We start from the raw sequence: 66,655 nt of genomic DNA on the forward strand, positions 1-66,655 counted from the left end.
GAGTGTAAATATCAGGCAACCTAAAAGCCAGAACCACTATCCTGTTAATAAGGAACTCCACAAGCAGAAGTAATATTCACTAGCCCAAAGAACTACATTATACACCAAGAACTGAGTATTTGAATTAGATTTATAAAATTAGCAGGAGCCTTTCTGTTCGAAAGAGCATAACAAGTACACAGATAAAATGCTGTAGAGCTTCATAATTACCATTTAGAACTTGGAGGAAGGAGGTGAAGAAAGGGTAAATACACATCCAATTTCACACATAACTAGCCAGTTATAAAGCTGAAATTATAACCCACGGAAGAGAAAATTTACAGCTTTCAAATACCTGAAATATATCTGATATGGTATATAATTGTTGCTTCATGCTGAGCTGCCATTTTGTACTTACTGTGGGATGGTTTTAAAAAATAAACACAAAATGCACTACTGCCTTTCAATTTTAAGAGCATAACCATGGGAAATGTGTACTTGACAGTAAACATGGCACTTTTCTCCCATGTTCCTACTGCTTCTGTTTTGAAAAAGCCACACATTTTACCATAGACAAGCCCTTAAATGAAGGAAAATGCACACATTTTCTTTTAATGCTCTGGTTCAAGTGGCATTAGGTATATAATTACTCAAAAATACAATACTTTTGCACATTCCTCAGTAAATGCTCTCTTAATATGTGTCAAAAAAACCTTTATATACCATTTTATACCTCAGAATGAAAGCTCTTGTTTTAAGAAAGTCAACAAATACAATCTTTTGCCATATTAAAAATGGTCACATCACTTAGAATTAGAACTGAATTATGATACACAGACAGTTTAAGGCCACTTTTTAAAATTTTGCTTTAAACCAGGTGTCGTGGTGCACACCTATAATCCCAGCACTTGGGAGGCTGAGGCAGGAGGATTGCTATGAGTTTGAGACCAGCCTGGGCTACATAGGGAGTTCCAGATCAGTCTCAACTATAGTGAGACCCTGTCTCAAAAAAAAAAACAAACCCAAAATAAATAAATACAATATCGCTTTAATTTTTCACACCTTAGAGACAGATATTAACAGATGTCTGGTTGAGAAATACAAGAAAAAGTACCTTCAAATCACAGTGGAGTTATTGTGTTTAATGATTATATTATTTCAGGCATAAAATAAAATTATATTTACTTTACACTCTATCCACAAACAAAACATTGATAATTATCATTCTTTAATTCAGTATCAATAATACATCCCATTATGGAACTTTCTTCTTATGTTAGTATTTTGGTGAAAGCTACCTGCATTTTACAATCCTATCTACTGCAGCCAGTGGCATTAACTTTTATTTAGGCAAAGAAAAATCCCTTGATCATTTTCAAAGAAAAATCATTGAGATCCACCGGAATGTGGAGGACTGGATCAGCTGTGCAGAGATCCCGCCCTCGCCTGGCCTGCATCCAGCTGACCGGTGAGCCATGTGGGGGCCTCTGCAACACCCCCCACCGTGCTCTCGGGCCTCCTGATTGTGCCACTTCCTGGATCTATTCTGCACAGGCACAAGTGGTCGTAAAGTTCATTGTACTGAGCTCCAGAAGATAGAACAGAAGTGAACAACTGCAATAAAGGCACATCAGACCTCTGTAGTTGTTAAGTTGGAGGAATCACTGCCTTCCATCAGAACTTGGACAATCTTCAGGGGAAGGGGAAAGGGAACCTGTAGTAGAACCTTGTAGTTCAACCCTGTGGGAGGTCAGGGAGCTAAATTTGGGCCTTGCAGCCAGAATTTAGCCTGAATCGCAGTGGTCTGCCCTTGGCTAGCTGAGACTTAAATGACTTAGTTCTGCACATTGCTGCACACATTGTCTACTGTGACAGCAGAGACACACCCTGAAAGAGGCCCTTCAAATTCTTTATCTTCTTTCTTTTTTTTTTTTACCAGGGATTAAACTCAGGTCCCTTGTGCTTGCCAGGCAGGTGGCAGAACCTCTGAGCTAAATCCCCCGCCTTCTTTGTCTTCTTTCTTTTCCTCATTCCATTCTGCAAATTCTTTCTTTTTTCTGTCTTTTTCCAATTCAATCTCTTTCTTGCTCCCCCATATTATTCTTCATCTCACTTTCTGTTCCTATTCCTGCCCTAATTCGTATTTCTTCTCTTTTCTTTCTTTTTTTTTTTTTTTTTTTTTTTTTTTGGTTTTTTTTTGTTTTTTCTTCTTTCTTTTCTTTTTTTCTCTCTTCTTCCTCACTCAAGGGTCACTACTTTTAAAGGAAAGTAAGACCCTATTACTGTTAAATTGTTCTATTCTTGTCCTTATTCTCACACTCTGTCTTTCCCTCTTGTCTTTGACAGTTTCCTAAAGTTTGTGTGGTCATCCTGTGTCCTCTGGCCTCACTTGAAGACTTCTCCTATTTTTCTACCTATATATTGCTCTCACCCTAACTCTTTCTAAGCCCCATCCTAAAGAGTAAAGTTACTATATTAAAGAGTTTATTCACTGTAAACATATTTTGGGCTAGTCCTCAATTTTGATTTAATTCACATGGTTAAAGGTGATAGCTTAATAAATACCACAAATGGACAATTTTTAAGCTGTGCTTAATGCTATTGTGTTGCTGATTGTATCAGTTGGGCTAAAGAGTTGTGATTGATTTAATAAGTTGTCCTTTCTGATATTATGAAAATGAGAGTGTCCAGGAGTCATTACAGACTCAAAAACTAAAGTGCAGCTGTATCAGGAAGATAAAAATAATGGCCCAGGAATTAAACCAAGGCAATCCAACAATGAAAATAAAAATGAGAAATCACTTAAGCAAGACACAAAGATGGAATTCCAGTTCACAAATGGCAAACTCTAGGGGAAATGAGATGGAAAAGTCTAATAGTGAACCACCAGGACACCCTGAAGTCATAGCACAGGAAGTAACAAAACATCAATAAGGCTCTAGAAAAATTCAAAACAGAAATAATTTCTCAGATAACTATGGAGATGGTGAGCACAATGATAGACATGATGAAAGAATCTAGAAAAGAAAATGAGCAAAAAAAAAAAAATAGATAAGCTCAGGACCATGATAGAAACCATGAAGGCCCCGCATAAGAAAGAAATGGAAACCATGAAACAGATTCAAACAGATATTCAGGAGATTAAAAATTCTATGGAAAGTTTTCACAGCAGGATAAATAGAATTTCGATATAGAAGATGGGATTGCAGTCAGTGGCCGTGAAAAGAGAGGTCTCTTAAAAATAGTAAGAGATCATGGGAAATCAATCCAACAACTCCTAGATAATGCAAAGAAGAATAACATAAGACTGATAGGAATCCATGAAGTAGCAGGAGAAAATATAAATGACTTAAAAAAGATGTTCACAGAATTAATGACAGAAAACTTCCCAGAGGGGAAGAATTTGACATACAGACAAGTGAGGCATATAGGACTCCAACTACCCCAAAAAATCTACACACAGACATATAATAATCAATATCCCAGAAATGAAAGAGAAGAACAAAATACTACAGGCAGTTAGAGAAAAGAAACAAATCACATGCAAAGGAAAGCCCATCAGAATCAGAGCAGACTTTTCAACATAAACACTCAGGTCAAGGAGAGCCTGGAGTGAGGTATTTCAAGTCCTGAAAGAAAACAACCTCCAACCTAGACTGATGTATCCTGCAAAACTTTCTTTCAAAATGAATGAGGAAATAAGATACTTCCATGACAAAGAACACCTGAGGAACTTCATGAATACTAAACCAGCACTATAAGCAATTCCAAACAATTTCCTAGAAAAAGACAATGAAGGTCACAACACCATTCAGCCCAACAGAGCAAATCAATTAGGCAAGGCAAGAAACTAAAGGGAGGGGTGAAAAATAAAAACAGCCAACAGCAGGACAATACTAAAACAGTGATAAGTCAATACACATCAGTTATAACCATCAATGTCAATGGCCTCAATTCACAAATCAAGAGAAATAGACTGGCAGAATGGATTAAGAAGCAAAATCCAACAATATATTGTATACAAGAAACACACCTAGGCAAAAGGAAGCCCATAGACTGAAAGTGAAAGGATGGGAAATAATTCTTCATGCAAAAGGAGCCCAGGAAAAAACCAAGGCTAGTTATCTTATTCGCAGACAAAGTAAATTTCAAACCAAAACTGATTAAGAGAGACAAAGAAGGCCACTGCATCCTTGTAAAGGGAACAATTCAAGAGGAAGAACTGACAGTCATAAATATATATGCACCAAATATGAATGCCCCCAACTACATAAAAGGAATATTAAGGAACATAAAAAAAAATAAGAACTAATATAATTGTAGTGGGGGACCTAAATACCCCACTAGCATAAATAGATCTTCTAGACAAAAAATCAACAATGAAATACTAGAACTGAATCAGGCTTTTGAACATATGGACTTAGTAGATGTCTATAGAGTGTTCCACCCCACAAAATCAGAATATACATTCTTTTCAGCTGAACACAGGTCATTCTCCAAAATAGACCACATACGAGCTCATAGAACAGGTTTAAATGAATGCAAAGTAATCAAAGTTATCCCATGTATATTATCAGATCATAATGCAATTAAGCTGGAGATCAATAGCAAAAGAAACCATAAGAACTTCACAAACATATGGAAATTGAACAATACTCTCCTGAACAATCAATGGGTAACAGAGGGAAATAAAGGAGAAATTAGACAGTTTTTACAAATAAATGATAATGCCAATACAACATACAGAAATCTATGGGACACAATGAAAGCAGTTCTACATAGAAAATTCATAGCAGTGAATTCCCACACTAGGAAAACAGTGAGCTCAAATAAACAACCTAGTGATGAATCTTAGACTCCTAGAAAAGCAAGACCAAGAAAAACCCAAAGCTCATATAAGGGAGGGAATTATAAAGATTAGAGCAGAAATCAAAGCAACAGAAACTAAGAAAATGATATTAAAAATCAATGAATAGAGTTGATTTTTTGAAAGAATAAATAAAATCGATAAACCCTTAGCCAACCTTGTCAAAAAATGGGGAGGGGAAGGCGCAGATCCGTGCAAATACAAATGAAAATGGTGAAGCCACAACAGATCCAACAGAAATCCAGAGGATCATTAATACCTACTTTGAGAAACTATACTCTAATAAAATGGAAAATACAGAAGAAATGGAAAGATTTCTTGACACTTATGAATTCCCAAAGTTGAATAAAGAAGATAAAAAAATTCTAAACACCCCAATTACAATCAGTGAAATTGAAAATGTAATTAAAAGTTTACCAACAAAGAAAAGCCCAGGTCCTGATGGATTGACTGCTGAATTTTACAAGACATTTAGAGAAGAACTACTGCCACTACTCTTTAAACTTTTCAATGAAATTGTAAGGGAAGAAATACTTCCAAATTCATTCCTGGAATCAAGTGTTGCTTTGATTCCCAAACCAGGGAAAGGCCCAACTAAAAAAGAGAACTATAGGCCAATCACCTTAATGAACATAAATCTAAAAATCCTTAATAAAATACTGGCAAACAGAATACAGAGGGTCATCAAGAAGATCATTCACCATGACCAAGTCAGATTTATTCCAGGGATGTAAGGATGGTTGAATATACGTAAAGCAATAAATGTAATACACTATATTTACAGAGTTAAGGACAAAAACCATATGATCCTCTCAATAGATGCAGAAAAAGCATTCAACAAAATTCAACACTCATTCGTGACAAAAACCCTTAAAAACATCGGAATAGATGGTCTTTGTCTCAACTTGATAAAAGCTATCAATGAAAAACCAACAGCCAACATCATATTAAATAGCCAAAATCTGAAAACCTTCACTTTAAAATCAGGAATAAGACAAGGATGCCCACTATCACCACTCCTCCTCAATATAGTTCTGGAAACATTAGTCACAGCAATTAGACAAGAGAATGAAATTAAAGCAATAAAGATAGGAAAGAAAGAAGTTAAACGGTCATTATTTGCTAACAATGTGATACTATACACTGAAGACCCAAAAAATTCCGCCAAAAGACTTCTAGACTTAATTGACACTTTCAGAAGAGTAGCTGGATTCAAGGTGAATACTCAAAAATCAATAGCCTTCTTGTACACAAACAACAAACTCACTGAGAGAGAAATTAGGGAAACAATTCCTTTCACAATAGCATCCAAAAAAAATGAAGTGTCTAGGAATCAATCTAATGAAAGAAGGAGAAGACCTCTACACTGAAAACTATAGCACTCTGAAAAGAAGAGATTGAAGAGGATATAAGAAAATGGAAAGATATCCCCTGCTCCTGGGTAGGAAGAATCAACATAGTGAAAATGGCCATATTCCCAAAACTGCTATACAGATTCAATGCAATTCTGATGAAAATTCAAACAGTATATTTCACAGAACTAAAGAATATAATCCAAAAATTTATTTGGAACAGAAGAGACATAGAATAGCAAAAGCCATTCTAGGCAACAGAGACATGGCAGGTAGTATAACAATTCCCAATTTGAAATTATACTACAAAGCCACTGTGATAAATATAGCATGGTACTGGCAAAGAAATAGACCTGAAATCAGTGGAATAGATTGGAAGATACAGAAACAGCTCCAGATGTACTCAGCCAACTCATCTTTGACAAAGAAGCTAACCATCCTCACTGGAGGAAAGATAGCCTCTTTAATAAATGATGTTAGAGAAACTGGATGTCAACCTGCCAAAGATTAAAACTACACCCTTATCTTTCACCATGCACTAAACTAAAATCCAAGTGGATTAAAGATCTAAATATTAAAACAGAAACACTAAACTTGCTGGAAGATAGGCAGAACTCTGCAGGACAATGGCATAAGAAAAGACTTTATGAGCAAATCCTCAGTGGCATGGGAACTAGGTGAAAGAATCAACAACTGGGATCTCATCTTATTAAAAAGCTTCTGCACTGCAAAAGACACCAGAAACAGAGCTAAGAGACAACCTACAATGTGGGAAAAATTTTTACCAGCTGCTCCTCAGACAAAGGACTATTATCTAGAATATATAAAGAACACACACAAAAAAAATCAGGCCCCCAAATATAAAGAACCAATTCACATCTGAAATGAACAGACATTTCTCAAAGAAGGAAAAGCATCAAATAAATATATGAAAAAATGTTCCACATCACTGGTCATTTGAGAGATGCAGATGAAAACAACACTGAAATTCCACTTCATCCCACAAAAAGTGGCTGCTATCAAGAAATCAATCAATAACAAATGTTGGCGGGGATGTGGGGAGAAAGGAACCCTTCTCCATTGTTGGTGGGAGTGCAGACTGGTGCAACCACTATGGAAAGTAATATGGAGATACCTCAAAGAACTAGGATTAGAGGTTCCATTTGACCCAGCTATCCCTCTGCTGGGTATCTTTCCAAAAGAATTAAAAGAATCACACCACAGTGTTATATAGACACCCATGTTTACATGGGCACATTTTGTAATAGCTAAACTTGGAAACACCCCAATTGCCCATCAGTTGGAGACTGGATAAAGAAGATGTGGTTTTTCTATAAAATGGAATGCTATGCAGCCATAAATAATGAGAAAACTGGAGTCATTCATGGGAAAATGGATGCATATTGAGGCCATACTTTTAAGTGAAATAAGTCATACGTGTATAAATACCGAATAGTTTCTCAGGTGTGAAAAACTATAATGATAAATAAGATCCTAATGGTGTAATTGACAATGTGAATAGGAAAAAAAGGGTTAAAGATGTAGGGGAAGTGGGTAGGGTATGGAAAAGGAAATAAGGGAAAAGAAAAAATATGAGAAAATGAAAAAATGGAAACAAAGTTTTTGTAAATAGGGAAGGGTAGAGGGAGTGAAGGGAGGGCAGGGATATGGGAAAAAAATGAGAACCAAGACCTGTCATGTAAAGGTATAAGATCCCAATGATGAATGTAACTGTATTGTATATCTAAAATGTACTGATAAACTCAGTGAGAAAAAAAAATCATTGACCCATATGCATAATACAAATATTCATTCTTTTTGTATTTATAAATATTCATTTATATATTTTTAATTACTAGCAGTTTTGTTTATACATATCTTTATAAAACTTGAAACTTAAAGAGGAAGAGGTTTGTTTTGGTGCGTGTCAGCCTGTGGTGTGGTCAGCTGGCTCAAGCTGTAAGAACAGGCTGGCAGAGGGGTCAGCAGGGAAGAGGGTTCTCAACCCTTGGTAGTCCGGAAGCAGAGGAGAAAGGGAGGAGCCAGAAACAAGGATATCTACTTCTAGGTTGTGCCAGCAGTTGCTCACCAACTACCAGGCTCCGCCTTCTAACAGAAAATCAGATATGTGCAATGCCTTTCAAAAGTCCAAAGCCAGGAGTGGTGGCACACCCCTGTAATCCCAGCCCTCAGGAGGCTGAGGCAGGATTACTGTGGGTTTGGTGGCATACTGTACTACATAGTGAATTCAAGGTCAGTCTGAATCACATACAAAATTTCCAGATAGAATACTTAAGCCAGACTCTTAAAAATAGTCTCATATTATTATCTCTAAAAGAAATGTTTACATCTTAAGAAACAATTGATGAGTAATTCTGCATAAAAATTTTGTATTGTGAACCCTGTTAATAGAAATATGTTCAGTGTATTACACATGATTAGGCAAATATTAGTAATAACTGATCCATATAGTACACACACTGTTGATTTCATTTTATTTTTAAAGCACCACCAACAAAGTACTAAACAGCATTTATTGCATGTATATAATACTTTGGGAACTGCACTATAAAGTTCCCATACATTATTTAATTAACTCTGAGCCCTTTAAGGTAATTAGCCTTTGACTGGCATTTTATTTTTTATTTTTTCAAGTTTCTTTTATTGGTGTTTGCCAGTAGTACATAATAATTACATTACTCTTGACAATTTGATATGTGTACATAATACATCTTAATATCTTCTGCCCTTCCTCTCCCTCCCACCTCCCTCGATCTCTTGGTCCCCTCCCTTTTTGCAACAGATCTGTCTCGCTATTTACTATTATCTGACTTTCATTTTATTGTTTATTTATATTTTTGGTTTCTCATGTAAGAGACACCATGTGATATTTAAGCTTGTATGTCTGATTTATTTCACTTAACATTATGGTTTATCTTCTTTATGAAAGAGTATTAGTACATTATATGTTAACACTTCCTTTACCACTCTTTTGCTGCATACATAAGCTACTTTCATCATTTAACTGTTATAAATTGTGCTGATATAAATATAGGTAGGCAGGTAACACTGTAGTATAATGTCTTTAACGCTTTTGGGATGATATCTGGGAAAGGGATTGTTGGATCAAATGAAATTTCTAATTTTAGCTTTTGAGGAATCATTGTTGGCTTTAATAATATATTCAATTTTTCAAAGTTATAAATTTAAAATCATAGTTCTTTTCTAAACTCTAAGATTTGACTTACAAATCCTATTGTTTTGCTTATAAAACAAGGCTTGAATTTTAATGTATGATCTATTACATTTAAAGTCCTTTAAACATTTAAATGGAATTTACAAGGTTGATATATCAGAGTTCATTATTTCATTCATCTAACCAAAACAAACCTTCCTCTCCTCTTAATTCTGTCTCCCACTAGTTAATTTCATAATACAGCATATTGTATATCATCATAAAGGTTCCAAAACTAAATAAAAACATACAAAGATTTCTATGCAAAATTCAAGGATAAATACTCAACACTAGCTGCCATCAGAAAGCAAATCTGTTACTCTAACACATTCACTCCCATATGTCACGAACTTAAAATGCAAATTGCATGGATTCCTTAACAGAGGCTTAATGGTGTGGGTCTGATGTTTACATGTCTATCCTCTGTTAGAAGGTCTCCATAATTCAAGATGCTTGCTTATCTATCATGGAGACAACTGGTGTCACCCTGTCTACTTTGAGGTACCTGCTCAGATGGCCGGGGTGAAAAGCAACCAGAAAGCTGCTTAGGCCACCAACTAAAGGGACCAGGAACCCCTGTTTATGGCCCTCAAAGCCTTACCTTGTGGCTCCATTACAAGTTGAGGTAGTTTGTCTGCTTGTATTCTAGGTTGACGTTCTGCAGCACACAGCTGCAAGTCCTCACACAAGTCCATTAAATTATGATGCTTATTATGTCATACCTTTTACTGCACGATATATTTCCTTGGCTGGGAAAGTAATTCACACCTCTTCCTATCTTTATGATTCCCATTTTTCTTTTCTTCCTTTCTCAGTGGACCAACATTTTTGATGTTTTAGGACAACATCTTTTGGAATGCAGCATTTCTCACAACTTTTGCCTGTGCTCACTGTTCCTAAGGAGCTGTGGACAGAACTCTTCGGTGCCTTTTCTAGTCTGGCTTCTCCCTGAAAGACTCAGCGCCCATCTTCTTTCTTGAGAACACTGGGCCACCTCAATCCCACACCCACAATGACTAGATGGTCAGAGGACTACATGCTGTGACCCATACTGTAGAGTCCTGTCTCCTCCCGTGACTCTTCCCTATTCATGCACCCCCTCAGTGTCACTAATATCACCCCAGAAAAGAAGGGAAATCTGATATTGTTCATACTAAGACATGGACAACTGGGTCCTCATTTTTATGCTGGGCAAACTAGATATTTCCTAAGGAGAAAGAGTTGGGAAAAAAGGACCTAACATTTATGGAGCGCTTAGTAGGTCCCAAGCACTAAATTGACTATTTCACTTGAGACCTTTTCACACCCGATAGCCATGTGGTGGGATGTGTTAAGAAATCCAAGCTGAGGCAGTAAGTGAGAATTTGACAGCCTCATTGTTAGGGAAATGTAAAGCCAAAATTCAAACCTAGTCTAGGGAATAAGAGCAAGCACTTTCTATGGTGCTGCTGTCTCTGTAGTAGGAGAAACTGATGGGGAACATGGTGTTTCTATCACCCAAGTCTCCCTTCAAAGAAGCAAGCTTTGCCTTCCTCAAGGTGCCAACAATCAACAGCTTGACATTTGGCAAAACCATCTCTGTGACCCTCAACATGTTGACAGCTAAGTTCCCTGGAAAATATAACATAATGCCTGAGTTCAAAACCTACATCCATAACAGAGGTGTCCCCACAGGAGCAGTGACTGTGCCATGGAAGCAGGTGTATAAATCCTGTTTGAAGCCAAGATGAAGGTCATTGAGTCCGCATTTACCCTGGTCTATTACCTTGTATGCAAAACCTCTTCAAGTCTAAAGACATAGCAAAAAAAATTTTTTTACTGCACTCTTCACCACAGTCAAATCTGCAGTCCTGGCTCCCACAGTGGACTTTGGTAAAGCTCTGTACTTCAAGGAGGCAATGACATGGCTTTGTACATTAGGTCTTGACCTGAAAGTCATCAAAGATTTGACCTTGAAGGCCACCCATCCTTTGGAGCCACTGGGCAGGTCTTCATCGGATGATTCAAGCATATTGCAACATATTCTGAGATAACTGCATATCTTATCATGAAAGGTGTAATTGACAAAGAAGGTGGATCTGCTCTTCTCCTACCAGAAGTCACCTGAGAGACTGTCCTCTTGCATGCAACTAAGCAAAGGGTTATTGAATATCATGGTGAAGATGTGTTTCCACTTCTCAAGGTGCTCAAGTTGAAAGGCCATAAAAATACGTACAAATGGCAGACTAATAACTCCTTCATTGACCACCAAACAATCAAAAATTCATTTTCACATCTACCAGACCATGATATAGAGTCTCTCACCCACTGTTCAAGAAGATGATGAAAAAGAAAGATGAAGCAGTGATTGAGGGCACTTGGCCTGAAGCCTGACTCTGCAAAAACTGGCAAAAGGACATACGACCTAACAGTAACACTTGCTGTGGCCCTGCAGCCCAGATGCAGTGGGATTCCAAAGGTAAAATGTGCCTCCAAATGGAAGTAGAGTGTAACCACTCTACCTTGCCCCAAAACACCTACCTCCACAGCCATGGGAAGAATACAGCCCATCAAGTGCAGCACTCAGTAAGAGTGCTTGGAGTCTCCTGTCCTCATCAGTGAAAAGGGTGGCTGGGACATCAATCACCTGCCAGAAGGCTTGACCCCTGTGAGGCTAGTTTTATCAGCCCTTGATCATTGTGCTCAACAAGGTCTCACTTTTTATGGGTTCCCTAAGGCTTCTCCAAGCAACTTCTGAACATTTCTCATTATATCCTCTTTCTGATGAGCTTTCAAAACAATATCTAGTTCTCTTAGGAGTGGGAGCCCCCTCTTACCAGAAGTCCACAAGGATGGCAATGCTGCCATTTAGTAATGACTTTGTGATGTCACCAATACATTGAGATGTAAAGAACATCACCAAGGCCAACCATTGTTTCATGTCCAACCACGTTTTGGAAATTGGGGAATTTCTTCTAGTTAGGATTTAGTACACTTCTCTGTTCATGGACAGGGTGTGGGTAGAGGTACTCAAAGAGATCTGGTAGGAACAAGAAGCATCGCTTATGACCTTCTATCTCAGAAAATCAGTTCTCTTGCATGTTGTGAACTGTTGTTCACAACAGTTACCAGGCGCTGCATGTACTTCCAGCAGTGGGTTAGAGGTCAGTGTTTCTCAGCCACACTTACCCTATTGCTTATTAGTCCAGTTGTAGTTAAAACCCAAAAAATCCCTGACAATTTTCCCACCTGCCGTGTCATTAAGAACTTGTTATTAGTACAACTTCTCTTCCCTTCTCACTGCTGTAGATCCTGAAGTTTCTTGACAAACTCATAAAATTTCATTTTCTCCCTGTTGGAACTTGACTTAAAATTCTGGACATTAGTCATTTTATTCTCATCAGAAGACAAGAACTTGTGGGTGCTAGAAGTGTATACACAGAAAATTCCCCATTGTCAATATTCTTTTGTAGGTATTCAAGGTCCCATTTTAGGGCAAGATACACAAGATTTGTGTCAGTTAGCACCACAGGCTCCTCATTCTCAATGAGCTCCTCAGCCCTGGGGTGGTTCTTTCTCAGGTGTGGGATTGGGTGGGTCTGGAAGCTTTAACTGCACAGTTGGGATTCACCCTAGTGGGGTCCACTGCTTCAGCCTCTTCCCTGGGCTCTCCAGAGACATAGCTGAGGAATCTTAATCCTCATTTCAATAATGGTTGTGCCATTTTATATTCCACTTACATTACAGAGAGTCTTTTCTCCCACAACCTCTCCATCATTTGTTATTTTATTTCTTGATAAAGGCCATCCTTTCTGGAGTAAGATGAAATCTCAGTGTTGTTTTAATTTTTCACTTCCCTAATGGTCAAAGTTGTTGAAGATTTTTTCATGTATTGATTGGCCATTTCCATTTCTTCATCTAAGAATTCATTTCAGTGTCCCACTTTTTGACTGAGTTTTTTATTTGGTGAGGCAGTTTAATATTTTTGAATTCCTTATATGATCTAGATATTAGTTCTGTGTCTGAGGAGTAGTTGTCAAAAATTTTTCCTGGTCTGTTGGCTGTCTCTTCACCCTGTTAGTTGTTTCCTTTGGTGTGAAGACAATTTTTAATTGAATGCAATCCCATTTGTTGATTCTTAATAGTATTTCTTGTGCAGCTGGGATTTTGTTCAGAAGTCCTTACTTATGCCTGTGACCAGAAATGTTTTATGTATTTCATCTTCCAGTAGATAAGTGTTTCTGTTTTAACATTTAGTTCTTTGATCCACTTGGATTTTAATTTAGCATAGTTTTCACAACAAATTTGTTCAAAAAACTCTTTGCTCTAGCATATTTTTTGCTCCTTTGAAAAGATCTGATAGCTGAATATTCCTGTTTTTGTGCCATTATCAAGCTGTTTTTAGCACTATAGCTCTCTAATGTAGCTCGAAGTCTAGTAGTATGATGCTTTCTGCTTTGCTCTTGTTTCCCAGGATTGCTTTTACTATTCTGGCTCTCTTTTGGTTCCATATGAATTTTTACAATGTTCTCTAGTTCTATGAGGAATGCTATTGAAATTTTGATTGGCTTCTGATGTCTTCTTCAATCTCTTTTTTTAGAGTACTGTAGTTTTCATTGTAGAGGTTATTCTTTTCCTTGGTTAGGTTAATTCCTAAGCATGTAGTTTTTCTTGATGCTCTTGTGGTGTAGTCTTTCCTATTTCTTTCTTGGTGAGTTCATTATTGGTCTTCAGAAGGCTATTGGTTTTTGTGTGTTGATTTTGTAATCTGTTTCTATACCAAATGTAGTTATTAATTTCAGAAGTCATTTGATGAAATTTTTGGCATCTTCAATTTGAAAAGGATCATACCATCTATGAATAATGATAATTTGATTTATTTCCTAGACATATATCTTTTATTTCTTTTACTTGCCTGAATGCTCTGGTTTAAGTTTTGAGTACTACATTGAACAGGAAAGTTGATCATGGATATTCTTGTCTTGTTACTGATTGTACAGGAAAAACTTTTCATTTTTTTACATTTAATATGAAGTTGGCTATAGGTTTGTCATAAATGGCTTTTATCAGATTGAGAGAAGGCCCTTCTATAACTATTTTCTTCAGGATTTTCATCATGAACAGATGTTGGATTTTGTCAAGGGCCTTTTATGCATCTGTTGATATGATCATGTGATTTTTGTCCTTGTTTCTATTTATGTCCTATATTACATTTATTCATTTGCATACATTAGACTATCCTTGCATTCCTGGGATGAAGCCTACTCTGTCATAATGTATGATTATTTTTTATTGATTTCTTGCATTTTGCTCATCAGTAACTTGTTGAGGATTTTTTCCATCTATGTTCTTTGAAGAGATTGGCTTCTATTCTCTTTTCTGGTTGGACCTTTATTTGATTTTTGAAATCAAGGTAGTGCTAGCTTCCAGGGATGATTTTGGGAGTACACTTCTCTTTCAGTTTGATTAAAGAATTTGGAGAGTTTTGCCATTGAATCTTCCCTAGTTTCTTTGCTTTTCTTATTTGGTAGGGTTTTTCTTATTTCTGCTTCTATTTCATTGCTTTTATTGGATTATTTAGGGTTTTTATATCTTCTTGGATTCATTTGGGTAATTTATATTTATCTAGAAATCTATCTACTTCTCTTGAGTCCTCCATTTATTTCTCTAAAGGTCTTCAAAGTAATAATCTCCTGTATTTTAGTGGTATCCATTGTAATTTCATGTTTTTCACTTCTAAATGCCTTAATATGGATCTTTTCCTTCCTTTCTTTGTAGAAATGGCTGAAGTTTTGTCTACCTTCTTTATTCTTTCAAAGAATGAGCTTTTTGATTTATCAATTTTTTGTATGTTTTAAAGTTTCAATTCTATTAATATCTTCCTGGATCTTTCTAATTTATTTTCATGTACTAGCTTTGGATCTGGATTTCTCTTGATTTTCTAGGAACTTGAGGTACATCTTTAATTATTTTTATTGAGCTCATTCTGCTTTTCTGATGTAATTTACTCATAGGTAAAATCTTCCCTCTTAGGATTGTTTTCATTGTATATCATAGGTTCTGGTACATTGCACTGGTGTTATCATTTTTTTCTAGGAAATGTCTAATTTCTTCCTTGATTTCTTCTGTGCCCCACCGATTATTCATGTGTGTGTTGTTGAATTTCCACATATTTGGATAATTTCCATGGTTTCTTTTGCCATTGATATCTATTTTCATTGCACTATGATCTGATTATATGCCTGAGATATTTTTTATTATTTTACTTTACTTACACATGCTTTATGGTCTATTTGGCAAAAATTCCATGTGTTAAGAAGATGTGTACTCTGTTGTTGGGTGGAAAAATCTGTGGGTATTTAGTCATTTTATTCAAAGATTTTGTTCAAACATGATATTTGTTGTTTTGTTTTTTTTTTGTCTAGTTAATATATCTGTCACAGCGGGGTCCTAAGGTCACTCACTATTTTTGAAATGATGTTTATTTGGTCTTTTATCTTCAGTAATGTATATTTGATGAAGCTGGGTATGTCAGTGTTTGGTACACATATATTTATAATTGTTAGCTCTCCATATTGAATTGTTCCCTTAATCAACTTGCAGTGAACTTCTTTGCTTCTTCTGATCAGTTTTTGCCTAATGTCCACATTAACTAAAAATAGCTTGGCTGTTCATACTTGCTGTAAGGTCTCTCTTGCCTGGAAAATTGTTTTCCATCCTTTGACTTTTTGTGTATGAATTTCTTTGGGTATTAAATCTGTCTCTTGTACAGAGCATCCTGTAAGCTTTGTTTTCAATTAATTATGGCAATCTCTGTCTTTTGATTGGGGAATTGAGGCCATTCACGTTGAGGATTAGTATTGATTTTTTCCTGTCATTGCATTATTTTTCTATTGCTGCTACCTTTTTCTCCTGCTTATTCACTCTGTCTTGGGTATTCATTTTATTAGATTTTTTTTTGACATATTGGCTTTATTGTCTCTTCATAAGATAGATATCCTTGAGAAATTTTGCAACATAGTTTTTTGATCATAATTATTTGCATTGTTCTTTAACATGTATCTCCATCAATTTTTAAAAATTAATTTACTGGTACATTTTAGTTATACAATATGATGACATTCATCACTAGGAATTTGTACTTTTTCATAATATATCTTGATTCTTATTTTTTCCCCATTCCCCTGCCCTCCCTTGAACCCCTCCACCCCTTCCTATTTACAAAGACTTTGTTTCCATTTTTTCATTTTCTCATGTTAATTCCATTCCCTTCTTTCTTTTTCACTACCCCTCCCACTTCCTCTTTCCCTTTGTACCTTTTCTTCCTATTTCACATTATCTATTTTACAAGATAAATTTGTAGCATATATGGGTCTAGGTTGAAAGTTTTTTCTTTTAGGATTTGTAAGACTTTACTCCAACCTCTCCTATCCATTGAGTTTGTGTGGAGAAATCTGCTGTAATTCTAATAATTGTGCCTTTAAGTCACTTGTTGCTTTCCTCTAACAGCTTTTAAGATTCTGTCCTTATATTGGGCTTCTGGGATTTTTGTCTCTGATATGTCATGGACAGTTTCTTTTCTGATCATGCCTATTTGGAGATCTAAATGCATCACTTATCTGTATAATAAATTGTTTCCCCATATTTAGAAATTGTCCTATTATTCTGTAAACATATTTTTATTATATTTGCACTATCTTTGGAATTTTCATCAATTCAAATTAATCCTAATTAATCCTAGCTTAACCTTCTTTGCATTGTCTAGCATCTGCTGCATCCATTTTTCATGTTTTTTGTTGTTTTTAATGTTTCTGTGACATTTTGTTTGGTACTTTTCATTGGGCTCTAATGTTTTGCTAAAGTGGTCATTTGTGTTTTGTATTATTTTGTTTAGCTCAGCTAGATTTCCATTAGTGTTTTTTATGAACTCACATATCATTTTAAGTCCATTACCTGTTTCTATTTTCTATGAGCTTACTGAGCACCTTATTGAACTATTTTTTATTTTCTTTTATCATTTTTAATAATTCAGGTGTATGGATTTTTTTTTTATTTCTTTCCCATTGATGCCCCATGGATCAGCTTTGCAAGACTTGGGAGTTTAGGTAGGCATTTTGCTGCCCTCTCTCTCTCTCTCCCTCTGTCTCTCCCCCCCTTTGTGTGTGTGTGTGTATGTGTGTGTGTGTGTGTGTGCGTGTGTGTATGTGTGTGTGTGTGTGTGTGCGTGTGTGTGCTAAAGTTTATGGTTGATTACAACGGACAGACTTTATTGTCAGTATTGACACCTCTTAGTGTCTGCTTTTCAGTGATCCACTCTGACAGTGGCTAACTACATTCCTTTGCCTCTATCCCCACATGCAACCATTTCCATTAATTTGGGAAGTGAAAATACAGGGTAATTGGCTAAACACACAGTTCTTTGGGAATGGACAACTTTATTGTTAAGTACAGAGAGGCAATCCAGATATTGGCACACAGCAAAAACCAATTAATTGCAATGCCTATGCCATTCTGACAGTAGCACCAGATTGAGCAACAATAATAGTGTTAAAGACAAATTTGACCTTGATATATCATAGAACCAATAACATTACCACCCTTAACCATAGAAAAATGATCTTCAACTATAGTAAAATCAATATGATAAACCCATTTGACATACAATAAATATCCACTAAATGCAACAAATATATTTCCACTAATAATAAAAATATTGTAAATAAGGGCTAAAAAGTATAATACATAATATGAAATAGGAAGAAAAGGGACAAAGAGAAGGGGAAATGGAGGGGTAGGGGAACGGAGAGAAGGGAGTGGAATCAATATGAGAAAATGAAAAATAATGAAAACAAAGTCTTTGTTGATTGGGAGGGAGGAAGGGGTTGAAAGGAGGGCAGGGGAATGGGGAAAAATAAGAACCAAGACTGATTATGTAAAAGTACAAATTTCCAACAGTGAATGTCAATATCTTGTATACATTAAATATGCCAATAAAATTTTTAAAAGTTTAAAAAATTAACAATGATATCACAGAGTTAACTATCTAAAAACTGAAAACATAAAGACAGGATGGGAAATGGGAGGATAAAAACAGAAAAATTGTGAAACGTTAAATAATAAAAGATGAGAAAGAGGAGAAAATTTGAGATAAAGGATCCTATTAAGGAATAAAATGAAATCAATAAAATTAGATAAAAGTAACAGAAAAGAGTAAAGAAGGAAAAAAGTCAGAGAGAAAAATTTTAAAAAGAAAAAAAAGATTTAAAAAATCAATGAAGAAAAAATATGGGTACAAAAATATTCTACTGTGTTTTTCAATCAGCAGTTTCTTTCTAGGATCTGCCATTTTGGAATCCAATAAGTTGCAATTTTCTTTATGGAGATTTACAGTCCATAGGTTTATAAGATGCCCCCACCTCAGTCGAGTCCCTTACATCCACAATCACAGGCTGTTGCAACTGTCCAAGCCAAGGTTTGTCTTTGCTCACTTTGGTAGCTGAGGAATAAAATCAGACCATGGGTCTCTGCTGGATCTAGGTGTCAGGGCAGGGGTTGAAGCAGACTACTGGACTCAATGTCAGCACTTTCAGTTCCATCTATATTTGAAAGCCACACACACACACCATGCCTGGCCTCTCAGCACAGACTGTGGGGCCCCACATCCTTCCTAGTGTAAGCTTAAACCTCTCAGGTAGTCTATATGTAGCCTGTACCCTCTTCACAACTGTGTGCTGTGACTGCCTCTCACCCAATCACTGTGGTAAGGTAATACTGGGAACCCTGTAATGATATTGTTCTGTAGTTTTTCTGTTACTCAGTCTTAAACTATTAACTCTTTCCCAAAATGGCTCCTTATTCAACCATCTCAAACATGGCAGGCATCACAATGGAGTTCTCCAATTCTAGCCTTATGTGTCAAAGGAGTCACTTTCATAGTAAAACCCCATACTGTTGAAAGTTTACCATAGATGTGGGCTTTTCTTGAGGCTAGCATTGCTCACCTGGTTCATTGCTTCTCCTCGGAACCACCAACGCTCTGGGCTAACCTCTTCCCAGGCTTTGGGCTCATCTAGATCAGGTTTGTTGCTAAGTCAGTCAGTGCCTCTGATGCCCTGTGCCAAGGGGAAACAAAATTCCAAGCAGGCTCAAGAGTTGAAAGGTGGCCATAGCTAGGGTACAAAGACCTCTACTTTTCCTCCATTACACAAAATGCTTTTGGGCTAATTTTCTTCCTAATTTTTTTTCTTATCCATCTCTATTCAGCTGAAAATAGTCCCTTTTGTTATATAAATCATCATTCAGTATATCCAAACACATCAGGAATCTATCAATTCTAACTTCACAGAGAGATGAAGCCAACCTCCTAGCTTTCAGTACTGCTGAGAAGTCCAATATCATTGTGATTTTTGTTATTTTGAAGGATATAGACATTCATTTTATTTGGAAACAATCTGATCTCCTTATGACTCAGGTGTTTTCATGTAGATGAAACTAGCACCTATGTGCTATGTGGCCTATGGTTCACTCAGCTGAGCCCAATAAAATTGCTTTCATATTAAAAATGAGAAGCCAAAGAGTTAACTAATGTCTCAAGTGTCATATTTGTTGAAAAGTAGCAATTTCAGAAGTAAAACTCCCTGGTTAGCATTTTTTAATACCACAGTGGTACCTTAGTTCATAAACTTGCTTATTTCCGTGATTCTCATTGCAAACTGAATTGGACGACAACCCTATCAGGAGGCCAAAGGGTCTGCACTGGAAAGCTGAAGAGTATGTACCAGAAGGCTAAAGGGTTGATGCTGGAAGGTGAAGTCTGGGCGGGAAGCAGGGGACCACTTTCGTGGTGAAAGCAAAGACTGGAGCTCCTCCTAAGAAAACAAAAGCAAGCTTTCCTGTTTATTGCATTCTGGTGATAATCCTCCCTAGAGTAGGTTTCCACACCCAGAACTATGCTGATCCAATTTAGCCAGGAGTTATTTAAATCAAATTGACACAATCAATCAACCATCACAGAGGCCAAGAAATTCAGTAGGTTTCTAGAAGATGGAAAGCATTGGAGTATTTTTCTATAAATCCAGGAGAAAGAGAATACACTATTTAGGAGTCACAAGACTGTTTTCCCAGTCTGCCCATTAACACTGCAAAGATACCAGATTAATTGAAAGCAGGACTAAACTGTGCTTTTGAAAGCAGTAAAATCAACCAAAGACCTGAATGTATAATATCTGGGGCAAATATCTCCTCATACTTTTCTGCCATCACAAATCAGAACACAGGTATTAAGAATTTATTACCCTAGCTTCATCCCAACCCTAAATGATTCCTCCACCAAGAAATGATTAGGGAAGCTTGTATCGCTTTTAACCCCCCAGAATATTTTTCCCATTCTTATATTTAAGGTCTTGACCCAGTTTCTCACGTGTTCATTTTGTCTGCCTCGTGTTAGTATAGACAGAAATCACTGTGAAATTTTCAAGCCACACAAAACTAAATAAAGGTAATTAGTTGATTATAAAACCCCTGCAGCTGATAAATCAAGAGGCTCTACACTGGGCTTTCAAAACTGACTCTCAGAACAGTACAGAACTCATGCACAAGTCCTTACTTCTACAGTAAATGAAACTAAAAAGTAATATGACCGTGTACATACAGTTCAGAACACAGGGCTTAGTAAAGTACTGTGGCCTTCATCCTATCAAATGGAAAGCTAGACTTTGGAGACTGGTACATTCCTGCAGATACACATCCAACATGCTTACTGACTACAGAAAAGACCCAAAGACAACAGGATGATGGTCATTTTTTTTTCTGTTCTATCTTACTAACACAATGCATACAATGTGAAGAAATTACTTCACAATCAGAATTTTGGCTACGTAGTTTTCATGCTTCCAGCCTGTGCAGACAAACAAACAAACAAAAAACAAACAGATCATTCTGGAAGCAGAAGAGAACCCTCTAACATAATCTTCTGACCTGATTAATCTTTGTAGATTAAACTAGGATATATTTTTAAAAGTCTGACCTAGACAATGTGAAGACAGGACATCAGACAGAGTGAATTAGAGACTTCCACTAATATTGATAATATGAAAGTATAATAAAATATTTTAAAGTATAAAGAAGAATATAGTATATTAGTGAAAAATACGAGTGAAATATAGTAAATAAAAGAACATTCCAGGAGATACAGCCTCCAAACAGCAGGAGTTCAGAAGAGGGGAGCATGTTACTGGCAGCACACACAGAGTACATCAGTCACAACTGGAGCAGGAGAGAAGAACCTCAAGGAGAAGAGACTGTGGGACTGGAGGAGTCTAAGCAATAGTAGGATAATAATATGAAAGGTATAAACTTCAGGATTCTAGAAATATTTCTCCTAGGAACGACCCAGACACAGCAACCCTAGGCACAAGAAACCTACTCCTAACACATTTTTTCACAGTGAACCTAACAATATATAAATGCTGTCTGCTGCTTTTCACTTTTAAAGTCAACAAGAAGTATTTTTAAATGTTGGCTCACGCATACAAATTATTACGTTGGTCATATAAGACATGACAACCTGAGCCTAAGCCACAGAGAGCCATGCTGTGACAAATCTCTGGTCTTAAACCAGTGCTTCAAGAGTTTTATTTATTTAGCAGCTTGTATCCATTATCACATTTAATTCTGAGAGTCAGATGGGGGGGCCTGTAAACAACGCAGTTGTAGTTTCAGGAAAAAGTATGTCACCAAATGTAACAATACAAAAATTAAGCTGCAGTAGATGGATGGTGAGAAACTGAAGGTAGGCAAATGGAAAGACAAAGGTGAGGACACCGGAGTCTTTACCTCTTGAGTGGGTGGCCCTGAGAGGGTGGGCACACTGGACAGTACGTGAGATAAAGAAATGTGAATACAGCATTGGAATTACAGAAGATATCAGTAGAAGAAGTTAAAATAATAATTATGCTCTACGTACTCAAGAGGAGTAGACAGGAAAGGGAGCCAAGTCTTCAGCTTTCAGAGAGTGCATACAAATTATCATCCACGTCCGTGTCCAGGGCAGTGTTAGGTGCTGAGTGTGCAATATGCCCACAGGAAGGAAAGGGGGAATGTGTTTGTATCGTACTGTGGGTTGGTCTCTCTCTTTTCTGCCTAGAATATTTTACCATTTTATTTTATTTATTTGTTTGTTTGTTTGTTTTATTTATTTTTTGGTACCGGGGATTGAACTCGGGTCCTTGCGCTTGCAAGGCAGGCCACCGAACCGCTGAGCTAAATCCCCAGCCATATCATTTTAATTTTCTGGCAAACTGTTATTTCTCCCACCTGAAGCCATGTTTACAAACTCGGTATCTGACATTGGCTAAAGAAATTTAGGTATGTATAAATTCTAGAGCTTTTTGATAACCACTAGCAAACACCAGAATGGAAACCACAGAATGAGGTGGACTGTGGGTGTTAGTACCGGTGCTGGCGAGAGGTTGATAAAGTGACTTCCTTTTCTGAGATGCTCTTGATGCTTGTGGACCACTTTGATGGAAACTGTTGCGTGGTTACCAGAGATCTCTGGCTGTCTGCCCCCTTAGTAATTGTATCAGAAAACCACACATTCCTAGGCATCCCATATGTGAGATTCAACCCTATCTAACTTGGGGTGCATAAGTCTTAATAGCCAATCTGTCTCCGGAGCACCCTTGCGGTCAGCTGGTCTTGACACTGAACATACATCATAACTTATTTCTCCCACTTTGCAATTTTGCTTTTCTCTATTCCCTTCCAAAAGGGTTAATCCCAATGTGGCTGAATCATAACACATATACTAAGGTCTGTCTCAGCATCCGTACTCCAAGAAACCAATCCTATAGCAGACACTGCTTACAGATATTAAATTGAAAAGTGCCAGTGATAGTTTATTCAGTGTAGTGCACACCCTATGAATTATTACCAGGAAAACAAAGAATTCATGCAGCAATAGACTTTACTTTCACTTTTCATCAATGTAAGTTTCTTTTTATTTCAGCTTGGCAGTTGTTCTTATTTTTATCAATAATAGAGTGCCTTCTACTTAAAATCTATCTAGCTCTAAAAATGAAATCTTGTGTTGCTTTTGCCCATATAGAAAATATTTTCAGTTGTTTACTGCTGTTTTCTTTCTAATGCATAAACATGTTGATCTCATCAATTCTTTTATGATAGCAATATATTAAAACTGACTAGCAAAAAATATACTTTTATTGATTTGTGTGACATAAATTTTTTTCCAAATGATAGTGAATTCTGCTTACCTATCTTATGAAAAAATTAATGATTCCTGGCATGCAAATATCATGATGCGTAATGTTTTTATTAGTAAAAATGAAATAAAGTACCACATGTTTGTTTGTTTGTTTGTTTGGTACCTGGGATCAAACTTGGGTCCTTGCACTTGCAAGGCAGGTGGCTGAACCACTGAGCTAAATCCTCAGCCCAAGTACCACATTTTAATACTGATAATATGTGAACATACATAATTGCTTGGTTTTATTATCTAAGTATCCATTTACTTGCCTTTATTTTTAGAAGAACTGCCTATAAAAGCAATAACTTCTGCAAGTATCTTCTTCAAAGCTTCACTTTAAAACATTTAAACCATATCCCTTCGAGGCAGGAATCCCAGCTTTCTCATTGATCTATCTCAGACTTCTAAGTATTTTGTATAAGGCAGATGGTCAATCATTTTTCATGAATACACAAATGATGGAATGAATGAGCTTGCTTCACACAATAATTTCACCCAGAAATCCTTCTCCTTTTAATATTATAAACTGACATCTTGCTATTTCCACAATCTTATTTTAAATTCTGTGTGTGAGAACCTCCTTGCAGTTCCTCAGTGCTCTAAGTCTTGTCTTAGACATCAAATTAACACATGCTTGTTAAAAGCCTATTCAAGTGGCATTCCAGATGCTGAGGGCACACAACATCCAAGGAATGTGAGCAGCAGTGTTTGAAGCAGAGACTCAGACAGTCAAACCCCAGCACCGCAATTCCTATTCTGTGTGTCTGGAAAGTACCTCGGGCTGATTCTTCAGCTTTTCTTTATTTCACATAGGATGAGATGTTATCTGCCCTACATGATGCTGAGAAGATTAAGCAATATAATGCATGTAAATGTGTCAGTGTAGTGCCTGGTAGCTACTATTACTGCTAGAAAAACAGTTAAATCCTAAGAACTAATTCTAAAACATAACAACTCTATTGAAATATAGTTACCTTTGATAAGAAATAACCCCTTTTACTCACCTTTTTCACTTATGAAATTTAAAGTTTTATTTAAATAAAATACTGTCTATATTTTACATATTGTAGAATTTCCTTTTTAAGGCTAAATAGTATTCTACTGTGTGTACGTACTACCTTTTTTTAATCCATTCCTCTCAGTGAATATTTAGGTTGTGTCCTTGGAGATAAAGGCAAACACCACATAATTACACTTCAATGAAATATTTGAAATACTATCATAGAATATTTTCATAGAATGAAAGAGCAAAGCAGTGGTTCCCAGAAACTGTAGGAGGGCAAAATGAGTTACTCATTAACAGGCCTAAAACTTTACTCAAGCAAATGAATAAGCCCTAGAGGTCTGCTGTACCACACTGCAACCATATTCAGCAATGAAGTATTATACACTTAAAATTTTAAGAGGATTTATTTCATGCAAAGTGTTCTTGTTGTAATAAAAAATGAAATATGTTCCAGTCTGTACAGTATAATCAAGCATTGGCAATTAAGCTAGTGTATTGTACATAACCCAGCAGTAATTCCCCAGTTGTGGAATAACTGGAAAGAGCAAAGTTTAGAAAAGAACAAAGGAAAATGGCCCACACTGTTCGTATTCCAGAAAGCAAAGGTTACAAAGGACATGTGTATTGCCTTATCGATCTCATGATTAAGGATAGCTTTCACAGCTGTCCTCCTTAAAACGCTGACAACTCAGACTTTGAAACATTTACTTGCCCTCATGTTTCTGATCATTATGAAATAGAACAAATACTAGCAACTGGATTCTACAGCCTTTTGTCCAGTCTCATGTTGACTATGCAAAGTTTTCAAATGTGGATAGGGGATTTGAATCAAAACCTTTGAACGTTCTTTCCTGGCTCAGTCTTAAATGAGTTAGATGGTTACTGTGTTAACTTTTGTATTTGAGTTCATGGACGGTGTAACTTCTCCGTCAAGGCAGCAGAGTTTCAAACAGAGGCAAGATGTGGGAAAATCCAAAACAGTAGATTGCTACCTCCTCTGTCAACCCAAGCAAGCAATCATCAGCCAGCAGCATGTATTATGTATGTATGTCTTTGGGCTGTGGGTAATCTATAATACTAAACCTGATCTTAAGTAACTTGCAATTGAATTGAATGTCAAGGCTCTTTCTATGAAAAAAACAATGAATAGTGGTTCTTATACTTTGTTGTCTTGGACTGAAGTACCATCTGTGGTAATATCAAGCTTCCAGAGTTGTGGCAAGAATTAGTTGAGATACTGTATGAAAATTACTATCTCACTGCTAAGAACCTTATAGATGCTCAATACATGGTAGCTGATGGTATAATAAAAACAAAATTTGTAGTAGTAAAGGACAGCTAAATTTTTAGTAGTTCAGACTTCATGAATACAGCTGGAAATGACATATTCCCGGAAGCATTAATCGGTATCAATTTGGTGTCTCTTTTCAGAAGTATAACCATAATCAGTCACGTCCCCTAAGTTAGTGAAATTTTTATATTAGTTCACTAATTAGTCTAGAACAGTGTTGGCAAATCTTTTAGTGGCCAAGTGCCCAAGCTGCAACCAAAAGCTCACTTATTTATTGCAAAGCACCAGCGCTGCTCTTAATGCTTGGCTTTTAGGCTCAGCTGCTGGGGTGATGCTGAGGTGAGCCGGCTTGTATGCAAACAGAGGGTTCTCTCTGCCCCTGTGGCTCATGTGCCGTAGGTTTGTCACACTTGTTTAGAAGATGTGCAATACAAGTTTGAGTACGGGAAATTAGCGAATGTTTAAATATACGAACGGGAAGGAGGAAGTGGGTGGAGGGGACATGGGGAGAGGAGAGGAGGAAAAGTAAAAAGGATCAAGATGCAATTGGTATCCATTACCATCCTTTCATTATGTGTCACATACACTACTAACAAATTTAAAAATTAAAAAACGAGAACAGGTAAGTGCGTGGTGGTATAAAACATTTAAAAATAGTAAATTAGAAAAAAATGGCAAAAACAAGAGATACACAAATAAATTAGGAATAATTTTTGATAAACTAGTTGAAGTGAATAAGGAACAATCTAAAATAAATGGAGTTAAAACAGAAAGGAGAGAAATTTTGAATGGTTCAAGCCAAAATTCACAGGATGAGAGAACTGTGTACAAACTTCATTACCATTAGCTGTGAACGTGGCTCTTCAGAAATGGCTTGGCTCCTATTGCCTATGACTTTGAATAAAGTGCAGTCCAAGGGGAAAACATTTTATGTGAATCCATAAAGGTTTCCATTTCAAGGGAACTGAGTAGAATATACTACCAAAAAGAAAAACAGAATGAAAGAAAACAAATATTTTTGCTTTTGATGTTTGCTTTTGTTGTAAACACAACAGAACGTAATCATCAGGTAAAGTAAATATTCATTAGACAATAAAAAGTTCCACGGTCTCCAAGAGAATTTCCAAAAGTAAAAGACAGCATCTGTAGATACAAGTGTTTGAGAGTCCCAGTGTAAGTTTCATCTAAGAATGTTGCTCCCGCACACCAGAATCCTCCCAAATACTTCATCCTTTTGAACATAGATGTAATTCAACATATTCAAAGAGCCAAATTTTAAGAGAGTTTCTCTTCTAACAAGTACATTTGTGTAGTGCTTACTGTTGCTCTAGCAGTACAAATTCTATTGCATCATCCAACAATGGAATGAAAATTGAAAGACAAGTCACAAGATTCATGGAAGTAATTGATAAAGGTCTCATAAGTACAGAGAGGTGCTGAATTTTTCAAATTAATAAGTTATGTGTATATCTTTAAACTATGCCTATGGACAATCTGTGGCAGAAATATTTTTATTATTTTATCAAAAGATAAGTATCACATTTATTTGAGTATTTTAGGATTCCTGCGCTAAGTACTCTCATTAATTTTTTCAAACTTTTGCCACTTTTGGCATATCACAGAACAGTGTTATAGGATTTGTTCTATAATTTTCAAACTCATTTATTTCATACTCATGATTCTCTGATACCATTAACCCTGGCTCAAATATTGAATTGTATTTGATCTTAAAAGAACACATTATTCCTATAATACACAGGGACAAAATCCCTTCCAAAAATCTCCAAAGTAGTCACATGGTTGAACTTGAAGTTGTATGCATAGAAGTTCTAACAAGAAACTAGTCTGGAGAATATCACACATCTAGTTAGATTGTACACAACTGAAAACATTACAGTTCCCAAACTAATCCGGAATTTCCACAGTCCCACATTCGTTCCCCTCATAGTGTAGCCAAAGAATATTGTTCTCCCATTGATTCATAATTAGAAATCCAGTTTCATGTATTTTGAATAGTTTAGAATTCACTGTGTTAGGAATATAACTGCAATACGACCAGAATAAAATTTTAGCAAAGAGCCAACTGTAGATAACAATAGAGTAGCCAGTCTTAATTCTCCTTCAAAAGTCAAGCCAAAAGAAAAGTGTCTGATAGTAATATGAAGAGGCAAGGTTAAAGCTCATCATAATCAATGATGAAACTAAATATTGGCTACTAATATCAGCCAGTTAACATTGTAAGATTCAAAATGAACTGTAAAAAAAAAACAAAGGCTTTTTCATATCCTAATTCAGAATATGTATAATCTTCCATTTAGTTCTAACTCATTAAGATGTTTACTTCTCCCCAAATGACTGATAAAGTTATGAGTGACTCAAAATTTTAAAATAAGTTGAGCTTTGTTTTAATTCATTCAATATTTTGAACCATAATTTAATCTACCAGTAATTATATTAACATAGTAATATAATCATATTAATATAATTATATAAAGTATGGGATAAAAATGACTAATATTGCCATATGAGGCTTTGAATGTAAGAAATAGTTACAAGTACATGCACTGCAATGGTCTTAGCCACCACCTTATGAGTACAGATTCTATATTCTATGAAGTTTAGCTCTTAGCCTGTGATAAAATAAGAATTAGTTACTTAAATTTACACATCTTCCCAAACAAGTCAAGTTAACTTGTAGTCCAAAGAGCAGATTCCTCTGGCATTTAGGACGAATGTACTAGGTACAGGAAAAAATTAAATTGTCATTTTAGCTGAAAAAAATGTACTATTCAATATTATTCTAAAACAGTTTTAAATTTTTTCTCAGATAAGTGCAGTCTAAAAGGGAGAGTGACTGATAATTAATGGATTTGCTCTGTTGGGCCCCATGGAACTATGACCTTCATTTTTCTAGGATATTGTTTAGAATTGTTTGGAGGGCTGGTTTGGTATTCATGAAGTTTCTCAGGTGTTCTTTGTCAGGGAAGTATCTCATTTCCCCATCAATTTTGAAAGAGAGTTTTGCAGGATACATCAGTCTAGGTTGGAGGTTGTTTTCTTTTGGGGCTTGAAACACCTCACTCCAGGCTCTCCTTGACCTGAGGTTTTGTGTTGAGCAGACTACTGTGATTCTGATGGACTTTCCTTTACATGTGATTTGTTTCTTTTCTCTAACAGCTTGTAGTATTTTGTTCTTCTGTTGGGTTTCCCAGATCATAATTATTATATGTCTAGGTATAGATTTTTTTTATTATTATTATGGCGGGTTGGAGTCCCATATGCCTCACTTATCGGTAGGTCAAATTCTTTTGCTGTATTTGGGAAGTTTTCTGCCATTAAGTATGTGAAGTTTTTTTTTATTTGTTTGTTTGTTTGGTACCGGGAATCAAACTTGGGCCCTTGTGCTTGTATGGCAGGCGGTGGAACCACTGAGCTAAATCCTGCCCCTGTGAACAGTTTTTTTAAAATGTAATTTGTACTTTCCCCTGCTTTTTCATGGACTCTTATCAGTCTTATATTATTCTTCTTTGTGTCTTGGAACCTTTGGATTGGTTTCTCATGGCTTTTTTACTATTTTTAACAGATCTGTCTTATCATGGTCACTGACCACCATCCTGTCTTCAATATCTGATATCCTGTCTAGATTGGCTCAGTCTTCTGTGTATAGATTCAATAGAGTTTTTAATCTGGGTATCTGTTTGAATCTGTTTCATGGATTCCATTTCTCTCCTATGGTGGGCATTGATGGCTTCCATCATGGTCCTGAGCTCATGTATTTTTTTTATCTGTTTCTGTTCTAGTTTCTAATCATATCTTTCATTCTTCTCACCATCTCTGTAGTTATCTTGGAAATTGCTCCTGTTTTGAATTTTTCTAGAGCCTCATTTATCTGTTCTGTTATTTCCTGTGCTATCAGTTCAGGCTGTCCAGGTGGTTGATTATCAGACTCCTACACATTGTGTTCCCCAGAATTTGCCTTTGGTGAGCTAGAAGTCTGGTTTTCTGCCTTGCTTAAATGTCTTCTCATTTTTATCTTTGTTGTAGGTACTGTCCTTGGTATAATTCCTGGGTTGATACTTCAATATTACTTATTGTAAGGTTCTTTGTTGCTTGTATTTAGAACCTTATGCAATGATTTCTTCTCAGAGGTGTCTTCCAGATATAGCTGGTCATTAGGTTTTGAGTCTCTAATGACTCTGAGGCGATCTCATTTTCATTATAACAGGAAAGACAACTGATTAGATCAATCACAATATTTTAGCCCAAGTGATACAGTCAACAATACAGTAGCATGAAGCACAGCTTAGAAAATGACAATTTATGGTAGTGATTAATCTATCACCTTTAACCATGTGAATTAAATCAAAATCAAGGACCAGTCCAAAATATGTTTATAGTGAATAAACTCTTCAATATTGCAACTTTACCCTTCAGAATGAGGACTTAGAAGGAGTTGGATAGGGAGGACTGGATAAGTGGAAGGATAGGAAAAGGTTAGAAGTGAAGTCAGAAAAAAAGAAAAAAGAACAAAATAATTAATAATAGCAATAGGGATATTAGAAACTATATTTACTTTCTTATAAAACTAATAGCAATTGAGAGTAGGAAAAAGAGAGAAGAAAAGAAAAAGAAAGAAAAAATATGAATTAGAACAGGAATAGAGAAAAAAGGAAGAGATGAAGAACAAGGTGGGGAGAGAGAGTCAGAGAATGAGAAAGGCAGAGAGAAAAGGAAAAAGGAAAAGAAAAAAGAGAAAAAATAAATTTGAAAAAATAAAAATATTTAAAATGAGAAAAAAGTAACTTTGAAAAATAAAAAAAAAGGGCCTCCTTCAGGGTATTTGTCTGCTGTCATAATAGACAATATGGCAGCAGGGTGCAGGTCTAAGTCAACTAGTCTTGGAAAGCCAGCAGCAGTCCACTGAAATTCAGGCTGATTTCGGGCTGCAAGGCCCAAGATGAGCTCCCTAACCGACCTCCTGATGGATTTAACTCTGCAAGGTTCTACAGCAGGTTCCAGCTCCGTTTCTCCTCCTTTCCCTGAGGATAGTCCAGGTTCTGATGGGACATGGTGTTCCCTCCAACTTACCAACTGCGATGGTCTGGTGTGCCTTTATTGTAGATTATCTTCACTTTTCCAGTGGGCTTCAATTTTCATCAAGGAGCCTCAGAGAGGCCTTCTCTGTTGTTCACTTTTGCCCTATTTTCTGGAGTTCAGAACAATGGCCTTTATGACCCCTTGTTTGATGGACCCAGGTACTGGCCCCAGAGGCCAGAGGTCAGGGGTGGCCCAGTGGCCAGAGGTGGGGGGGATGGCTCAGCTCCTCAGAGGCCCCAGGGTGAGGGAGGTGGTGCTCTTTCAGTGTGTTTTTGAATTTGATTTACATGCATTTTATTAAGAATTTTTGTATTTATATCGAATTCATTATTTCTATGGGTGGACCCTAGTTCTATGCGATCTCACAGTCCTCTTGCCTAAAGAATTCCTTTCACATTGTATAGCACCAGTGATTTATTTCTAGTAATACATCCACTTACCTATTTTATTTTAAAAATAAAATAAAATAAAATTTCTACTGCCTTTCTGAGTTGCAGTTTATGAATAACTCTGCCCCTAAAACTTATCCTATGTAAAATTCACCTGATCCTGGTAGCCTTCAGTGTTTTTTTTTTTTTGTCTTTGCTTTCCAGTTTTATAAATCTGGCATTGTGATAAACTATAAAATACTCTTTGCAGGTAAGTTTTTACATAATGTTTGCCCTATACTAGGTCCCATTATTTGAAATAACTCTATTTCTAGGTAATTTATTTGAGTCTCTGAGGATGAAACTGATTACTTTAATCCAGAAATTATATGAAGACTTTTGTAGCTATGTTAACAGTTTTCATCTAAAAATTTTAGGAAGAAAAAAGCATCCCTGTGCAGTTTATTATATTTGTGATTTTCTTTCCTTAAAGATGTTACACTATACAAAACATTGTGGTAAAAGATAATTATTTGAGATACAGTAGACCCTGGAATTACGACCAGCATAACATACAAAAAACTTCAATTATGAACAGAATTTTAGTTTTAACTGACAACCAAAGTCTTATAACCCAAATGCCAATCTCTTGTCCTTCCAGATGGTCTCAGATACAGATTTAATGCTTAAAGGGTTCTGGAAGGAGCATTACAACATCCTTTCCTGTGGTTAACTGAGAAACCTTGTGCCAATGTCTCCCAAAGGACACTGAGATCTGCCTGCATACAGGAGAGAGACTGAAGGCTGTGTAAAGGAGCCTGAGTCTTCAGTTAACCAATTTGAGTTACAACAACCAGCCCTTGGGAGCAGATATAATCCATAGTCAAGGGCCCACTGTACAAATATTCTTCATTTAATGACATACCGGTTTAATGATTTTTTCGGGCTAATGGCTGAGGTGCACTGTTCAGACTTGCCACCCACCACTTGAATTTATGACCAGCATTCTGCCTTCCAATTCAGAAACATGACTGGCAATGAAGCCTTATACTGGCTTCTTCTACAGTAAAATGCTGTAATATTTGCTGATTGTATTACACAGTGCAGTCTTCTAGTATTATGTTCTGCTATACATGACAGTAATGCATGTAAGAGTTATGCAAATAATGTTTCTCTGGTGTGAGAAAATGAAAGTGTAAATGAGGACCAAAATGTATAATAGATAATGTGAAATAAAAAAATCTTCAAAGGAAAAGTGAGGAGGAAGAGTGAGGGAAAGAAAAGAAGGAAATAAAAAATATGAGCAAAGAAGAAAAAAAAGAAACAAAGCTTTTGTAAATATGGAGGGGTGGAGAGATGGAAGGGGGAAAGGAAAATAGAAAATGCAAATTCCCAAGGATGAATGTGATCATAATGTCTAACTAAAATGCACCAATAAACTTAATGAATAAAAATTTAAAAATAAAAACCCTCTGTTCTCAGCCTAGTCATCTTTCCTTCCCTCTAATCTTAATAAGCACTGATCTTTTACTATTTCCACAATGATTTCTTCTCTAGAATGTCATATAACTGAAATTATATAGTATGTAACCTTTCCATGTTGAGTTCCTTCACTAGAAATATGCATTTAAAATTCTTCCTTGTTTTCTTGGCTTTATGGTACATTTCCCTTAGCACTAAATAATAGTGCATCATCTGAGAATACCACATTCATCTACTGAAAGACATCCTCACTGCTTCCAAATTTCAGCAATTCCGAATAGAGCTGGAATAGTCATCTGTGTGCTGAGTTTTATGTGAATTACATTTCCAACTCTTTGGATAAGTACCAGGAAAAACAATTCCTGAATCATGTATTAATAATATGTTTTGTTTTAAAACAAACCACTAAATTTTCTCTACCTGTATCATTTCACTTTCATACCAAAAATAAATGAGAGTTCCTTCTGCTAAAAAAAAATTATGCAAATAAAAGAAAAGTCATCAAATTGGAATTTCCTTTGACCATTACTTTGTTGTTAATATTATAATGTGCATAATATATACATATCATTCTTCATTTAGCAAATAATTTGTCAACCTAGTCACAGGAAATGAATTTGGTCATTAAATGAGGAATGTCTGGATTTTTAAAACTGTACATATTCAAAAAAATCATGAATAATGAGACCAGATGTTGACAACAATAAAGAAAATATATGATGTTATTAGGAAAAAATATTACTATTGTATATGATTGCTTTTTATACAATGATTTATAATATTTTGAAACAAAAGTACTTGCGACCTTATATATTTCTAAACTATTATTCTAGAGTTACAAATTAATTATGACTTAATATCTTGGAATGTCCTGATGTCCAATTTCCTTTTAATTAACTTCGCAAATATGAATGAAACTTCATTCTTTAAGTGGGAACAAGATGTTCCTTTCCAAAAAGTCCTAAAAAAATCTGTTCTTAAACACTGAATATGGAGAGAAGAAACACAAATATCCATTACAATAATATATTCTTCCAAAATGTGCTAACAAATGGAGGTTTATATTGTGATTTTTAAAAATAAGAATATAACTTAGCACAAGCCCCCTGAAACTGAGATAGGGAAATAAAGGCTAGATGAGCCTACCAAAGCATAATGAATATAGAGACAGAAGGCACCCTTAGGATAGCTAAACCACAAAAAATTTTCCTTGGCATCAACTTTTCACCTTCTGTGTCACTAGGAAAGATTGGGAATTAGGACTATAATTTTGAGTCTCAAAAGAGTTTTACAACATTTATCTGGGAAAGAACTATATGACTTCTCAAATACAGCTTTAGATCTACCATAACCAGACACAAGGCAACCTATAGCTTATATAGGAGACATATGTCAATGGTGGGCAGCTGGGTGTCTGAGCTCCAGGTCTTGGCAACACTGACTCCTTCTGAGGGAAGGCTCTGGTTAGATGCTGGCAAGCATTAGCGTTTCCACTCTCTATCTTCATCTTCACATTGCGGTGTCCTTGTATGTTTGTCCAAATTTTGCCTTTTTATAAGAACAGTGATCACGTTGGATGAGAAGCTGCCTTAATTCAGTATGTCCTTAATCAAGAATAAGTAATTACAAATGCAAAAACCTATATCCAAATAAAATCTCATTCTGAGGCACAGGGGTTAGAATTTAAATGTGTCAATTTTGAAAGGACACAATTCAATCCATTTCCAAGTTTATTTTTAGTTTTAAATTGAGGACCATTTTGAAGTTTTAAAAAAATATTATGTGAAGAATGATGGCTAACTGATAAATGTAAATTTAAGCAGCTGATTTACTTATTAGGCACTAATTATATTCTGACATATATTCTGATATCTTTTGGTTGAAAAATATTGTTATAAACTAAAGAATCAGTTTGAGTTCATAAATCTCATAATGTTATGTTGGTTTGCAATCATGACTTCAAAGATGAGGCGTTAGAAAACTAAAATATATGAAAAATACTCAGGCATTAGAATTAAATACTAAATACACTTAATGTAAATTTTAACACTCAGATTATGTTAATAGAAATAGTCAATAAAACAGTACATTAAATTAAAATAAAATTTTAATAAATTACTTTAATACTAATATATATTATAAATTAATATAATAATAAATTATTATGTGATTCTGTGTTGCCTATAAATGTCTGGAGAGACTAAGAATACTAATGTGAATAAAGCCCTAAGGAATACTCATCTATCCATCTGCCATCTTATATCATATATGTCTTCTGTGCTATCACACATGTACTATAATCGTGTTCTCATACAAATCATAAATTCAAAAATAATATTAATAATCTAAAAAGGTAATAAAGTACAGGTGATATAAATAAAAAACAGACAAAATGGGATTCTGCCACCCTAAAAAAGCTTCTGCACACAAAAGAACAATGAAGAGACAACCTACAGAATAGGATGAAATATTTGCTAACTTCATATCTGATGGAGTTTAATAGTTAGAAAGTATACGAAGCTCAAGCAGCAAAAAAAGAGTCAGCTTTACAAATGAGTGAAAGAATGGAATAGATACTTCTCAAAGGAAGGCGTACTATTCAGTTCTTCCAACAGGGAAATGGAAAAGAAATTCAATATCACTAATCTTCAGGGAGACGGAAGTTAAAACCACAAGATATCACCTCACCGTCTGTCAAAAAGTCATAATATATACACTGAGAAGGATATGGAGCAAAGGGACACTTACATACTGTTGGTAGAAATGCAAATTAGTACAGCCACTATGGAAAGCAGATGGATGTTTCCAACCAAATTAAAAATATATCTATTATATTATTCAGCAATCCCACTAAGTATACATTTAAATGACAAAACCAGTATATAGAAAAAATATCTGCCCTGCCATGATTATTACAACACTATTCATAATATCTAAGGTATGGAATCAACCCGTGTCCATCAACAAAAGAATGGACACAGAAAATACACACACACAATGAAATAGTGGTCAGCCATTTACAGCAGTATTGGTGGACCTGAAGGTTTTAAAATCAAGTGAAATACCCAGTCACAGAAAGACAGAAAAACACATGATTTCACGGACAGAAGTACTGAGCTGGAATAATAGTCACCAAATCTGGAAGGGTTAATGAGTACAAAGGCACAACTAGATAGGAAGAATCTGTGCTGTTGTCCTGTTACACAAAATGGCAACTATTGTCAACAATACTGTATCCTGTACTTCAAAATAGAGGAGGGTATTTTGAATGTTGTCATCACAAAAAATAAATGATTGAGATGATGGATAACCTAAATATCCTTGATATTTGATAATTACCCAATGTATAAATGTGCCCCAATATCACAATGTACCTTCATAAAGTTGTACAATTTTGTCTAACAAATAGGATTTTTTAAAAGAGTGCTATCATTTTCAGAGTAGAGGTCTTTGGTTTTTGTTGTTGTTGTTGTTGTTGTTGTTGTTGTTATGTTGATTCCTAGGTATCTTGGGGGTGTTGCTATTGTGAAAGGAGCTGTTTCTCTGGTTCTTCTTTCAGTGAGTCTGTTGTTCATATACAGGAAAGCTATTTATTTGTGTGTATTTATTATGTATCCAGCTACTCTACTAAATTTGGTTATTAAGTCTAGAAGATGTTTTGGTGGAGTTCTGAGGGTCTTCCAAATACAGTATCATGTCATCTTCAAATAATGAAAAATTAACTTCTTCCTTTCCTGTATTTATTTTTCTCTTGTCTAATCACTGTGGCTAATATTTCCAAAACTATATTGAACAGAAGTGGTGACAGTGAACATCCTTGTCTTGTTCCTGATTTTAGTGTGAAGAAGGATTTCAGTTTTTGACCATCTAGTAAGATATTGGCTGTTGGTTTTTCATAAATAACTTTTATTGTGTTGAGGTAGAGACCATCTATTCCAATTTTTGTAGAGTTTTTATCATGAATGGCTGTTGGATTTTGTTGAATTCTTTTTCTTTATCAATTGAGAAGATCATATGGTTGTTGTCTTTAGTTCTACTAATACAGTGTATTAGATTTATTGATTTGCATATGGTGAACCACGCCTGCATCCCTGAGCTGAATCCCACTTGTTCAGGGTATATGATATTCTTGATCTGCATTCTGTTTTCTAGTATCTTATTAAGAATTTTTGTATCTATGTACATTAGTGAGATTGGCTTATAGTTCCCTTTTTCATAGGTCTTTCTCTGCTTTGGGATCATAGTGATGCTTGCTTCTAGGAATGAATTTGGGAGTATTGCTTCCTCTTCAATTTCATTGAAGAGTTTAAACAGTAGCAGCAATAGTTCTCAGAATGTCTTGTATAATTCAGCAGGGAAGCCATTAGGACCCAGGCTTTTCTTAGTTGGTAGGTTTTTAATTACATTTTCAAGTTTGGTGATTGAGATTGGGCTGTTTAGAACATTTAGGTCTTCTTCATTCAACTTCAGTAATTCATACATGTCTAAAACTTTGTCCATTAGCAATCTGAAAAAAAGAGATCAAAAAAGATATCAGAAAATGTAAACACAACCCTTGTACCTGGGTAGTAAGAACCACTACAGTGAAAATGGCCATACTTCCAAAACTGCTATATAGATTCAATGAAATCCCAATTGAAATCCCAGTAGTATACTTTAGGGACCTTGAGAAAACAATCCAAAAATTCATTTGGAACTAGAAAAGACATACTAGCAAAAGCAATTCTATGCAATAATGACAAAGTAGGGATATCATGATCCCAAACTTGAAACTATACTACAAAGCTACTGTGATTTTTTTTTAAAAAAAGAATGGTACTGGCAAAGAAATAGACCCAAGGACCAGTGGAACTGATTAGAAGAAGCATAAACAAGGCCAGACAAACTTAGCCACCTCATCTTTCACAAAGGAGTCAAACACCCTCATTGAAGGAAAGATAACCTCTTTAATAAATGGTGCTGGAAAAATTGAGTTTCAACTTGCCAAAGATTAAAACTAGACCTATATCTCTCACCATGTACAAAACTAAAATTGAAATAAATCAAACATCTAAATATTAAAACAGAAACACTAAACAGGCTGGAAGAGAGGTTAGGTAGAACTCTTGAAGATGGTGTAGGAAAAGATTTCATGAACAAAACCTAAGTTGAACTAGCACAAACAACCAACAAGTGGGATCTCTTCTTATTAAAAAGCTTCTGCACAGAAAGAGAAACCACCAACAGTGTGACGAGAAAACCCACAATGTGGGGGGAAAAATGTATCAGCTGTTTCTTAGACAAAGGTCTACTATCTAGAAGAATACACGAAGAATTTAAAAACATCAGTCCTCCAAAATTTAAAGACCCAATTCAAAAATGGGCATTTGAAATGCACAGACATTTCTCAGACAAAGTAGAAATAACAAATAAACACATGAAAAAATGTTTAACATCATCAGTCATTCAAGAGATGCAAATGAAAATAACACTGAGATTACATCTTACCCCAGAAAGAATCGGTGCTATCAAGAAATCAACCAATGACAGGTGCTGGTGGGACTGTGGGGAAAGAGGAACCCTGCTCCACTGCTGGTGGGAGTGCTGACTGGTGCAACCACTGTGGATCAGTATGGAGATACCTCAAAGAACTAGGTTTGGAGGTCCTGTTTGACCCAGATATTTCCCTGCTGGTTATCTTCCCAGAAGAATTAAAAGAATCATAACACAATGATATATGTGCACCTGTGTTCATAGTGGCACAATTTGTAATAGCTAAAACAGGGGAGCGGCCTAATTGCCCATCAACTGGGGACTGGATAAAGAAAATGTTTTTTTTTTAATGAAGTACTACTCATCCATAAAGAATGATAAATTAGAGACATATATAGCAATATTGAGGCAATACTCTTAAGTGAAATAAATAGAACACATATGTGTAAATATCAAGTAGTTCATTTGGTATGAGAAACTGAAAGTATAAATAAGTATAAAAAGGTATAGTAGATAATGTGAAATGGGAAGAAAAGGGGCAAAGGGGAAGTCAAAATAGGAGGATTGGGGAAAGGAAAGAAGAATGGAATTAATATGAGAAAATGAAAAAATGGAAACAAAGTCGTTGTAAATAGAGACGGGTGAAGGGGTTGAAAGGAGTGCAGGGGAATAGGGAAAAAAATAAGACCCAAGATAGATTATGCAAAGGTATAATCTCTAACCATGAATGTCATTATGTTGTATACCTAAAATGTGTGAATAAAAATTATATGAAAAAAGGCTTTAAAAATTAAAACTTTCAACATTTGAAATGATGGTTAAACTCAGACAAGTAGAGTAGGTTACCAGAGGCTAAAAAGGAGTGATGAACAGTAAGAGGGAAGTTGTTGATCAAATGGCATAAGGTTTCAGATCAACAGAAGAAATTAGTTCTGGTGACGTATTACACAGCAGTGTCTATAATCAACATGTATGTATTTAATAACTACTAAAAGAGTGGATTTGAGATTTTTTCAGTATGATGACATGATAAGTACATGAGGTGGTAGATGAGCTATGTAGCATGATTTTATCATTCCACGTGGTTTATATGTATTGGGACAGTGTTGTATCCCATAAATACATACAATTCAGTATTAGCCAATGAAAATAAATTTTGAAAATGAATTTCAAGGTGGAAACAGTAAAGCATTAAGCCCAGCATTGGATTCTTGTGAGTATGGAGCTCTGTGTAGTAGCCCAAGTCCTGTGCCCATGATGTAATTCATACTTGCAAATTCACTATTCTTCATCCTACCACATACCACAAGGAATGCATAGGTGAAGGAATCCAGCCCTCCTCTTGGTTGAGTGCTGCTGCCACACCAGAAACTGTGAGGAGCTGCGATTTGAGCCTCCTTCCAGTGCTGCTGGCGCCTGACTCTTGCCAGTAGTACTCACTACTTCCCATGGCCACTCAGACCCAGTGCCACGCCTTTCTCACTCTCTGCCCTGTGTCAGCACATGAATCTCAGTGTTTGCCTGGGAGCCCAGTTCTATGACCCTTGATCTGGTAGCTATAGGAGTATAACTTCCCTAAATTCTTGAGTTTTTCCCTTTTTACCCCCCCCATAGAAAAAGTTTATTCCATTTGGCCTTCCAAGCACAGGCTTCCTTACCGAAAAATTCATCTTCACCTAGGGGGAATTTAAAGCAAAGAATGTAAACTGCCCATTTGTCCCATTAAAGTACTCATCATTCTTCCTTGTTAATTTCTTTGGATTGGCAAAAGTTTCCCACAGCCTTCTCTAAAACTACAGTGGCAAGGGCCATTTGTATTTTGATAAATATTTAGCAATTGTGTGAAGAGGAATGAAATACAAATTTGTCAAAATTTTTCAATATCTGTGATACTAAATGATGTGAAGCAGCTTGTAAACTTTCTAAATTGCAACTATGAGCACTTTTTTAAATTTTTATTTTGGAAAATCTGTTATTTTGTTTTCAAACAGTTGTTAGTAATCATTCCCCAAAATCACACTGCTACCAAGGGGAGTAATACTGCAATCTGGATAAGTCTCCCTACAGTGTCTAAGTGGTAAAACTTCACTCCCCGGAGTGGACATAATGCGAGGTGGTGGAACCTTCACGTTAAGGAGTGCAGACTACTGGGAGCTGTTTAGGTTGGTCTCTGGGGCTGTGTCCTGAAGGGAACTATGATACCCCCAGTCCCTTTCTTTCTCTCTTCACATTCTAGCCATAGGGTAAGCAAATTTTTCTATGTATTTTCATGTATTCCTGGCACTATATACTTCATCCCACTTCTCCAGGGACTTAAAAGCAGCAGATCTGCCCAACCACTTGCTGAATCCTCCAAAAATCTGAGCCAAAATAAAGTTTCTTGTTTCTAGGCTGACTGCTTCAGCTATTTGTTATAGTAATGGGAAGCTGATCGAGACAAGCCAGTTTACCATTTCATTCCTTTTCTTTCATTCTGCAGAGCATTCCTAGAGAGAATGACTTGACCCACTTCTAGTTTTTCCTATTTCAACTGGATCCTCCTTGCTATACAGCATAATTTTATTTCTCTCTAGTTAATCCTCCTGGTAAATTCCATTAACTTCCACATCTTTCATATTATGTCAAGCTTTCAATGAGATCATGCTTCATATTTAAAAGGAGAACTGACACATATTTTCTTTGCTGTCACTGATTCCTTTCAAACTGAATCTGACTCTATTTTTCTTCTTCTATTCCTCCCTTAATCATCAGATCATGAAAATGCCTTTTGACCATGCCTTCCTATTTGTGCTATTTGTTCCTATAAGTAATCGTTTGATTCTTTTGTGTTAACCCTCTCATTTCTATCTTCTCTTCTCCTGGAATTTGCTTGCTTACAAAAGCATACAAAGCTCTTGTACTTTAAAAATATTTCTTTATATCCAGTGTCTAGATCTTGGTTTCTAACACCATTCTTTATTTATAGAACTCCTGGGTTTATTTTAGGACAACAAGAAGGAAACATAGAGTAGCCTGTATTAAATGTTTGAAGTATCAGAAAGCAAGAAGTGATCAACAAGTAATCAGATAGGGCCACGTCAAAGAAAGACAGGAGCCTACCTGAAAGAGCTCCTACTGTCCAAAGCTGGAAAACAAGATGAATGATGCAATGTTAGACCATAACATAATGCATAGAATCAATATGCATGAGTCTACCTTGATTAAAAAAAGAAATATGGGGAAGGACAAAGTTTCTTTACAAGAACATTCCAAATGACATATAGATACTTCTACTTCTCGAAATGGACAATGTTTCCTACACCCCCACTCCTACCAAGTGTGATGAAGTTAGTGGCTCATTTCAAAAAAGAGATAATGGAAAGGGAAAAAGTAATAACTTCACAGTGACCAAAACCTTGGCAAACACTGCTTTAAGTAAGTGATCAGGAAGGTGAACACCCCTAGTGATGTCATGTGAATATAATATACCCCAGGTCTAGTTATGTAAAAGGTGTACCATCTCTGTGATATTTTTCCCAAAATATATCATCCTGGTCCTAGTATGAGAAATATCTCAAGCCTAGTTTGAGAAAGTCCACAAAATGCCTGACTATCACTGCTCAAAATTATCAAGGTTAGCAAGTACAAGGATGGGTTTAGAAGCTGGGAGAAACAGATGGGATGTGTATGTCAGGTTGGACCCTGAAAGACAGAAAAAGAACAGTGGGAAGACAAGAAAATCCAAATAAAGTGAAAACTTTAGTTAAAAGAAATATAGCAGTATCGGTTGATAGTTTTGACAGATATAAATGGCAATGCAATATGATAATATTAGGAGAAACAAATGATGATGGTTACATAACAACTGACTGTATTGTCCATGCAATTCTGTAAATCTTAAATCACTCCAAAGTAATAAGCTTATTCATCTTAGTAATAAGCTACTTCATCTAACTTTCCCCACTAGCTATTATGCCCTCTTTCTGTCTGACAAATAAATCATTCTAATGATATTATGTTTAAAATTGAACTTCTTTCAGAAGGATTTTCATGACAATGAAGCGCTAAATAGAAGTATGAATTCCAAATGTGAGAAATATTGTTATTATGCAGAGATCATAAAATCTCAGTAAAAGAAACTGTCCAAAATTTTAGTCTTCATGATCACAAATGGCATATCAAATATTTTATTGTAGAAAAATAGTATATATACAAGAAGCTTTAGTCTTCATATAACAACTTCAGATCCATAATTTTAAAAATCTCAAAATTTAATTACTATTTAGCACTCTCCATATTTGAAGTGGCAAATTTAATGTTAATATTGATATTAATAGGTCTTTGGACTATTTTTAGCTCTTTTTCTGAAAAAGTTTGGACAGAACTGTAATATACAATATACTATTCAAGGTTAAATAGAAAAACTGTGGGATGAGTGTAAAATCTTTGTGTCACCAAGTTATATAGCTAATAGCTGTAAAAATATTGTGCAGATCTTCTTAAACTGGCACCTCAGAAATCTTTTGTGTATGACTAACTACCTTGATAAACTGCAATTACATTTGTAGCCAAAGGTCTTGGAGAGGAAAGTATTGACCCAGTGAAAATGAAAAAATCCCAAGGCACTCTTTGAAAGTCATTTGCAGGTGTACTCAAATAATTATAGTGTGAGCCAAGATACTTTAGCCATATAATTCATTTGTTGAGCAACAAGTTTGTGGTATAGATTAATTTAGTAAAAGTATGACAAACAATTCAGCACAATTAAAACCAAAATATAAAAGTATTGTACTGGTGCAAATTTTAACATCCATATAATTGGTTATATAGTGCTGAAAAGCTTCCTTTCTTTGGTGATAATAGAGTTCACAGGCAGTCATTAAAATGTTTAATTTATTGTTGACTTTTATCAATGTCATACACACTGTTTCAATATAGAAGGTAAAACAACTTCCAGGCTCTACCTGTTTCCCAAACTTATTTTTTAGTACATGTTTGCAGTATAATACATGTTTAATACATGTTTGCAGTATATTTTGTTCACACGCATGGTAGGGAAGTGGTATATGTACACAACACATCTAAATTCTTTTTTCAACCCCTTTTCCCCTTCTCTCCTCCTCCCTCCATCTCTTTATTCCCTTTCCATTTGAGGAAAATCTATCTCCCTACTTCCTATCATCTACTTTTTATTTTGCTCTTTATTTATGCTTTTACTTTCTCAAATAAGAGCAACCATGTGATATTTAAGCCTGTGCATCTGACTTATTTCTATGAACATTATAGACTCAGGATACATCCATTTTTTTCTACAAATGACTCAGGTTTTATCCTTCTTTATAGCAGAGGGTGCAAATATCGTATTTTCCTCATTCATCTATTAAGGGACATATAGATGTACCTCTTATGAATTGTGCTGCTATAAACATGAGTAAGCATAAACCTCTGTAGTATGGTGTCTATTCTTTTGGAAAGATTCCTACAAGGGGAGTTATTGGATCAGACCGAAATTTTAGTTTTGGTTTTTTGAAGAATCTCTACAGCGCTGTGCCAGTTTATCTTCTCAATCTTAAAATATAAAAATTCAATTATTATAGATGTTATTTGGTTGTGTAATTCAAAGTTTTTATATCTACATGCACTTGCTGTATCATAATAGTAAGCATTCAGTCTCTATCAGAGGTAGAACTACTATTTACCTACAGCACAGATAAATATTCTTCCTTTCTCCACACCCTATTTTTACCTAGAAGTCAAAGTGATAATGGAGGCTGTCACTGGCAGGTTGAGGGTGTCTGTATTATAGTGGAGGATTCCTGGAGCTATGAAGCCGTGACAATATTGAGAAGCCGTCTCATCATCCCTTCTTTTCTTCCATCAAGAGAAGTGAAAGAGCAAAAGCACAACAGCTAGAACTACAGAGAAAGCATTCGTGGTACTCTCAAAATGCAAGCATTTGCTTCTAGAGAAGATAAAGTTTTGTCATATGACCCTTTGAATGGGAGCAAATGGCTCCATAATGAAGGATACTAGGTTCTAGGGCTAACCTCTGGAGAGTGAGAAGGATGAGGTGCAGCTGCATAGGCACCAGCAGTCCCCCAACCCTAACCTGGCCTCCTGCCTGGGCTGGTACCTGGATTCATACCACAGAAGCCATTGTTTTGAGCTCTAACCTTGATTTTGATTTAATTCACAGTTAAAAGTGATAGATTAATAAGTACCACAAATTGTCAGTTTTCTAAGCTGTGCTTGATGCTATTGTGTTGCTGATTGTATTACTTTGGCTAAGGTGTTGTAATTGATTTAATCAGTTGTTACTTCTCAGCCTTTTGGCTAAGATCAAGTGTGATTTAATCAGTTGGCCTTCCTTGTATAATGAAAGTGAGATTACCTAAGAGTCATTAGAGACTCAAAACCTAAAGACCAGCTATAACAGAAAGATCAAAGTATTAACCCAGGAATTAAACCAAGGATAGTGCCAACAACAAAAATAGAAATGAGAAGATGTTTAAGCAAGGCCCAAAGAAAGGGTGCCTGTTCATCAATGTTCAAATACTCAAGGAAATGAGGTGGAAAAGTTTGATAATCAACCGCCTGGGCAGCCTGAACTGATAGCACAGGAAATAACAGAACAGATAAATGAGGCTGTAGAAAAATTCAAAGCAGAAACAATTTCCAAGATAACTACAGAGATGGTGAGCAGAATGAAAGACATGATAGAGACTCTAGAACAGAAACAGATTTTAAAAATACATGAGCTCAGGATCACAATAGAAGCCATGAATGCCTACCATAGGAAAGATATGGAAACCATGAATGCCCAACATAGAAAAGAAATGGAATCCATGAAACATATTCAAACAGATATCCAGGAGACTAAATACTCTATTGAAACTGTACACAACAGATTGAGCCAATCTGAAGACAGAATATCAGACATAGAAAACAAGATGGTGGTCAGTGACCATGAAAAGAGGGATCTCTTTAAAAAGTAAAGGAACATGAGAAATCAATCCAACAGCCCCTAGAAGATGCAAAGAAGAATAATATAAGACTAACAGGAATTCTGAAAAAGTAGGAGGAAGTACAAGTGGCATGAAAAACATGTTCAATTTCCTAATGAGATAATTTACAATGTGAAGTAGGAAGAAAAGGCCTAAAGGTGTAAGGAAAATGGGAAGGGTAGGGGAACAGTAATAAGGGAAAAAATATGAGAAAATGAAAAAATGGAAATAAAATTTTTGTAAATGGGGAGGGGAGGGGGGTGAAGGGAGAGCAGGGACAAGGGGAAAGAAACAAGACATGTCATGTAAAGGTACAAGATCCCAATAATGAATGTAACTGTACTATATACCTAAAATGTACCAATAAACTCAATAAAAAAAGAATCAATGACAGAAAACTTCCCAAACAGAGCAAAAGAATTTGACATACATATAAGAGAGGCTTATAGGAATCCAAACAGCTATGATCACAAAAAAACTATGCCTAGACATGTAATAATCAAGATCTCAGAAACTCAACAGAAAAATGAAATGCTATAAGCAATGAGAGAAAAGAAACAATCACAGGCAAAGGAAAGCCCATAAGAATCACATCAGAATTTTCAACACAAGCCCTTAAGTAAAGGAGAGCCTGGAATGAGTTATTTCAAGCCCTAAAAGAAAACAACCTCCAACCTAGACTAATGTACCTGCAAAACTCTCTTTCAAAATTTATAGGGAAATAAGAAATGTCCCTGACAAAGAACACCTGAAAAACTTCATGAATACCACACCAGCCCTCCAAACAATTCTAAACAATATCCTAGAAAAATACAATGAAGATCAGAACTCCATGAGGCCCAACAGAGCAAATTCAGCAGGCAAGGCAAGAAATTAAAGAGAAAATATTAAAAAGGGTCAGCAAAAGTAAAATAACATGGTGATGATAAGTCAACACATATCAGTTAAAAACATCAGTGTTAATGGCCTCAATTCACCAATGAAAAGAAACAGACTAGCAAAATGGATTAAGAAGCAAAATCCAATAATATGCTGTATGCAAGAAACACACCTAGTTCAAAAAGAAACTCATAGACTGAAAATAAAAGGATGGAAAACAGTTCTCCATGTGACAGGAATCTTGATAAAAGCAGTGATAGTTATTATTTGCAGACAAAGTAAATTTCAAGCCAAAACTATTTAAAGAGATACAAAGAAGGTCACTATATCTTTGTAAAGGGAAGAATCCAAGAGGAATAGATGACAATCATAAATATACATGCACCAAATGCTAATGCCCCCAACTATAAAAAAATAAATATTAAGGGACATGAAAAATTAAAGGATATTGTTTTTGTTGTGTGTTTTGTGTGTGTGTGTGTGTGTGTGGTTTTTTGTTTTTTGTATTTTTTTTATTTTTACTTTTGAGACAAGATCTCACTATGTAGTTGAGACTGATCTGTAACTCACTATGTAGCCCAGGCTGGTCTCGAACTCACAGTGATCCTCCTGCCTCAGCCTCCCAAGTGCTGGGATTACAGGCATGTTCCACCACACCCAGAAAAACTTCTACACTTAATTGACAGATTGATAGAGTAGCTGGATACAAGCTATGCACCCCAAAATCAATAATCTTCTTGTACACAAATAATCACTGAGAGAGAAATTAGAGGAACAATCCATTTCACAGTAGCATCCAATAAAATGAAATATCTAAGAATCAATCTAATGAAGGAAGCAAAAGACCTCTACATTGAGAACTACAACACTCTGACACAAAGAAATCAAAGAGGATATAAGAAAATGGAAAGACATCCCTCATTCCTGGGTAGGAAAAACCAATGTAGTAAAAAAACTACTGCACTGATTCAGTGCAATCCCAACTGAAATCCCAACAGTATATTTCACTGAAATAGAGAAAACAATCCAAAAATTCATTTGGAACTAGAAGAGACCTAGAGTAGTAAAAGCAATTCTAGGCAACAGAGACATGGCAGGGCTATCCCAATTCCAACTTGGAATTATACTACAAAGCCACTGTGATAAAAACAGCATGGTGCTGGCAAAGAAACAGACTCAAGGATCAGTGGAATAGATTGGAAGATGCAGAAACAATTCCAGATATACTCAGCTACCTCATCTTTGACAAAGGAGCTAACCATCCTCACTGGAGGAAAGATAGCCTCTTTAATAAATGGCACTGGAAAAAGTGGATTTCCACTTGCCAAAGATTAAAACTAGACTCCTATCTCTCACCATACACTTAGCTAAAATCCAAATGGATTAAAGATCTAAGTATTAAAACAGAAACACTAAACTTGCTGGGAGATAAGTTAGGTAGAACTCTTGAAGACATTGGCATAGGAAAAGACTTTGTGAACAAATCTTCAGTATTAGGGCAGCTAGCACAAATAATCAATAACTGTGATCTCATGTTTTTAAAAAGCTTCTGCACTGTGAGAGAAACCACCAACAGAGACAACCTACAATGTGGGAAAAAATGTTACCAGCTGTTCCTCAGAATATATAAAGAGCTCAGACCCCAGAAATTTCTAAACCCAATTCAAATGTGGGCATCTGCAATGAACAGACATTTCTCAAACAAAGAAGTGAAAGCAGGAAATAAACATATGAAAAAATGCTCAGCATCACTGGTCATTCAAGAGATGCAGATGAAAACAACGAGATTCCATCTCACCCCACAATGAATGGTTGCTATCTAGAAATCAACCAATAACGAATGTTGGTGGGGTTGTGAGGAGATAGGAACTCTTCTTCATTGATGGTGGGATTGCAGACTAGTGCAACCACTGTGAAAATCAATATGGAGATATCTCAAAGAACTACAATTAGAAGTCCCATTTGACACAGCTAGTCCTCTGCTGGGTATCTTCCCAAAAGCATTAAAAGAATCATACCACAGTGATATATGCTCACCCATGTTTACAGCAGCACCGTTTGTAATACCTAAAACTTGGAAACAGCCTAATTGCTCATCAACTGGAGAATGGATAAAGAAGATGTGTGTGTGTGTGTGTGTGTGTGTGTGTGTGTGTGTGTGTGTTGGAATACTACTCAGCCATAAAGAATGAGAAGCTAGAGACATTAGCTAAGTGGATGCACATTGAGGACATACTCTTAAGTGAAATCAGTAGGACACACATGTGTAAATATTGAATAGCTTCTCTGTGTGATAAACTAAAAGTGTAACTAGGCATCAAAATGTATAATTGATATTATGTAACAAGAAAAAAATGTCTAAATGTGCAGAGGAAGTGGGAAGATTAGGGGAAAGGTGAGAATGGAAAGAAAAAATAAGAGAAAAGAAAAAACATGGACAGAAAGTGGCTGTATACAGGGAATGGTTGAGGGGGTGAAGGGAGGGCAAGGAATGGGGTAAAAAATAAGAACTAAGATATATCATGTGAAGGTATAAGATCCCAATGATGAATGTAACTGTATTGTATACCTAAAATGTACCAATAAAGTAAAAGGAGAAAAAAGAAATAAAATTATTACAATAATCAACAAATTTATTTATTTTATGAAACTAAAATAAATTTATTTATATTTGTTTATATTAATGTGTACAATGTCATGAAATGTTTTGTTTTGTTTTGTGTTTTTGCAGTCACAGCCACACTCATACTTTGAGATAATTTTTGATAACATTGTCTGTATCATTTGTGTGTATTTCTCACTGATCCTAAATAAGCTTCTATATCATGAATTTTTTTTTTTAGTAAATTGCTCCTTTGGCACTTCTTCAAAGGTTAATAGTTAACCAATAATTAATTCTCCAAATTTTGACATGAAAATCTCATGAGTATCCTACTGCTGGTGTATATAATATGCATTTACAACTGCTGCACCACAAATTAGCTGTATTACAAATTCTTGCTCCATTGTAATATATCCTGGATATCTGGTATATCATAATATTATGGCACCTGTAATGCTACATCTATGGCTTCTTCACATTACTGTAATCAAAGAAAAAGTCAGGTTTTATGTTTTCAGGTTTTCTTTGTATGATTTTTCATGAGTCTTAACATATGAAATATTCTTTTCTCAGTCCATTTAACAAATTTTACAACAGAACAATTTTCAAAGTTTATGATTTCACCACATTTTTGCTTTGCCTTTGCTTATATCCATAAAAATATTTTTATTTGGCAATTCTGTGCTGCAAAAATGTTTTTTTAAGAACTCTTGTGCTGGAGTATATTCAAATAATAATTATCTGCATGTAGCAGGTGGTGCTCAATAATAAACTAATAATTAATTTCAAAACAGCATCATAAGAACGCCCATGTATTGAAAGGTTTGCAGTTTTTCTGGCATCAACCATAGGTGTGATAATTAGGCAAATATAACTTACACAATTTTATGCCATATTTTTATCCCATATTGTTTTCTTTTGATGTATTGTTAAAAATGCAAATGTTCACCGTAAAATTCACACTTTCGTCTATCACTTCATTTTCCCCACTTTTGCTGCATTCTCAAATATATTAATAGTTTCTTCAATGATTTTTCTAAGTTTTTCAAAGGATCCTCTGTTCTGCATGTGGCGTTATCAGAGTAAACAGTTCAAAATAGTCAAAATATAGTGGTTATATAACATTCTCAACACATCTGCTGCCATGTCTGGTAATGGTACTATCCTCATAATTAACAGTACACCTATAATTATTTTCATCTCACTGATGATAACAGATTCCAGGCATTGCTGATGGTTTCTTCTTTTTGTATGAAAGCCTTACTGTGTGCTGTGTCTATTTATTTCTTTAACTATAATTTTGGTTATATTATCAGGTGTGAATAATTTATGCAATGCAAAAAGATCACTGCAATTAATTTTTCTTATTAGCATTTTCACGCTTTGCAGTTTGGTGTGCTCCTGTTCTATCAGTTATTGTCTACCATTAGTCCTCTTCATTGTCCACATTCATATCCAAATCTACATTATGTTCATTGAATGCATTGGCCACAAGATTACATTCATCTAACTCTAATGCATCCTCATCTGACGAGTAACGGATGGACAGTGACCCTTTCCTCTGATGAGATATAATTACAACCCTCTGATGAATCATACATTTTCTGTGCTTAACACTCTAAATGAAATATTTACAAAATTGAATTTGTCTTAAAATTGAAAAAAATGAATAGGTTATTATATATGTACTGCAAAAATTATATGCTGCATACAAACAAAATTCCCAAATAAAAATGAGAAGAATCACCAAGGAACAACAAAGAAATAACAAATGAAAAATTTATCACTGAGCCTAGTGATAATCTAACTGTGAAATAGCAATAATTGTTTTTGTTTCTCATCTTATATATTAACAAAAGAACAAAACACAGGCTGGCTATATAACATCAGGTTAACAAACTCAAATCAGATCTGCCTGGGTGTAAAACATATTAATTAAATCAGAGCTGTCCAGCAGTGAAATATATGAAGAATTATAGCCCAAATGTGCACAGTAAAGCACTTATTGTTTAATTTCCATACATCTGTGTAATTTCAGTGGTTTCTTTTGTCATTGATTTCTAGTCCCATCGCATTGTGATCTGATAATCCATGGTATAATTTTAATTATTTTGCATTTATTTAAGCATGGTTTATTAGCTAGTATGTTGTCTATTTTGAAAAAACTTCCATGTCCTTCTGAAAAGAATGTGCATTCTATTGTTGTGGGATGGAACAGTGTGCATATCTCTTTGTTCTTGTTCAAAGGTTTGGTTCTACTCTTATGTTTCTTTGGGGTTTTTTTGCTTGCTTGTTTGTTTGTTTAATTGATCTATTTGTTAGAGTAGGGTATTGAGATCCCTCACCATAATTGTGTTGATGTTTATCTGACCTTTCATGTTCTTAAGTATTTGTTTTATGAAGTTCAATGCACCATAATTTGGCACATATATGTTTATAATTTTTACCTCCTCGTGTTGAACAGTTCCATTAACCAATATGCAGTGTCCTTTTAATAAGCTTTGCCTTACATCTAATTTTGTCTGAAAAGAGGATAGCTACTCCTGTTTGTTTAGAGGCTCCCTTTGTATGGAATATCATTTTCCATCTTTTGATTTCTAGCCTGTGAATTTCTTTTAGGGTTAAATGTTTCTTGCATACAATATACTGTTGGATTTTGCTTTTTGATCCATTCTGCTAATCTGTGTCTTTTGATTGGTAAATTGAGACCAATAACTCTCTCCTTTCTTATTTGCTTGCCCTACCTAGTGAATTCATTTTATTGGATGTTTTGGTGTTGTTATTTTCATTACCTCTTTCTAAGACATCTGTGAAAACTTTTTGGAATGTTGGTTTGGAAGTCATGAATTTCTAAGAGGTTCTATTATGGAAAAGTATTATTTCTCTATGAGTTTTGAAAGATAATTTTGCAAGATGTATCAGTCGGGGTTGAAAGATTTTTTTTCATTTAGGGCTTGAAATTCTTCATTCCATGCTCTCTTTATGTTTAATATTTGTGTTGAGAAGTCCACTGCAGTTTCCATGGATAGTCCTTCATAAGTGACTCATCGCTTTTTTCTAAAAGCTTTTTAAGCTATAGCTTTTTACTGGATTTCTGACATTTTAATTATAATGTGGCACGGAATGTTTTATAATCTGATAATGCCTATTTGGGGTTCTATGTTTCTCATTTATCGCTATGTTAAATTCTTTTTCCTTGTCTGAAAAGTTGTCTGCTATTGTTTCTCTAAACAAGTTCTTTATGCCATGTGCTGTTTTCTGATTTTTCACTAATTCATTACTCATAGATTTGTCATCTTTGTGATCTAGCAGCTGTTGGAGTCATATTTCGTGTTCTCTCGTTTTTGAGGTATCTCACCTTCATTTATCACCAGTAACAGCCCTGTCTTCTACATCTGACCCTCTGTCCTCACACTCGTCACTTCTGCTGCCCATACTTTCAATCATATTTTTAATCTCTTAGATTTCTGTTTGGGACTTTTTAAGTAGACTCTTATTCTTTGTGCTGGGTACTCATGTTTTGTATCTCTTTGCTTAGCTCTCTGCTTGCTTTTTGTAGGTGTTATCTCTAAGCTCGTTGACCATTAGGATTATTGTCTTAGGTACTTTCCTCATTGCGGAGACAGAGTACCCAACATCCACAAGTTCAAAGAGGAAAAGTTTATTTTGGCTCACAGTATGTAAAGGTGTCAGTCTACAGTTAGCTTACACCAAGACAGGGTGGCGCGGCAGAGAGGAATCACAGAGGAGAAAGAGGGTATGGCAAAGCAGGCAGAAACAATGACAACAAAGCAGCAGCAGCAGCAGCCGTCCATCTTTTCCTTTATATTCCATCTAGGGTACAAATATATAGGTTGGTGCCACTCATACCTAGGCTGGAGCTTCCATTATCCATGCCATTAATCCCAATACTACATTTTAATCTATGTTCACACACCCTTAATCCAGCTACCTCCAAAATTCCCCATCTGTGACCACATGAGACTTGGGGTGGGACATCTAGGTACAATCCAGAACATTCTTTTCCACTCCTGGCCTCCAAAAGATTCATGTGCAGCCTTAGTGCAAGTGTTGCTGAGTCCCATCTCTAAGAGTTGCTAAAGTTCTGACAGTTTCAGCATTGCTGAAAAGTCCAAGTCCAAAGTCTCCTTTGAATTTTAAAGCAAATTTTTAACTGTGATCCACTTTAGAAATGAAAAGAAAGTTAAACTCTTCCAACGTACAATGGCACAAAATAAACATTTCTTTTCCAAAAGGTACAAATAGGGGATACAAAGGGATGAAACCAAAGTAAGTTCGAAATCCAGCAGGGCAAACTTGAAGTCCCACAGTTCCCTGCCCAGCATCTGGGGTAACACATGGCAAGATGTGAACTCTGAAAAGGCTTGGTTGTTTCTGCCCCTACAGCACTACCTTTGGATATAGCTTCCAAGGCTTCTTTCTTGGGCAAACCCTTCTTCTTATAATTTTCCTCAGATGACCCATGTTTCTGGCTTCTCCAACCTTCTCCCCACATCACATTTGGCTTAGCACTCATAGCTTCACACAGTGGCCTCTCAGGCACACTTGCTGAACCCCCAGGCCTTTTTCTGAAATCTAGGCAGAAACCTTCTTGACTCCACAATCTTCCCTTCTGAATATACCTAAAACTAGCACTGTGTGGATGATGCCAAGATGTACCATCAACAAGAGTAGTAGCAGGAGTTCCTTCTCTCTTGACTGTGGGCATTGAGTGTCTGCATTGCTGAATGCTATGAATCCAATCCAGTAGTGCAATGCCTGCCGCAGGGATCCATTCCGGACATATCCATCAGAACTGGAGTCACCTGGTGAAGCAGACTGAGGAAACTCAGCGATATCCTTTGGTGAAAGGAGGAGAAAATTTTTTTTCCAAGAAGAATGGCATGATGAATCCTAAGTTTTGGGAAGAATAATCAGAAAGCAATGCATACGAAGGTATTAAGAAGAAAAGCAAAGGGCACTGTGTCTGATATCAATTAGAGGAAAGTTACAGAAATCTGAGCTTGCAGGGTGTGATACCCTGGATACATTAGAAAGAAGAAGCCAAAAAGGAGGATCTATGCATCTATCAAGGAAAAACTGGCAGATTTAATGATTAACTAAAAAAATAAAGAGTATTCAGATTTTAAAACTGAATCATTAGAAATATTTATAAAGTTCACACAATCAGGATATACAACATCTTAGTCACCTCACTAGACAGGATCCATGCACCTCTAAATTAAATTATTACTATCATTTTGACCTAGTTTGCGGTTCTAGGGCTTTGGCCAAAGGATTCAGAGACCAGTATATGTTCATTATTATATGTTCATTACTATATGTAAATTAAGATGATAACTTCTGAATCTAAACTCAAGATGACCTAGAATGAAACAAACCTTATTAAACACAGAAATACATTTGCTATGTAAGTCTACGCTGGTAAAGAAAAAGCACAAACTATCAATGAGGTAGACAGAAAACCTAATGATTATTTATTCATTTTTAAATTATTTATTCATTTAATTAACTATCCATTTAATCAAAAATACTCATTCAAAAATATTGTGTTGAGTTCCAACTATCTATCAGGCACTGAACTAGGTGCCGAAGATAGAAATGAGTCTCTCTCCTCAGCAGGATCAGACTGGTCAAAAAGATCCCTCAGGATGTCAGGTAATCACAGAAATTCACTACTACCCACATTGCCTCCGTGACCAGATTAATAGGGGTAAAACTCTAATGTGAGCCACCAAGAGGAGGTGTGGTATCATGTAAGTACAATTAGCTTTGCTCTTTTATTCAAGTCATTCTGTATCTCTTTTCTCTCATACCTAACATTTAATCCATCACCAAATCTTACTGGGTCTCCTTAGCTATGTATCCCGAATTCTATTGTCTCTCAGATGTTGTACTGCCATGAAGCAGTTCAAGTTCCAATAATCTCAGCGTTAAACTGTTGCAACGATCTTCTCGCCCACCCCCCGCTCCCAGCCTTGCCTGCTAGAAGCTCTTCGCCCAACCTGCAGGACGTGTTTTTGAAATTAAACAGATCATGTGACTCATTAAACTTGCACTCATTTAGAGAGTAATGCAAAACTCTAATAATGATCTATAAAGCCCTCCTTAGACTTTGACTCCAGCCTCCTCCCTTCTGTCAAGAATTCCCTTTGTTCATGCTTTCTGTTTCTTCCCAGCACTTGTTCTTTTTTTTTTTTTTTGTCTTTCTGTAGACATCACTTAATGCAGACATCTTTAACTAATGTACAAACAACAGTACCAACCATCAATCTTTAGTCATCTATTTTATTTTTAACACCTGCATTTGTCTAGTGTTTGTTTCTCTTTTCTGGAATGAAAATGCTACAACAGCAGAAACAGTATATTTTTGTCCTCTGAAGTATTTCTATAAAAATATCTGGTACAGAATACCCACAATATGAATTCATAGACTTAGTAAGATAAATGTGACTGACTTGTCCTTTTCTTTTTATTTTCAGCTTACTTAATAAAAAAATAAATGAAAAATGACTATTAAAAGGTTAACCCCTTTTATAGCACATCAGTCTTTTGTCCATAACCTCTCGAAAGGTTCCAGGAGGTTATGTGCCTTACTATTTTATATTTTAACATTTACATTATAATACAATTTTTCAAGATTTTGGACTTAAAAAATTATGCAAGTCATGCTAAGAAATCTTTAAAACAGAAAACTGCACATTAAAAAAAAACACCTGGGGCCGGGGATTTAGCTCAGTGTTTCCACCACCTGCCTCGCAAGCCCAAGGACCTGAGTTCGATCCCCCATACAAACAAAACAAAACAGAACCAAAAAACACCTAAATACGTATTCTCCATGTTATTCATGGCTAACAACTTCCTGTAGATATAATATTGTATCCAAAAGTTTATTTCCATTTTAGTACTTGATATTTAGAGTTTTTGTTGTGCTATAGAAAGTGCTTTAAAGTAATGTTTGTATGCATATATTTGTATACAACTTTTTTTAGTCAAGATGTTTCAAAATATACTTTGGCAAGCATGTATAGTGTCTGTCTCACCTCCTTGCTAAATGCTGGGAAGTAAGGTAAAAGAGTAGCTGAGAGTCTGAAAGCTCTAAACAGACCAACAACTTCCAGTACCAGCCTCACTGTTTTCCAGCTTTGTGGTCTCTGAAAATATATAATCTCTTAGTGCTTTGTTTCTCCTTTGTGTAAAAAGGAGATAGTAGTGATATCCAGGTGAAGGGTTTATGATGAGAATTAAATTGTGTAGCTTTAAGTTAAATGCTTAAAATAGTACCTATTAAATATTAAACACATATAAACATTAGATGTTAGTGTGAAGAAAGTAAAATCAATGTTTTATGTGAATATTAAAATGTTTACCAATGTGAAGGGAAAAGTGGTAATATACCATAAATTCTTTGATGAAACTGAATAATTTTTAATTCCTTCACCATTTTCATTTTTTAGACATTACGTTCATTTCTTATTTATTTATAAAAACTGTTTATAAATTGAAATTAGCTCCTTACATATTTATTGAGAATGTTTCTAATTATCTACATAAATTATTAGCATTATTGTTTTTGTACTATATTGAAATTTTACATTTTCATATTTTAAATCTGTCCTTTTATGCTTTACATTTTTCCATTTTTGTTTCTATATTTTCTCTAGAATTTTATAATCTGAAATTTAACAGTTATCTGAAAGTTACTTCAGTGCAAAGTAGGATGTGAGACTTTATCTTAAATTTCCCTTAAAGCAATTTTCTCATCTTTTATTTAAAAACCTGTTCATAGCCATTCTTTCAAATTATTTCCCTTAGGGGCCAGGGATCTAGCTCAGTGGTTCCACCTCCTGCCTTGCAAACACCAGGACCCGATTTCGATCCCCGGTACCAAAAAAAAAAAAAAAAGAAATCAAATTATTTCCCTTATATTAAGTGTATATGTGGGATATATATTTGTGCACACAGATATGCATGTATAAATGCATACTATATTTTAAAACTGAATTCTACATCCTAAAGGTTATTTTAAATTTTATATCAATATTTGTGGAATGAACAAAGACATTTTAGCTGATGGGAATCATAAAAAATTGCATTGACATGGTTTTCTACTGTCTGTCCAACTGAATATTTTCCACTCTAGGAACTCAATGTAAAATTCCAGTTGAAGGTAAAAAGGCACGTGTGAGAACGTTCTGTGGAGCTCACTGCATGAGAAGAGTTTGTGATGATCATAGTTCCTTAGGCTCTGTGATTGCGCAAGAGCCCGTCACTAACGTCTCCGCTCCGGTAAGCTCACTAACGTAGACTAGCAGAAGTAGGAAAATGACACATCTCGTCCTGCCAACCAGTTTGTGAGATTCTCGTTTTTGTTTCTATCCACATAGGCTCATTATTTTAAAAACTCCTCCTCTCGTTAGCGCTGAAAGGAACAGGAGTTTTCCAACAAGTTTCATAGAAGACCTGCCGGTGATCACTGGCCCACCTACTTTAATGAACCTGAACTTCTGAAGCGAAATGAATTTTAAGTACTGTGTCTTGAACTCATTTCAAAAGCGAGTATGCAAATATTGCAGCAAGTCCTCCAGTTGTGACACGAAGAAAGGCAAGGGTGTCCGTCGCCTGTACCTGTGCGCCACTTGACTGCAGTTCACTGTTGTAGCTGTCTCACTAAGGAGGAAGCACGGTGTCCTCAGGGCACCCGGGGCTGGAGGAGAAAATCCTTCCAGAACATCCTAGAGGCCTGGATGAAGTGAACAAAAATTTCACGGCTGTTTGCATCCACAATGCGCTGTCCTGTTTGCTTTATTTTTCTCACTTCTTCCTAGTCAAAGTTGGTACAGTAAGACAAACCCACTGCCTACATGACTTTTTTGTAACATGCAAACCAACTCCAAGCCATAAACTTCTGCTTTTCATCTTGTACTATATTCAATAAATTTATAAACATCAATAGATATTACTCAACTTTTTTTCTGGTTTTACTGGGGGTTTTCTTTGCACATATTTCTGATAGGTTTTTTCCCAAAAACATTTTATAACAATTAAAGATTTATTTTGTAAAAAATCTGCTTAAGCTCTGTTCCTTGTAATTTAATAGAATAACAAGAATAGGTAAAACTTAATTAGGTAAAAACAATGTATTTTAGAAGGTGGGTAAAGATTATATAAGCCAGTGCCAGTACCCAGCATACTAATCAGGAATACACAGTCCCCAAGGTCACCTCGAAGAGCTGAGCAGAAAAATTGCTGTATTGCCTTCAAATGATCCGGAGCAAGCTGTACAACAACAAAATGGAGCATTTCTATATCTATTCTTCAATGGCTAGGACAAATCGATCGATATCATTTAAAATGTGATTGTAAAGGCTCCTAAACCACATTTGCTCTTTTCAAACAGTTACACCATAAACTAAAGGTAAAAATATAGTGAGGATTCTAAGTGAACTTCAAATGAGGCTCTTGTGAAAGCATCATCAGCACAGGCTATACTAATCAAGTATTCTATTTTCCCAAGAGAGGTGGAATCAAATTATTTAATTGTTAATCATTCTGAACTTTTGGTTAACAGGTCATCAAGGCAGCTTTTACAAATATGAAATTGTTCTCACTCAGTTACATTCTGAATTGAAACAGTTCATATCGGAGTTCATCTGCCAACTTTTATATTTTCCAGTGTGTCATCAAGGATTCTAAATATGGTTGTTTATGTCAATGAAGTCCTAGTTGTTAGAGTAACAATAATAAAGAATGTAGGAGAAAGCCGGGCATGGTGGCGCGCACCTGCAATCCCAGCACTCAGGAGGCTGAGGCAGGAGGATCACTGTGAGTTCGAGACCAGCCTGGGCTACATAGTGAGTTCCAGGTCAGTCTCAACTACATAGTGAGACCCTCAAAAACCAAAAAAAGAAGGAAGGAGAGTATTATTCTTGGGCTTCTTCATTTCACTACATCAGGAATTCAAGTGAAATGAGGAAAAAAGACCTTCAATAGAATCTTCTTTGTTGTCATCAGTACTGCTGTGGCTCAGGAAAGACAGAAGACGCACACTGATATACATCACTGATGACATCAAGGTTATCACGAGGCTCAGTAACAACTTGAGACCAGACCACAGGTCCTCCAATCCTCATAAGAAAGGTGCTTGGTGGGTTAGTGGAGGGAACCCAACCCCATGTCACTGGACGTGTTTATGAGCTGGGTAAGACATTGCAAAGTAACACCTAGTGTTCTACATAACTAGGGACCTCCTGACCCAAAAAATAGCCTCAAGTTTACCTTGGATCCTGAAAGGCAACACTGCTGACTTCAGGCAGAAGTCTCGCTTTCCTTCTAAACTCCACTGCCAAAAAAACAAAATAAAAAGCTGGTTCAAGGGACCCAGGACTTTTGAGATCAGAGATGAGTATTGCCTCAGGAACATACACCTGTGATTTTCCTTGGTTTAAATTAAAAAAAAAAAAAACAACTAACTTCTCAGTTTCAACACTGTTAAGTGCTTTATTGGCCCCTGGAGGGGAAAAAGTATTACTTGAGCTTGGTCCTTTGGTAGAAAGGCACTTTTGAGAATGCCAAGAGGTTATAAACTTTGGAGTCTTGTCTAACATACTGCAGCATCATCTTCTTACCCTGACACTTCATCTTATAGTAGACTTTCATAAACAATTTGGCCTATGACACACTGAAAAAAAAAAGGTAATATTTGCATTGCACACTGAAAAAATGGGGATGAATTTTGGGATAAAGAAAACAGTGTAAAATTAATTGTAGATTGTTTATATTATATAATTACAACAAAAATTTAAGTAATGGACATGTTAACTTTAGGATATACATAAAATCAGTAAAGAAAATTTAAACAATCTCGTTTCTCATTAAATATGAATTTAAGATTCATAATAAATTTTAGTGCTTAAAATGTCTATTCTCAATTCCTGTTTAAGATATTTTAACAATACTTTCACCTTGTTGATAGTAACCAAGGTGAGAAATATTTTTGAAAAATGGTAGAAAATTGCAGTAGTATATTTATTGCTGAATTATCTTATGAAGGAACAATTTCTTCCATCCATTAATGTAAGTTTGGATAATTCTATCTTTGCACTGTACTTTAGAGAATAATAATTCCTTAACTTTAAAATTGTCCTTACTTTTCATGTGATGATTCACATGGATTTAGATTCCAATGAAAGTTTTTCAGGTTAAATATTTAAACAAGGATGAAGAGTCTTCCCATTTTTAACTTTGATATGTAAAACAAACAAACAAACAAAACCACTCACATTTTTACCAACAAGAAAAACCTGGGGCAAACCTAAAATCAATGACTTTTTGGGACCCACCAGAGAATGATGATCACAAGAAAAACAATGTACCCAAAATTTAAATAAGGGAAAAGAAAAAAATATGAGAAAGGGAAAAAGTGGAAACCAACTCTTTGTAAATAGGGGATGGGGAAGGGAGCTAAGGGAGAGTAGGGATACGTGGAAGAAATGAGAACCAAGACCTGTCCTGTAAAGGTACAAGATCCCAATGATGAGTGTAACTAACTGTATACTTGAAAAGTACCAATGAACTCAATGAAAAGGAAATAAATAAATAAATAATAAATAGCTAGGTTCACCCGAAGAGACATGGGCTACATCTGCTTTCCTGGAACAGAGCCTCTGGGGAAAGGCATTTGAAGTCATAAACTGGTAGTTCTGACAGAGTGGGAGGCTTATTAGCTTCTGAAATGACAACACAAAAAAATTGATAAAGTGCTTTCCCCTTTCCTAGAAGTACAGGTTAAGAATTCTGAAACCATTATAATGCATCTCACACTTGAACAATGAAATGAACGTTAGTGGTAAGATCCAGGGGTCTCAGTGTTGTACTGGCCTGGAAAAGGTGGTGGAGAAGCAAGTGGGGAAGGTTAGGGTTATCTATATAGCACTGGACTCGAGGAGACATCAGTATAAATCCATGTGTAACAACATCGATACAGAGAGAAATGTGTATGTGCGGTTGTGTGTCCACTCATACCCTTCCTTGCTCTGCCAACTGGTGAGTCACAGAAAGAAGCAGCAATGGGTCACCAGATCTTGGTTTCTAATGCTGCTCTCTAATGAATGAATCAGGGCTTAGAGAAACAGATATTCTACGTGCTGTCTGTGGGACAGGAAGTTTAACAGATAACCTTTAGAGCATTTTGTTGCTCAAAATAAAGATGTGGAGAGACAGAGAGGGAAAGAGAGAGTAGAACTACAGTGAGGAGAGTATCACTGTATGCATGAGATAAGAGTTCTCCATAGCCAAACTAGAATAGTTTGAGCTATCTTAAACAGGATTAACCATACTTTCACCTTGTTGGTAGTAACTAAGGTGAGAGATACTTTTGACAAATGATAGAAAATTGTTAATGGATTACAAGTTAAAGTACAAAATAAGTATAATAAATAAATGATAAAATAAGTGATTGAATAATAATAATAATAAGTGATCGAATGAAGAAATACATGAGAGAAAAGTTAATGTAAATAGCTCCAAATAATTTATGCAGAGTCACCGTGGAGGAGTAAGAATGTGCCTTAAGTGTGGGCTGCACGCAGGGACCTCCTTCCAAAGGGTTTAGAGGGCAAAGATGTACGTGAGGGATATAACTTTTTCCTGTGGAGAAAAAATATGTCAAACACTATCTCAGCCAGTTGATCAAGGTTAACATCAACAATGGAAAGGCAAACTGATAGTATTCACCCTTGGCATTATGACACAAAAGGAACGGCACTTCCATATTCCTCATCAAAACCCAGAACCTCAGTCTAATAATCATGAGAAAAACATCAGACAACAGCAAGTGAGAAAGATGATGTGACACACGTGACCTAGACGCCTCCAAACGCGAGGTCTTCAAAAGTAAGGAAGGTCTAAGAAGATGCACCAGTCACGGGGAGCCTAAAACGTCATCATAAGTCAGTGTAATGTGATTTGCTGAATGAGATCCCCAAATGGGAAAAGGTATGAAAGTTTAAAAATTTGGATAAAGTATAACTCTTGTTAATAACAACGTATGACTTTATTTCAGTTATGACAAAGTACTCCATGGTAAGATGCATGTAATGGGGACACTAGCAGACATATATGGGTTCTTCTAATATTTCACAAGTTTTCCATAAGTCTAAAACTATTTTTACAATGTTAGAAGTATCAATAAAATGCAGAAAATCATGAATTTTCTTTCTCTGTAGCTTTTATAGAATTCCTCCTATGAATCTAAAATATCTATTTTTTAGAATTCTAATTTTAATCAAATATTAGAAAGCATTTTAACCAAATCTTTCCAAAATTAAATGTTATCAGTGAATCCACAACTTTTGCAGTATATATATATATATTTTTTTTTTTCACTGTCTTTGTGCTTTCTTGTTATTTTATCTGGGTGCTCCAAACTCCGTAAGTCAATTCTGAGAGCCAATAAGTGTCTTGTAATATATCTCCTGAGAACAATGCACAATCATTCACCACACACACACACACACACACACACACACATACATCACTTCTTTTAATTCACAACCTCAACAAATTTCTTTCTTTTTACAATTATCTTATTTCAGTATGAAACAATAGAATATGATGTTATAATATTTATTTAAATACAGCTAAAGCTAGCATTGGAATATAGAAGCTGGAATTGTCATAGATTTCTCTTTTTGACAATATTTTAACGTGTACTCCAGAATACTAGACAAACCTTTACACACAAAAGATTTTCCACGAATAGAAAAACATGTTGCTTCTTATTTGGAGCTTTCAAATTAATTTAATGAATACAGCTTCTACACCTCACCATCTTAGCTATGGCACACAGGCCACACCCTTCAGTCAGATCTTCGTTTTCATGAAGGGCTCATCTACCATGTGGATATTAGCTCCAAAAGTTAGTTTTATTGTTCCTTTCAAATCACACAGTGCTTCTCAGTGTTCCTCTTTAGCAATTCTAAATAAGAGACAAGAAGGAGTTAATTCTTCTAAGGCTGCCTCTCTGGAAGGTTTTTTTGAGAGGTGTGCACTGCTTGTGTAGTAGAACCAATGGAAGCTTAAACCACTCCATGGAAGAGACACAGCTCTTTAGTTCTATGCCAAACCCTTCCGTGAGGATGCTAAGGTGTGGAGGGATCAGGGCCAGGAGCCAGTGGCTTATCCTGTCGTGCATCTACAACTACTAGGAGCGGACAGAAGAAGGCCTCATGCTTTCCCTACCAAAAGTCAGACTGGCAGTGGAGTGCTGGTGGCCTGAGCTCTGCTATATCAGAGAGGTGTGTCCGCAGTATTTGGCATGCAGTTCCAGTCAGTGATGGTGCTTCTCCAGCCATGGTCCCTCTCCCAGTCTGATCCTAGTCTTCTTGGCTTCCTGAGTGCTTCTCCAGGTGGCCCTATTTCAGTAAATTTCCCAGTACTGTAGAACCCTTATTCTAGAAGTGCTGGGTGCCAGTGGATCACTTGTTCTTGCTTGTTTTACATTTTGGTGCAGATAGATATCTTGACTCCAAACCTACCATAATCTCTAGGAAGGGGACCAGCATATTACAGTATTACATTATAGGGTAGTTTAAAAAAAAAAGGTTTCTCCTTAAAAAAAAAAAAAGGTGTAGTTAAATAATAATGAAAATGTGAATTATAGGTTATTATTTTGACACATATTTTTGTGGTGACTCTACGATTAAACCAGAGACCAGACATAATGTGATCTTATTGTTATTAGTGGTTATAAAGACAGTTTCTCAGGGAATAGTGTGCTACTCTTAAGGGCAGAAATGACTCTTTCCTGATTCCACCCTGAAACATTCGGCTGAAACTTATGCAGTTTATTCCAAGGCAGGATGATGTTGTTCCCACACTACATGCTCTGTATAAATAGAATGAAAAGTAAAACAAACTAAAACTATGGCCTGTGGGACTTCCTTCTTTCCAGAAAATAAAGTGCTCTCAAGAGTACCAAGCAACCTGATGTGGCCACTAGATGAAATTTTCTAAAGAAACTCCCTCTTATATGGCAGTATAAATATGATTCCATGGTCAAAAGGCCAAAAATGGTGAAATACCAAGGTATTCTCAAAGCTTTTTTATGAAAAAAGATGGTACATAAAATAAAATATTGGGGGATCAGGGATTTAGCTCAGTGGTTCTGGCACCTGCTTTGCAAATGCAAGGACCCAAGTTCGATCCCTGGTACCAAAAAATAAATAAATGAATAAATAAAATAAAATATTGGGAAGTAGAAATGGTGACTTCTAGCATTTAACAAAAACATTAGGTAACTGCCTAATATGTAAGAAATAGAGCTTAGACAGGGGATTTTGAGCATCTCAAAAGTGGTGCTAAAAAATTTAAGAACTATAGATTCTCCCTATGATATTTAGTTGATTAGCTAGTTTGTCTAACAGGGTAAAGTCTGGGGAATCACAGAATCAGTATCTATTCAACTGTGGATGTATGCTCAATATCATTTCAAGTGCTAGGGATACTGTTCTGTTTAACACTGTAATATGCAGATATTACTCAAACCAGGTATTCTTTACTGTCTAGGAAACACAATACGAAAATTCTGGTAGGAACCTGTATTCACACTCCTTAGCCACACAATGTAATCTATAGAGAAAATGTACTCCAAAATACTAGGAGCCAGTATCTCCTTCCATCCTTTAACTGGATCTACTGCATCAAGGAAACTTGCCCTAAAACCTTGATATTGCAAGTCTTTCTCTTATGTTGGTCTTCTTCTAAAGTCTTCAGTGTATTCAGTAAACGGGTTGGAACTGTATCTCCAAATTTTTAAAATGATGAATTTAATATTCAAAGAATCCCACCAAATTTTGTGAATCTTTCTTTATGTGTAGAATTACAAGATATGGCAAATTGTTCTTGCTGTTAAAGCAATTATCCCAATGTTTCTAAGACCATTAGATCCTAAAATTTCACCAAATACAGCTACTCCATGGAATATTCTCTCCCATCTTCTGGCTTAGATGTTTCTTATGGAGGCATCTAGATACTTTTTCATTCTGAGTCAGAAATCCAATTAATATACTGTCATATTGGAACATCCTGTGGTTCTATCACTTGGTCGAGGCCTTCAAAGACTACTATGGCTATGTTATCACTAATATTAGGAAGACTGACCATCCTGGAGGCAAGATAAAGTGTGCCATTGTTTTTACCAAACCAAGCAAAGTGCTTCTGATTATCTTTATTGTTTGGTGTGAAACAGAAGGTTATAGCTAAGATGATAGTTGCATAAAGGTACCACAAAGTCTTGATTTAAAACACTGGCAATGATTAGAGTTAGCAGTGGATGAAAAATCTGCAGACATTCTGTACAACCTATCTGATTTTTCACTAAACCAAAAGAAAGCAAAATATGAATGTTTTAGAAGTCACGATTCCTACTCTTATAAGCATTAATCCCATTATTAGTCAGGAAAACCAGCTCACAATGACATTCTACTCTATCATTTGTAGTCTACATAAAACTTTTTCAGGTTTATTGTATTCCATTCATAAATGCATTTTTAATGCCTTGATACACTTAGTCTCACATCAAGCTAATAGAGGTTCCAAATCTTGAATTCCAGCCAATATACTTCAACCAGATAAAAATCTTTCTTCACACTCCTTGGTCTTCACTGTAAGTCTATTAAAATCTATTTCCATGTGTGCTTTAAGCTTTTCTAATATAATGCAGCTAGTAGAACTCTACAAAGCAATTAGTATGTAGGCCACCTTTTCTAGGAGCAGGCTTTGCAATTCTCCTGATGATCATGTCACATATTTACTGGTGACCCAGAGTTGATGACAAGTTATGGATTTCCAGAGGATATCAGCATCCTAATGTAAAGCAACTACCCCAAATGGAGTCACTAAAAAGTTTTCCTGCATTTCCTTTGACTATATACCCAGTTGTGGGATCTCTGGGTCATCAGCCTAGTTAGGTTCACTGCAACAGTATTCACAATAGCCACCATGTAGAATCAATCTAGATGTCCATCAACACACGAATAGATAAAGGCAATGTGGTACACAGATAACAGAATACTATTTTGAAATAAAATGATGGAAATCCTGTCATTTTCAACAACCTCCAGAGGTATTATACCAAGTGAAATAAACTAGGCAAAGAAAGACAAATACGGAAAAATCTCACTTGTGTGTGTAGTCTAAAATTATTGATCTCACAAAAATAGAACAGAAGAATGGTACCAGAGGCAGGGACAGTTGGTAGCAGGGACATGGGAAACATGCTGGACAAAGAATACAAAGCTGGATAGGAGGAATAATGTGAAAGATGCCTTGGATAACTTAGGGAAAAGGAAAAACATGAGAACATGAAACAAAGGAAGCGAAGACTTTGTAAATAGGGGAATGGGAGGGGGTGAAGGGAGAGCAGGAGTAGGGGGAAAAATGAGAACCAAGACCTGTCATGTAGAGGCACAAGACCCCAATGATGAATGTAACTGTACTGTATACCTAAAATGTACCAATAAACTCAATGAGAAGAAGAAAAAAAATTTCTTACATCTGCTAATGGTTTCTTTTGAAGTACAGAAGCTTTTTAGTAAGATGAGATCCCAGTTGTTGATTCTTTCTGCTAGTTCCCGTGCTACTGAGGATTTGTTCATAAAGTCTTTTCCTATACCAATGTCTTCCAGAGTTCTACCTAACTTACTTTCCAGCAAGTTTAATGTTTCTGTTTTAATATTTAGATCTTTAATCCATTTGGATTTTAATTTAGTGCATG

General features: G+C 35.8%; 1 long non-coding RNA gene and 1 pseudogene across 2 annotated transcripts; one reads left to right on the plus strand and one right to left on the minus strand.

Annotated features, from left to right (window-relative positions):
- Window positions 1-12,016: 12,016 nt before the first annotated feature.
- On the minus strand, window positions 12,017-13,187 carry LOC104852092 (annotated as a pseudogene).
- Window positions 13,188-25,517: 12,330 nt separating this feature from the next.
- LOC104852089 lies at window positions 25,518-57,863 on the plus strand. 2 transcript variants are annotated; one of them, XR_777407.2, is made up of 3 exons: window positions 25,518-25,725; window positions 57,023-57,168; window positions 57,267-57,863. It is a non-coding gene; the product is annotated as an uncharacterized LOC104852089 (long non-coding RNA). The 2 variants fall into 2 exon arrangements; XR_004515220.1 differs by lacking the exon at window positions 25,518-25,725 and adding an exon at window positions 54,411-54,635.
- The last annotated feature ends 8,792 nt before the right edge of the window (window positions 57,864-66,655 follow it).

Source organism: Fukomys damarensis, unplaced genomic scaffold (assembly GCF_012274545.1).
Source record: "Fukomys damarensis isolate Sample0158 unplaced genomic scaffold, DMR_v1.0_HiC HiC_scaffold_4, whole genome shotgun sequence".
In the NCBI taxonomy this organism is placed as follows: Eukaryota; Metazoa; Chordata; class Mammalia; order Rodentia; family Bathyergidae; genus Fukomys; species Fukomys damarensis.